General features: G+C 39.0%; 2 protein-coding genes across 2 annotated transcripts; one reads left to right on the top strand and one right to left on the bottom strand.

Annotated features, from left to right (window-relative positions):
• The first annotated feature begins 6,812 nt into the window (after positions 1-6,812).
• LOC149285223 (beta-1,4 N-acetylgalactosaminyltransferase 1-like) lies at positions 6,813-23,739 on the top strand. The gene is made up of 10 exons (XM_089495633.1): positions 6,813-7,012; positions 8,131-8,304; positions 10,898-11,004; positions 11,684-11,721; positions 14,164-14,344; positions 16,628-16,720; positions 18,348-18,538; positions 19,876-20,016; positions 22,858-23,095; positions 23,525-23,739. The coding sequence occupies exons 1-10, from the start codon at positions 6,813-6,815 to the stop codon at positions 23,737-23,739; spliced, it is 1,578 nt and encodes a 525-aa protein (XP_089351759.1).
• A 3,658-nt stretch (positions 23,740-27,397) lies between these two features.
• On the bottom strand, positions 27,398-46,997 carry LOC149285222 (solute carrier family 26 member 10-like). Its single transcript, XM_089495590.1, has 18 exons — positions 46,733-46,997; positions 44,681-44,791; positions 44,059-44,219; positions 40,351-40,515; positions 39,538-39,690; positions 39,066-39,148; positions 38,824-38,971; positions 37,566-37,679; positions 37,164-37,241; positions 36,333-36,428; positions 35,990-36,096; positions 35,825-35,894; positions 33,934-34,113; positions 32,839-32,899; positions 32,202-32,281; positions 31,491-31,545; positions 30,252-30,358; positions 27,398-27,520 (listed from the first exon to the last, which is right to left on the bottom strand). The coding sequence occupies exons 1-18, from the start codon at positions 46,995-46,997 to the stop codon at positions 27,398-27,400; spliced, it is 2,157 nt and encodes a 718-aa protein (XP_089351716.1).
• Between the last annotated feature and the right edge of the window lie 25,092 nt (positions 46,998-72,089).

Raw genomic sequence — 72,089 nt, 5'->3', positions numbered from 1 at the left:
GGGTCGTCGTAGATCTTGCTCATAGCGGCCTGGAACAATGACCAGGACTCAAGGACGGGATCGTTGATTCTTAGGAGGTGATGGGCCCACTGTTGAGGCTCCCCGGTTAGCAAGGTAATAACAGTGTGGACCTTGATACGGTCTGAGGCATAGGTGCGTGGTCGGAGAGTAAACATCACCTGACAAGCCGTAAGAAAGGTCCGGAATTGGGGTCTCTCCCTGTCACGCGCGCCGCGGTACCTACCTCTGACGCCAGGGCTGCCTCGCCTGGTCCCGACTCCTCCGTCGCTGCGGTTCCCGCCGTACGCACACGGCAGTGTCGTGGTCCTGCCTCCTCCACCTCGGCTGGGATCGCGTCTACTTGCCGTGGACGCGCCGGCACGTCCCCCACGCGTACCGAAGAGGTACGCGTGGGGCGTACCGCTGCGTACACAGCCTATGCAGCGTACACGGCGTACGCAACGTACGTAGCGTACGCTGCACAGCTGTTTGCAATCACTCACCTATTTAAACGCCACTTTTCTCTCCTGTCTTCACCCGTTCAAAGTGTAATACTTATTGGGTGTGCTGATTGCTTTATATTATCTCGATTTCCTTGTGTACCGACCTTTGCCTGATTTTGACTACGATTCTCGCTACCTGCCTACGACCTCGGATCTGTTTACCCGTTTTGCTCCTATTCTGCCTGCCTCGACCTCGGATACGTTTGACCTCGCTGCCTGCCTTTGCACTTTTTGATTACGGACTGTATACTGGACTTCTCTACAGTGCTTATTTGCCTATCTGCATAGTAGGATCCTACCTCTCTCCCTGACCCCGTGACACTCCTCCGCAAACTTGTCCGGCATGGCTACCTGGGGTTCAGGGGCAGTGACTCCCTCAGGTACTGTGGCTGGCGTAGCTTTGAGTGGAACAGCAACATGAGGTGTTGTGCGTTCGGACCGTAGTTCCTGGAGTTGCATCCGGAGGTCAGCGAGGCCTGCTTGGAGCTCCCCTACAATGCGATTCAGGGAGGTCAGCTGGTGGGCCATGGTCGTAAGGGCATCTGCCACTCCTGCGGACTCCATTGTAGGCTCAGATATTATGTCAGACACCACTAGGTGTCTGTGTTCAGTTCAGAGAAGGAGCCCAATATGCAGGACGACCAAAGGAATAGGGACGCAAAAACAGGTGTAGTTCAGACTCACTTTACTAGGTAAAGTCCAGGGGTCTGGATCAAGCACAGGTACAGGTGACAGTACAGGTGACGGTACAGGCGCAGGCACAGGTGCAGGTGACGGTACAGGCACAGGTATAGGCACAGGCACAGGTGCAGGTATAGGCGCAGGCACAGGTAAAGGCACAGGTGCAGGTATAGGCGCAGGCACAGGTGCAGGTATAGGCACAGGTAGCAATACAGGTGCAGGTACAGGTAAGGCACAGGTGCAGGTATAGGCACAGGTAGCAATACAGGTGCAGGTACAGGTATGGATAACGATACCGGTTCAGGCCCAGGCACCGGTTCAGGCACAGGTTCAGGCACAGGTTCAGGCACAGGTTCAGGCACAGGTTCAAAATAGGGCAAGGAGCACAGCACTTGGGACGCTATGTAACATACAGAGCGTCTCAGAATATCTGAGCACTGCTGAGAGGGTGCTTGAGGCTTTTATAGGGATCACAGGTGTGCTGTATGACGTCACGCCTGTAGATCCCGCCCTATTACCGCCCTCTATGTGAACTCTAGAGGGAGACGGCGCTGGAAGCGCCGCCCCTCTAGCAACAGCCTCCTCGGCTTCACCTCCCACCCTCTCCTGCACACAGACGGCAGAAGGGGGAGGTACCGGGGCGGCATGAAGAAGCGCCGCCCCTCTCTTGGCACCCGACGCCGCTCCGTCGCCATCTTCCCCAGCTCCCCACGTGGATGTGGGGAGTGAAGAAGCCGCCGGCCGAGACGACGCCGGCACCAGGGATCCGGGAGAAAGCCGGCGCCGACCCTGCGTGCCGGTACGTACGTGACAAGGTGAGAGTAGGTTCTCACCCTATTGAGAGTGTGCCTTGACGTGGCGGGTGAGCTTAATTATGCTTTGGCCAATTCATATAACCAAAACCTCTCATTTATATTATGTTTATATATTTGTTGCCAACTTTATTAGGGTGAGAAGCGCAGACAGTATTTTGTTTTTTGTATACATTGTACAGCCAACACACTGTATTTGCAGCATGCTCACACTGTTTGGTAGGCCTCATATTATGCATTTGTATTATTTGAGCCTGAGACTAGCTTAGCGCACCGACATTTTTTCTTCTCACTATTATTTGTTTTAAAATCAGTGAAGATTAGGCATTCTTTTCGGACCATGTTTGTACAGAGGTACATAATTGAAAGGATTTTTTTTCGTGTTTGGTTTGGAAGGGCCATTCCTGTTTTAGTGTAATAAAGAATTTGAGGTTTTAATAAATATAACGACGGTAACATTGTTTCTCTGTAATAAAGGATACACTACTTAAACCTGTTGTGACTCTTTATTGAGATCGTGTAGTTAGAAGCAAGATGTCTTTTTACTGAAATTTGTGAATTGCCACAACATTTATATATCATTATTATATTATAAGCAAGACCATTATAAGAATTGTGTGTAATTTACAGAATGCTAGACATTTCCAGTGTTTGTGGGAGGGAGTATTTGACTTTATTTTGTAATAAACAGCATAACCGGTTCAATCAGTCATCATGCCTTCCTGATCTTGCTAAATGCAACAGCCACATCACTGGCTGACTCACCGACCACTCATAGTTACCAAATACCATAATACAGGGGCTTCTGGGGGCTGACGTCTACTGATAACACAGATCTATCCACCCCTATCACTTGCCAGGTCACTTAATTGTTAACCAAGAGGTAAGCACACCCTAGCACTCTCCTCCACCAGTGCTGGTGAACAGTGCGAGGAGACTGTTCCTTTACACAAGCCCATCAGATGGTTGTCCTGTTAGTAAGTGGCTAGGGACAGTATGTTCAGATTTACTGATCACAGAAATTATTACTTAAGCTACTTCATTAGTATGCCAACTTCTTAAGCTAAACCATGTCAGTGACTTTTTACCTTTCCGAAACGGTTTATATGGCTACTTTTTGTGAACTGAAACAGTTACAGTGGATGTAGTATTTCTGATTAATCATAGCTAAAATCTGGACTGCTGATGGCTACTTCAGTAACAATGTTCTCTACTGTCCTTTCATTTCCTTGCCATCAAGACATTGAAACATCGAATTTGGTGGCAGATAAGAACCATTCAGCCCCTCTGCTCTGCTTTGTTTGTTTGGTTTGGCTTTGTTAAAGGCCTTGTGCTCCCACCACAGGACTTTAGCAAGGTGATAAAAAGGGGGGGGGTAGATAGTAAAAAAAGGGAGAGATAAAAGAAACACATAGGGAAAAGATGATGAGGAAGTGTGTGTGTACACAGCCTGATGTACCACCATCAGGCTCAGTATATATTGATGGGAGTAACGCTGTACCACCCTGAGTGCATTTTTTATAAAACAAAATACTATACAGTTTTAATATCATGAAATGTCTTGTTATTTATCTACTTTCCTCAAAAATAAGCCAAAATGAGCTAGGTATGGCTTTGCCCCTCTTATTCTGTGGCTTCTTTAAAGTCAGAGTGCCACCTGTCATTGACACATTCAGTGTAATGCTGTTTGGGGCAATTATGTCACTGGCAAACTGGGTCTAAAAGTGGCTCTGACAAGCTGTTTGGGGGCAAATATGGCACTGGGGAAGTTGTTAGGCGCACACAATTGTGACAGTATAATGTTTGTCAGTGTGTGTGTGTGTGTGTATATGCAGTGTTCCGTGTGTGTGTAAAGTTGTTTTGTTGCAGATGTCAAAACTGTAGAGTTTTAAGTGTGTGATCAGGTTTGACATTTATTAGGAGAAAGTACAAAAAGATAAAGTAAAAAGCCGAGTTCTGATGTGGGACGGCCCCTTGCTCAGCTTTTAGAAATTTCTTTTAATTACATTAAATAAAATTTCGGTAGAAAGTGAGGGAAAACACATGATACTTTTTAATTGCTTTCTCCCTCCCAACATCCTAGGAGGCAAGTTTTCAAACCACAATCTAAAAATATACAGGACCGTTATTTATCAATTTCCTAGGACATTGCCAAGACATAAACATCTTGAAACGATAAAGTTGAGTGTTTTACCGGCTCAAAGTATGTTAACTGTCCCGCCCTCATTGACATACAAGTCAAGCACACTGAAACAGTTTTGTGGTAAAACGTATTCTTTATCTTGTTTATTCAATTAAAGCATGCAATACATGGTAAATTAATCAATAAAGAGTAAACATCAATACATCACTGGATATTGTAGCATCACTCCTCAATCTGGGGACTTTCACAAGCGATTGTCTTCAGGAGGAATCCGGGAAATCACTGCAAGGTTAAACGCAGGCTCGAAGCCTCAGTAAGTCCCGGATTCTCCTGCAAATCCCCGTTCGTTTATACACTAGCTTGTTGACAAGAATGTTTCCGATCTGGCGCAGTGAATTAATAAAAACACCTGTATCCTATGAGTATCACGCGCATACATGCGTAGTATAACATTCTAGAAGATTTGACTGCATGATCAACGTATGCTGATCATGCGCATTTAAGTTATTTTCTACATAGGAAATCATGAGATTATGAGTCAGAATTCTGGTTCTGCACAACAAATTCTGAACTATATTAACCTCTATATTTCTGACTATAACAGCGGGGAATCATATTAGTTACTATCCTTTTGGCTAACTGAATATACTAACTTATTCAATCGCACCCCATACTCGTCACATTCGTATCACATTGAGTGTGCTTGCAAAATGGCATCCAGAGGCCCCTAAAGCCAATAATTTAACCAGAGTTGCTTATGTCACGAAAGCCGACCTGATTTATTAAGAAAAATACAGGGACTTTTTTCATGTAAATATATCATCAACAAACATAGTTATCATTATGTCCAGATCTGTTTATATATCACAATGATGCGGTTTGATGTTGTAATTTGTATTTTTATGGTTTACAGTATAATAAAGGGTGGGGTTAAAGTAGTCATGCAGACATTATGGTCAGGGCAGAATAAGAGGTCCCTGTAGTGTAAAGCATGCACGAGCAGGACTTTATTCTCCTTTTGTAACAGTGTGTCAAATGTGTGTTCTTATTGAGCTAAATTGTACATTGTGAAGTAATTATTAATTTTGTATTCTTCTCTATTGTAATAGCGCTATGGAATCTGACAGGACTCTTTAAATACAATGAAATGTAATAATGTAAAACAATTGTTATGATGGTGCAGCCTCTAAGAAGTGAACATAAAACTGGATAGACACACATTCACATAAATTCACCTATTAACTGTTACTCAATGCTGATGAGTATCAAGGCGTTATCCAGCTAGGTCTACCTCCAATATGATCTCCACCTTGCAAGGAGGACCTCACAAGCAGTTAGACTATGCCTGCAATCTAAATTTGCCTGCTAACATAGAATTAAAAATAACTGACCAGCCTATTGCTTTTCTAAAAAAGCCTTTGGTCGTATAGAAAAAGTGCTTTTTACATACATTTTTAGTTTCTGACCTCTCCCTATATAGTTCTTTCCTGGACGGGACATGTATAAACCTGATTAAGTATTGAGTTCCTTCTATGAACTTATACATGGGGTGTTGTTTTTACCTTGGGTGGTGCCCTAGGCCTGACCCAGCCACCCTCATCCGCAGTTGACATCCTGAGTGGATTTAAAGTTATGCAGCACAGACTCCATAGTGTATATAGGACTGTTGGGGAGATCACAGATGTCCCATGTAACCAGCCATTGTGCAGCAGGACATTGGGATGCTTGGTTGCCCAGTTTTCTATCATGGAGACTCATGCCCTTTAGACTCATGGCCTAGGCCTGGATATGTCATTGTATACATCCCACATACAACAAGGTAAACGTCACTGATGAAACTACTAACAGGCCTGTGCCTCTAGGGGGCTGGTGAGACCCTTGCGACCCTTTCTTCCAGTCTTCTTGTACCGGTTCAAAATAGTTTAGATAGGGCCCATCTGACTTGGACCGCACAGATCCAAGTCAGAAGGGCCCTTTCTTAACTATTTTGAACCAGCACAGGGAGACAGGAACATGTCACAGGTGAAACTGTGAGCGAGCAGCCAGAGAGAAAGATGCAGGAGCGGTGAGAGGTAAGCAGGGGCAGGAGGTGGGAAATATGTATATGTGGTTTTATACAGTATCACACAAAAGTAAGTACACCTCTCACATTAAATCTTTTATTATATATTTTCATGTGACAACACTGAAGAAATGTAGTGAGTATACAGCCTGTATAACAGGGTAAATTTGCTGTCCCTGCAAAATAACTCAACAGACAGCCATTAATATCTAAACTTTGGCAACAGAAGGGAGTACACCCCAAAGTGGAAATGTCCAAATTGGGCAGAAGGTGGGGGGCGCAAGGTCTTTAACATCCACCCGCTCTGTGATGTCAGAAAAGTGGAAAAGGACTCCAGTGGCAACCTGTGAAGCTCTGGTGAACTCCATGCCCAAGGTTAAGGCAGTGCTGGAAAATAACGGTGGCCACACTACAATAATTTGTTCTTATGGACGACTGATTAGGGCAAGAGAAACTCCATCTTACTGTTTCTCATGGAGGGAAGATGGCGAAGCCCTAGTGTGTCTGTGTGTGCACAACATATGTTAAAAAAGATGCATTTCTGCATGTAGACCTGTTCTAATATGTATTGCAGTGCATATTAACATGCTATCTGTACCTTTTTTTTTAGAATGCGTACCACCTCGAAATGCGTTGTCTTAGTTGCCCTGGTGTCCCTCTGCCTTCTCTTCATTCATATGCTGAACAAGCCAGACAAAGTGGTGGCAATCTGGAATAGAGGAGCCCCTGAGGACATCCTTCATAACACTCTTTTGCAGCCATCTGAGAAATTGGCTCACATACCATTGAAGTGGAAAGATGACATTTTACAGTATGTATCCCTAGAAAGTCCTTGAAACATTGCCAATCCCTTCCCTTATACAAAGGACTAATGTACACAGTTGCAGTATGTAGTTTTGTTTTTGTTATTAAACACTGGTTTTTGTAGAAGTGATAAATAGGAATACATTATCATACAGAATAGGAAGTTAAGATATATTACTTTATTTCTAAACTACATTATGTATGTATATATGTATATATATATATATATATATATATATATATGTATGTATATATATATATATATATATATATATATATATATATATATATATATATATATATGTTTGTATTTTGTCTAAGTTTGGAAAAGAGACAGATCCACTTTAAATATCCTAAATATTAAATAGCTTATGAAAGCGTTCTTAAATTATCATCTTCTACCAAAGGAGGTGTGGGTGGGGGGGGATAAGGGAGAGCAGTAATAATGAAAACCCAAAGAACAGTTACTAAAATAGGCTGTACCCGGAGATATACAACTTTGTGTTTCTCATAGAATACTCAAGGATTTAAAAATGAACCTTCAGTGGATCTGTTACTTACGGCTGGTTTTTGGGTATTCCCTTCATTCCAGTGAAAAGAAAAAATGCCAGTGAAATTCAAACCCTGCTAATATGCGGCTATAGTAAGGTTATATTGCTTTTGACTATGCTCCTGATGCATATCTTATTTTAGCTTGATTAACAGAAAATACATTGTATGGTATTTGTCCATACAATATGGGTCAGGGGGCAAAAAAACATCAATGCTCCCAATGTCTGGGGGGTACAACTCAGTGGTGCATTTGGACCCACGCCCCCAACATAACATACACATTTGCACGCACACATACTAACGTTAACAAACACTCCAACTCACACTCACAAATATACACTCACATTAACATACACACTGACATTTACACACACTAACACAAACTTACACACTCCATCACACACACACACACACTTACACTAAACATACTCACTCCATCACATCTAACTCTGTCAATCACACCACACATATCACATCCATACCTTGCCTACTGTCTTTAACTACAACCTTGCTATTATGTAACATTGCGTGAGCCGACTGGCCTTTTTGAGGACAATTTTATTTGTTTTACAGGCTTCTGCCAAAGAACAGCTGCAAGTGTGAGGTCGAACCAACTATGGACATTCCTTTTAGGAAAGAACTCTTTGGCAAAACCTATGCAGTCAACTTTACTTCATCTTTGGATCCGTCATTGCTAGATAAAACCTACAAGATAAGAGAGAAAGAATACCAAAAATTTAAGATGAGGTACCGTAACATTGTGGAGACTTGCTACCACTGTGTATTGAATCACACACATTATATTAGTTTTATTTCTACTGAAATACACATACAGTGTCATATACACCAAGAGCACAATCTCCTAAAACAGTTGCATCCCAGTGCTGGAAAAGAAACAGAAACTTGGGTGTTAAAGGTGGATTGACCCTCCTAATTAATGTATTTGGAGGTGTGACATACTGTATATACCTTGAGATTTTTTAAATGATACTTTCCAAATATTAAACCCTTTTAATTGTCTTTCGCAAAGTAGTAACCAAATAGTCATAACAGTCCTTCTGAAAACCATTTCGTCTTAGGCGGAAAACATACCAGTTGGGTTGGTGACATTATTAAATCAGAGTAGAATTTGAAGGAGACATCTCTAGACAGAGTGGCATTGAGGGTCAAATCTTAAGAGAATGGATGAGATGTGCAGAGCCCTAGAATGGTAAGACTTTTATCAGGAATGACTGTACTGGGCTGAGCTGATTATCAGCGTTTGCTTAGCGTTCATATTTATTCATAGTTGAAACCACAGATTAGCGAACAATGAGCAAAGTTAACAGCAGAATTATCTAGGGTAAGGTCACTAGTAAAGAGGTTGAGAAAGCTAGAAAATGAACTGAATTTAACTGAAGCTTGAAATGACACACCACAGCAAAAACATATAACATTAATGAAAAACTGTACGCTTAAGGTGAGTCTTTGAGCTCATCATGAACTACTCGGTATGTATAAAAAGTGATTCTGGTCTTTATTCACACATGATTTTCTAAACTGACAAAGTTTGTACAACTATCTATACGTAACCTCTGAAGAGTGCTGCCCCTAGACGGGGGCAAGTAAGGTTTCTATCCTGGACCCCTGGAGCCTGCATTGTTACTGCTTAATGCTGTCTCCCTCATGTTTGTGAAGGGGCCGCTATATGTTTTTAACCACACTAAATGTATATATAAATGAATGTCAAACTAATCAGATTCTAAGTGATTTAACCGCAATATTAATATTAATTAACATTCCTCGGCCCTAGGTTTTCTAATGCCCTAGCCAAACGATGTCTTCAATGCCCTGCCCTTCCACGGAATTGGTTTTAATTTAGTAAAGAACTAAATGACAGCAACCGCGCACAGCTCAACCACCAGATCCGTATTTTTTCCTACATGTAATATATTAGGGGGGAGTCAAAATCGGTTCAAAATACTAAAAACAGCGTACACAGGCTCTCCAATGGTTAATATTATAATGCTGCAATCTCCTGTGAACGCCTCTCAAGTGCTCTCAATGTGTAACAGTGGTGATTAATAGGAATGGCATGCTGTTTAATTACACTAGCACACCCTTCTGCCGTAATATCAATTTAAAGAAATGCTTATGGTTAATGCTGTAACTCAAAAAACGGAATGATTTCTTCAGGAGAGACTAAGCAGTCCTTCTGCAGAAGAACAAATAGCAGAAGATCATGGGTACGCAGCAATAGATTATAAGGTTACTTTGTATGCAATGTTTTGCTGCATGTATTACATACATATTCCTTACAACCATAAGACAATAACAAAACAATAGAAAGGTTTGGTGAGTATGTCCCTTTAACAATTTGCAAGCATTCCGTATGCAATGTTATCTGAAGGCTGAGATGCAAATATGTATTTCCAAGGTAAAGCCTTATTATCGGTAGTTTCTGTGGTTAGGTTGTATGTTGACTTTAATCAGCCCATATATTCCAGCAGTGATTGTTCTTAGCTTCTATATATTTTGTTCTTATCATAGTAAAGGAATTAGAGAACGTTTTCATTCTAAATTAATAAAGAAAGAACAAGTCTCAAACAGCAGCAATAGGAAAATCTAAACGAAGACGCTGGATTGGGAACTAAAACGGCGATGTGAAATAAAATCAAACAAATGTTATTGATGTCCTTGGACAATAGCAAAATCACAGCATTACAAAGGATCCAGCAGGAGCAAGGTCAATGCTTTGACGCGTTTCGCACCTCTTGGAAACTTGTTTATTTTTTAGGGCAAGGTCATCTTGCGAGAGGCAAAATCTCTCACAATTGGGCCTGTGACCCCTTAGGAGGCAAGCTCTTTTAAATTAGGCATCCACCACCATATTATGTATGGTGGGGTTTGACGCTTCAGGAAGGGGCCATACGGAGCCCCTGCTTCAGATTTAGGTGTTGCTGAATGGCTCGACATTGAGGCATTAAAGCAACGCTTTTAAGCAAAGAAAGCAATCTTAGAAGGTGATCAACTATTTACCTTCAATAAATGAAATGATCATTTAAAAGCTGCATTTTGTCTTTACTCACATTGTTTTGTTTTTTTATTAAAATTATTTGGATGATCTGAAACATTTAAATGTGACAATTAAGAAAAATAGAATTAATCGGGAAGGGACAAATACTTTCCACAGCACTGTACCTTTTAACACAAGAGTTCATTTCTATAAAAAGGCTTTACTGTTACTGGTTATGATTAAAACTCATAATTACAGTTATTATACATTACAGTTCATATACATTTAGAACAGCCAGAACAGTTTAACAAACCCCCTAAAATGACTATTTTCCTTTTTTATTAGGTCTCATCATCCAATGGACAAACTTATTATAGCAAAAGCTAATTCTCCACTGGAGTATCCAATTCAGGGGGTGGAGGTCCAACCACTGAAAACCATACTTATACCAGGTGAGAAAAGTTGTTTTGCTGTTTAGTAAAGGGAGCTTTCTAGATATTTCTTGGATGAAGAAGGAAACCTTGACAACAATGAAGGAAAATTAAGGAAAAATAGTTTGACATTCGCTTGCAATACCTTTGATGGAGGCACACGAGAGCTGTCGAATATACATACATTATAATTAACATACCTAGGAGCAGGTGCGGGCTGACCATCTAGCATTTGCCTGGTGACCTGCTACCCAACATTGCTCGATACTCACCCAATCTGCCACTCCAGCCCTGCTTCCCCAGGTCTCCAGGTCAATTCCTTCTTTCTCTTGGATATCTCCGGGTGAAGCATCGCTTCTCCAGGTCAACACCCGAATTCTCCAGGTCGCTGGGTCTTGATACGCCCTGCTCCCCGCCCATTTCCCCTTTAAATGGGGGTGTTTCCCGTGATATCAGTGGGGACGCCCCCGACGTCAGCAAGAACGCCCACCGATGTCAACAGGAATGCCCACCGACATTATCGGGAATGCCCACAGATGTCAGCTAAGAAGCTCACCCACTTTCCTGTTCCACTCCTAGTTTGCTCCCACTAAAGGCATTTTGGGGCATGATGATAGGTTTTCAGTACTCAATTTAGGTATAATTCTGTAAAGTGACATTCCATTTTTTAAGTAAATTTCACTGTTTTTTTTTAATACAGGTCTAAGTTTACAGGATACCCTTAGAAAAGTTTACAAGGTAAGCAGCAATTGTAAGGAGCATATTTGCTCCTTTGCATTATTGTATAAACAAAAATATTTGTAAGCCTTTGGTGTTATCAGTGTGTAAAATTGTTAAGGGGGCTTCTACATTTTGAGAAGCAATTTTCTCTCGACTGTAGTAGTACATACACATTGACCTACATCAAAAACTTCTATAGGTGAAATGCTCAGCTCATGTAATTCCAATTTCTTGATGCGGCAAAAGGCAGGTCTGAAAGAGCAGACGTATGTGAATGAAGGAACCGTGGTTAAGAATCAAAAAGTTTTAAACATGTCTGTTTTACTGTAAGTGTATTTTATTTTGCTTGCTGTGGTCTTCTTAGGGTGTTTGCCACTCTTCACCCACCATAGTCATGTAGAATTGTAGACAAGTACATAATGTACATAATTTCAAAGTGATGTCTCCATTATATTAACAGAAAGCCCTTACGTTTAGAAAATCTCAGCCTTGTGTGAAATGACCGTGATATCAAACAAACTGTGCTAGCATTAGCCCCAACTTTGTGGTGCTTTCTGTTAATACCCTACACAGAGCACAGAAAACAAAATAAAATACACAGTGAAAGGGCATATCGCTTTTTGATTCCTTACCAAAGGCTTTGAATCTTTAGCAGATATCCTTCTTTGAATCCTTGGCAGATATCCTTTGGGCAGACAATATGCATAGTAACATTTTAGTCCATGCGCTCTAAGTATAAGAAGTGTTAGCTAGTATTTATGTAGAGTACATACAGTTGAGGCTAGCCAGTGTGTCTGCTGGGAGCACTAGAGGTAACATTCTGTGTAAAAAAAAAAAATAATAAAAAAAAATAAATAAAAACATTTTTTGTAAATATTGTTTTGTGAGGGTTTTTTTTTTAGTTTATAAAAGGAATCAAACTTTAGATTGCAGACAATTGCCAACCACGAGTAATCTTATCCACAACCAAAGAACATTTGAAACGTCCATAAAAAAATAAGTTTATACTCATGCCTTTTCATCATGCTAAGTCATTAGCAGGGCATGACGAACCATGAGATGGAGGGAAACGGTGCAAATTGCCAGTGCCAGGATAAAAGTAGACAGGAGCAGTTTCCTACCCCCCCCGGCATGGCAGTGACACTACATATTAGGAGGAGACTGTAAGAGTAGTTCCCTCTTTCTGACCATAATGTGACTCCGCATGAGATGTCCTCACGCTACACACGCAGGTCAAGGGAGGAGCACAATACTACATCACTTGCATAGCAAATTAATGGTGCGAGTCTGATGAGTGACCTGAAACGGAGTGCGAGTGGTGATCAGGGCAGGCTTTTGTCACGGCTAGAGGACCAGCAGTGCAGGAACCTGGTATCATCCACCGGTACGGGAGCAGGGCAGTTTACTGGTTGCAACAGGCAAAAGAGTAGTCGTTACACGGAGCCGAGGTCAGGAGTAGGCGAGGACAGGATAATCAAAAACAAGCCGGGTCAAACACAGGAGATAGACAGGAACGTCAAAAACAAGCCAGGGTCAGAAGCCAAAATCACGAAGTAAAGTATTTAATAAGCACAGCCAACATGCACAAGGCACTATCACAGGCAATGAGCTAGTGCAACAGCCAGGTTTAAATAGACATGCTAATTGCATTTCCCACCCAGCATGAAACGGAGGCTTGGAACGCACAAGGGTAGTGCCTATAAGAGGCCACATGGTGGCGCGCGAGTACACAGGGCCAGCCTAGCACCAAGATTGGACACATAGGTCTTTCCCTTTTGTCCCCAAACAGGCTTCCTGTGCCATCTTTGTCCCCAAAGAGCATCCCTGTGCCATCTTTGCCCAAAACAGCATCCCTGTGCCATCCTTGTCCCAAACAGCATCCCTGTGCCATATTTGCCCCAAACAGCCCCCTTGTGCCATCTTTGCTCCAAAAAACCTCCCTGTGCCATCTTTGTCCCCCCGCTTACACATCCATGCTATTGCACACATACTCATTAATTCGCTCATTCACAGATATTCACACATTCATTCACAAATACTCACAAATACTCATTCATTCACTCGTTCACACATCTTCATTCACAAATACTCATTCACATATACTCATTTATAAACCCTAATACCCTGCAACCACCCAGTAAAGCTGCTCCAAATGCCAACTTGACCTATCTTGGAGAAGGAGCTTACTGGAGTTGGTGCCTCATAATGCTTAGTTTATTATTATCACAATATAGTGAATAAACCGCTCAAATTTGTTTTATTTCATGAGCATATTTTTGTGTGTAGGCTGTGCTGAAAGTGTTCCTTTTTTAACATAACACTCACTCATGAACATTAAAACATACTAGTAACAGAAAACACCAACCTGCATTTTTCACAAAGTCTTCTTAATGTTGACTTGTTGCCAAAAAAAGATGTTTTAATTGTTACTCATTTTTTAACATATTATGTTTATTGTAGGTGAGCCTTTCATCCACCATGGGGACATTTGACACTGTTGCAGAAGTAGAAGGTGTAACAGTTAAAGGAATAGGAGAAAAGCATATCACATTATCTAGCCCTCATATGGACAACCTCAATCGACAGCTCCAGTTAATCACATATACGAACACAGCATTCCACCCCAATACAGCAGACACAGGTATGGAACACCGTGACTCATATTTTACTGTCTTATGTCACACTGCAAGAATATGGTTATGTAAATTGAAAGCTGAAAATTAAATCTGTGTTCAAGAAGGTGTGCTCGGGCAAGGGGTTTGCTTTAGTCAGGTCCAGCAGAGATTTGCTTTGGCCTTTCCCCTTACACATGGCTAATTAATTAACCTTCACCAGTGCCTCTGTGTTTATTAGTAGTTGAGGGGAAAAAAAGGCTTGTTAGTATCCTTGTTACAGCCACAGATGCTACTGACTTTTCTGCTACCCGGTAATCATATTTCATATAATTAATACAGAAAAATACTTTGATTTTTTTTTTCTTTGAGGTCATGTTCTGATTACAGGAAATTCCAACTGACAAGTGGAGAAAGTTACAAGTTGCATATAACCCAATACACAAAATCCCACCACAGCAGGGAACTAGGCACAGTGATGGAGTCTAAAAAAAGGAAACAATGATTAAGTAGGTGAATCAGAAGGGAGAGAAGTTAAGTGAAGGGATAGATGTTTTAGGCTAAGTAGCCCTTGGACTCTTCAAAGTCCACAATTAAAGCAGATAAGTCTTTGTGACCAGGTGACACTGACCAAGAAATATAAGAGGAATTTCAGATTCTGTTTTACCACGCTCTTAAACCGTCACAATTCATGAAAGTTTGACATCAGTGGAGAACGGTATTCTGGTACTTCACTGAAGTGGTATTAACATGCAATCTGCCAACAAGTAAGTTTCATATGGGTGAACTAACCAAAAATGCAGTTTGTTGAATAACACAACTGTTGGTAAACCTAAGCAACCAAATTGATCACATTTCAGGATAATTATATCAAACAAATATCTCCAATCTTTGTTTTAGTTTTTGCATGAGAATTTTTGGGTGTAGCGGTAAATTAATGTGGATTATGTAATGTAACTTTCCAAAAATATATACCTATACCTAAAAGGCCAGCCTTAACAAAAACTGAGGCACACTAGCACTCACTAAACTGGACTGCATACACACTTCAAAGAAAAAATCCAGTCGGGCTACAACTGTTAGTAATACCTGCCTCTATGTGTCAAAGAAAGAGCCAGGCCCCCGGCAGTGACGTATCGACATAGTAATTTAGTTTGAAAAGAGCTCTTAAGTCCAAGTTCAATTCGTTCTCCTTTTGATCCAAAAGAAGGCAAAAAACCCCAAGTAACTTTTAGAATTTTGCCACTTAGGCAAAAATTATTTTCTAAAAAAAAAGAAAATATCCAGGCCATTGTTGAAGGCATCTGTTGTATTTGATCCACCTCTCTTCGCAGTGAATTCCAAACCTTTATTACCCTTACTGTGAAGAATCCCTTCCTTTGTTGTCGATTTACTCTTCACTATTCCAGTCTCAGAGGATGACCCCTGGTTCTTTGTACATTTTGATAAATGAACAGGTCACTGGAGAGCTCTTTATATTGGCCTTGCACATATTTACACAATATTAAAATAGCCTCTCCAAGATGTTGTATATAACCGTATATTGATGCAATTTCTTTAGTCGCTCTTCATCTTCCAATCTCCGTATTCATTTTGTTGCCCTTTTTTTTGTTTGTCCTTTTTAAGGAACGGTGCCCAGAATTGTACCGCATGTTCAAGGGGAGGTCTTACCATTTATTTGTAAAGAGGCAAGATGATATCTTCTTCCCGTATATCAAAACCCCATTTTATATTATATTTATCGGCCTTTGCAGCTGCTGACTGGCATTGCGCACTGTTGCTAAGTCAGAAATTGTTCCTAAATCTTTCTTCTTTCCTATACCTCTTTGCCATTGGTGGCAGTGTGATGGACAGGCCACTTCACAAGTGTGAAAGATCACCCCTAGTGCTAAACGTAGAGGGTAGTATGTTGGTGGGGCAGACACTACCTTAGGCAACAGCTTCGGCCTACTCTGCGATCACGGTTGAGGATTTTTTCTGCTGGTTAAGCAGGCGACAGAAGAGGGGGACCCCCCAGCATGTGAGCTAAGGGCCAGAGAGGCCTGAAAGCCCATTTGCAAAACACTAGCACATACTCTAGTATAGAGTGAAGTATGCGTGGTGCCATATCACGTCAGATTAGCATCTAGTCCTGGTCATCACGTGATAAAATGACCTAGAAAAATGGGGTCAACATACTCCAGAGTGACACAGAAAGAGAGCTGATACTCATCAGCAGAGAAGTTGACAATGCAACAAGTTTTTACCTGTCATAGCAGTGTTGTTTATTGTATAAAACAAAAATAGTTAAAAAATGTGTTCTTGTGTTTCAGTGCAGTTCCAGACAAATGAGCACACAGCAATGTTTAACATCAAAGTCCGCCACCCCACCATGCCGAAACTGTACAACCCAGGCTCCAATGACTGTAAGTAATATACTGTAATAAATGTTACATGAAGCCCATGTTATCAATGTGCACAAATCAAAGATTCACATAAATGTACTCAGTAGCAGTGCTAATGTATTCAGCACATTTTTGTTTTTGGTGCCTGAACAGTACAACCACAAAATGTACGAACCATGGGAAAAATAAGGCTAATTTACACCTCATTTTACTAACCGTGTCAGCAGATTCTATAGCACCCTTCCAAAAACAAACAACATTAAAATTGCCAATACAGAAATTGCCAAAAGCATTAAGGCACATTAAGACATGATGGGACAGACGGAGAAGATGGTCCTGCCCTTGTGAGTTTATACTCTATGGTAGAACCAATAATCAGAATTAGGAATTACGAGGGAAAAAAACCCTCAATGTAGTGGTCTGGTGAATTGCTGTGCAAAATGTAATTTCCTATAGCCAAGAATACGTGTTGTCTTGGTCTTACCTTATTTGTGTAAGTGAATATTTTCTATTTTTTTACTGTATGCTTATTTCATTCTGTCCTCTAATATAGTCTGTTAGCTTCCCTTGTCTGGAACTTGCTTGTGTGTTATATTTCCACTATTCAAAAAATGTGTAGATCATGTCAGACTTTTTGTTTTGTGTATGGTAGGAGCCAGATTAGGATCCATAAATAATTACCCTTTTGTTTACCCTTTTTTTTTTTAAAATATTTTGACTATAATGTGACTTTGAAGAGTTATTTTGCCTGTCTAATGCATAATAGAACCAATATATGCAAGGAGAAATTTCTTATTTTATATGTCACACAGAGCTTGCTTATTGTAGCTAGATATCATAGTGCCTGGTTAAAGTAACATGGATCGGGCCCCTGTCATCAGAGTGTGTCACATTGTGCCAGGCGCTTATGCCAGAGGTGCAGGGGCATTGTCACTGTGTGGCTCAAGTGCACCCATCACCTTGCAGAGCTTGGAGCACCTGCCCCTCTTGCGCCATTGGAAATAAAGCTGCAGGAGTGGTGAGGGGTAAGAAGGGACGGACAGGAAGTGGGATGTATGATGTGTAATTGTGTGTGTTTGTGAGTATGGATGTGTAATTGTGTGCGTGTGAGTATGGATGTGTAATGGTATGTGTTTGAGCATGAATGTGTAATGTTGTGTGTGTGAGCATGGATGTGTAATGGTGTGTGTGTGAGCATGAATGTGTAATTGTGTGGGAGCATGGATGTGTAGGTGTTTGTGTGTGAGATAGAGTGTGTGTTAGAATGAATGTGTACGTGTGTGTTAGTGAGTATGAGTAAGTGTGTGTCATTTGTGTAAGTGTGTTTCTATGTGTGCCAGAGTGTTGGAAGGGGACAACGGGCAAAGAAGGCACAGAAAAGTTGTTCAGGGGCAATTATGGCACAGACCAGTTGTTGTGGGGCCCCAGGGCAATTTCAGCGCTGGGACCCTGTGGTTTCTGGTTATGCCCCTGGCTGAACGTTTCTTACAGGGGCCTGTTTAGACCTTAATGCGCATGTGTAAAGTTTTGCTATTGATTTCATGGGAAATACTTTACTGCCACTGATTGTCATCTTAAACAGACAGAGTTTTGGGCTTTATATGGGACATCAAATTAAGCCCATGATGTTGATTTTTATTCTATTTAGCCAGCTACAACATCAGCACCCTTGTCACCATTGCAACCAAGACATTCCTCCGCTATGATAAGTTACAGAACTTAATAGACAGCATCAGGAAATCTTATCCTACTGTGAAAATTATAATTGCGGATGACAGTGAAACACCTCAGAAGGTTGAAGGACCCTTTATTGAACAGTACATAATGCCGTTTGGGAAGGTACAGTATACTATTAATCAACAAATAATGCTTTGTGTTGCAATCAAACGCTGATGTGGAGATTCATAAAGGCAAAAACTAAGCATCAAAGTAGATATAGCATGCACTAAGGTGTCTGGTAGTCACTTCTTCACAATGTTATGATTTTAGATTATTTTGATTCTTGTTTCTGAATGTTATTAGGACGTTCTGGCTGAAGTTTGATAGTAAACTTGAAAAGTTCTCTTGCATGCAAAACCTGTCATAAAATATGCATACAAGTCAGTTGCCTTACTTTAAAAGAATGATATGCTTTTAGATGACTATTTCATCCTGTATCCTCTCTTTAATTGAATGTGTGCCTCACATGGATCTTGTGATGAACTAAGCTCCCAGTTTAATTAATGGAGTTGAAAATAGAATACTTCAGTAATTTAATTTTGTGAATTTATGATAATATTCTAAATCCAGTTGTATCAAGTGTTGTTAGCTTTTCATGTGACATATTATACTGTAGACAGGGCCGGACTGGGAGCAATAAGGTGGCCCTGGCTCTTTAAAGCAGGACGCCCCCTAATGCCATAGGCACAGCCTACGACTGAATATATATATATAGTGTGCAGCCGGGCATATCCAGCTATGCACCACAGCACCCAGTCTGCCACTGGAGCAGCAGATCGGTGGGTATGGAGGCATGTGAGGCAGCAGCGCACTGGGCAGTTGCCTGGTTCGCCATCTAGGCAGTCCAGGCATGACTGAACGTCCTTAGCGAGGTTTCTGCAGCCATGCAGTGCAGATGGCGCTTAGGTCTTCGGGGGCACAAGCTACTATAATGCTGGTTGTCTATAGAGATAAAGGAAAAGAGGCTCAAAGACGTTTAATCATAAGCCATAAAAAAGATCTACAAAAAATGAAGAACAAAAAAACTTGTTTGAGAAAACTCTCATCTCACATATAGTGTTACCGACTTCCCAGTCCACTTAACCTATTATATATTAAGACTGTACGGTAGCAAGAGTATATCACTGCAATGGGTTGTGACAGTTTCTTAGTATTTCTCTTTGCAATAGGGAGACCACCTCTGTAGGGTCGGCACCCAAACAGAAACCTTATGAACACCAGGATAAATAAATCACTAATTGCATTTGGGACATTATTTCTTTTTCTTATAATTGATTCATTTAACATTAATATAATATTATTCATAATAATGGTTTTGATATATCTTTGCTTTCTTGATATTGTAGTGCAGATTTTTTCTTTTCTGAACTGGTCCAGTTTTGCAAATGAGAAGATAAAAACATGAGTCTATTTTGTACTTCCTCTCAATTTATTTGATTTATTGTTATCGTTCATAGGGCTGGTTTGCGGGGAGAAACCTAGCCGTATCCCAGGTTTCTACAAAGTACTTCTTGTGGGTTGATGATGACTTCATATTTGGTCCTCACACAAACATCGAGAAGTTGGTGGACGTTCTAGAGAAGACGACATTGGATTTAGTGAGTGTCTTTATCAGAAAACTTTGACAAACCAGTATGGGAAACGTGTTCTAAACAGGAAATAGTTTTGTTTATAATTTGAGTCTGTTACTTTACTAATCATATAGAAAATATGTAGAGATCTCCTAGGGGAGTGTTGGAGTAAGTAACATGTTGACCAAAGATCAAATTCATTTTCAACAGAATTGATTACTATGTAAAATTTGTGTTCATAATCTGATAATTTATGTTTTCTTTCTGCCAATTTCACAATTTAAATTGAGAGATATTACATTGACTAGAATTGAATGTGGAATTTGATGCATTTATCTAAACATTTATCTAAAAATATTTTCAATTTTTTTACTGTATGCTTATTTCATTCTGTCCTCTAATATAGTCTGTTAGCTTCCCTTGTCTGGAATTTGCTTGTGTGTTATATTCAAAAAATGTGTAGATCATGTCAGACTTTTTGTTTTGTGTATGGTAGGAGCCAGATTAGGATCCATAAATAATTACCCTTTTGTTTACCCTTTTGTTTTTTAAAATATTTTGACTATAATGTGACCTTGAAGAGTTCTTTTGCCTGTCTAATGCATAATAGCAGGACCGGACTGGGACTGAAAAGCAGCCCTGGAAAAATTGGGAGACCAGCCCCATATAGTTTATCTCACGGTCAAGCTCTTATACCCACACGCACCCCTTATACATACCCGCGTCACACTATTCGCCATTCTTTTTATCTCATTATTTGTATTAAAATGGCAGAAAGCAAAAGTGTTAAAAGGCCCTAATAAATTAAATACATTACACATAATGGGATCAAAACATTTGCTACTGCGAACATTTTTTGATGAAAAAGTTCCATTTTATTCAGTGGAACAAAACACTGATCACATTATTCTTCACGATATTCTGGTAAGAAACTTTTATTTCTTTATTAATTCATGTAGACTATTTTTTTTCCATATTTAATAAAAGCTATGATTGAGACATGTTTGGTTTTTATTTCCTTTCATTTGACAACCTACCCCCGAGTTATGCACCTCTGCCCCCAGGCTTGCCACTCTGCCCCCCTGATATGCCTTTTAACCCCCTATATGCCACTCTGCCTCCAGAAATGCCTTATACCCCCTATATGCCACTCTGTCCCATGATATGCCTTCTAACCCCCTATGTGCCACTCTGCCATATAGAGGGTTAAAAGGCATATCATGGGACAGAGTGGCATATAGGGGGTATAAGGCATTTCTGGAGGCAGAGTGGCATAAAGGGGGTTAAAAGGCATATCATGGGGCACTCTGCCTCCAGAAAAGCCTTATACCCCCCTATATGCCACTCTACCTCCCTGATATGCCTCAACCCTCCTATATGCTCCCCTGCCCCATGATATGCCTTTTAACCCCCTTTATGCCACTCTGCCTCCAGATATGCCTTTTGACCCCCTATATGTCACTCTGCATCCAGAAATGCCTTATACCCCTATATGCAACTCTGGCATATAGGGGGGTATAAGGCATTTGTGGAGGCAGAGTGGCATATAGGGGGACACACTTACATACACACACATGCCGATTTTTTTTGTTTTTAACAAATAAAAAAAAATATTATACAGTACAAAAAATACATTGGTTTACTGACCTTCTACTTCTCTTGACTTCCGTCCTCTGGTAGCTGCACACTGTTCTCCTCTATGCTGACAGGAAGTCACTGACCTGACATCCGGTGCTGCAGCAGTCTGAGTGCGAGGGGGCGGAGCTTTCACCCCTCATGCTGCTCCCATCACTATGCAGCCATCAGACTGCCGGGAATGTAATCTAAACGGCCGGTGCGTGCTGATGCCGCCGGCCGGAGCTACTTTAACACTTTTTTTAAATTTATATGGTAAGCTGGATCGGCTTGCTATATAAAGTAAAAAAAAAAGTATTAAAGCAGAGCCGGCCGGCGGCATCAGCACGCATCGGCCGTTTAGATTACATTCCCAGCAGTCTGATGGCCGCATAGTGATGGGAGCAGAGTGAGGGGTGAAAGGTCAGTGCGAGGGGGCGGAGCCTTCACCCCTCACGCTGCTCCCATCACTAGACGGCCATCGCACACGGCTGCTGGGTGCTGATGCCGGCCGGCCGCATCAGCACCCAGCGGCCGCTTTGATTAGATTTTGGTCAGCCTGGGGGGCAATTGCCCCCCTGCCCAGCCCGCCCCTGGCGCCGAGGGAGGCCTTCAATGCCATTTGCAGCCGCTCAGCGGCTGTCTTCAGGGTTAGTCTGCCGGCCGCCCAGCCCACGGACCTGCCGGCCCACCGGGAAATTTCCCGGTATCCCGGTGGGCCAGTCCGGCCCTGCATAATAGAACCAATATATGCAAGGAGAAATGCCTTATTTTATATGTCATACAGAGCTTGCTTATTATTGTAGCTAGATATCATAGTGCCTGGTTAAAGTAACATGGATCGGGCCCCTGTCATCAGAGTGTGTCACATTGTGCCAGGCGCTTATGCCAGAGGTGCAGGGGCATTGTCACTGTGTGGCTCAAGTGCACCCATCACCTTGCAGAGCTTGGAGCACCTGCCCCTCTTGCGCCATTGGAAATAAAGCTGCAGGAGTGGTGAGGGGTAAGACAGGACGGACAGGAAGTGGGATGTATGATGTGTAATGGATATCGTATACAAACCTAAGTGCAAATTACATCTCAAAATCCAAAATGTCAATGCCTACAGATTTCAGACCCGTGGCTGGTTACTATGTTTTTAATATACCTTTGAAAACGGCTATGATTAAATCTGCATGTTTATGTGACTTTATTGAATGATTAAACAAATTGATTGTATTGTGAAGCTGACTGATAGCACATTCTATTTAATAGGTTGGTGGTGCAGTACGAGAGGTCACAGGATATTATACTACTTACCGACAAAAGATTAATGTCATGCCTGGTGGAAAGAGTGGGGACTGTCTCATGACTCAACAAGGATATCATCACATTATTGAGGGCTTTCCGAACTGTGTGGTAGCAGATGGTGTTGTGAACTTCTTCCTAGCACGAACAGAAAAGGTTTTAGAAGTTGGCTTCGACCCAAGGTTGTCTAGGGTTGGTCATTTAGGTAAGTAAAAACATTCTGAAGCTTTGCAAGTTAATTTAAATTCCTTAAACAAACACCTGATGATGAGTTCTTCCGAGGAGTTATATACAATGACACTTTTCTGTAGGAAGGTGGTCATAAATGGGCAACTGCAATAAGTGACGTGATGTCTCCCAAACATGTATTAATGATCGTCTAGTGGGAGTGACATGCGACATATCTGCTTTTCTATAATGTCCTCTAAATAACTTTTAGGAGCCAAGCAAGGGAGACACAGCAGAATAATTAATAATCATCCTATGCACTAAACCTCAGCTTGGTTTCTGGACCTCTTCCGTTCCACGTATGGATTTGTGTGGGCAAGCATGTATTTACCATATATACCATATGTTAAAAGTCACTGGTGCTTAATCCACTTGTACACATGTAACATATTTATTTATTTTGCAGAATTCTTCATAGATGGGCTGGGAAAACTGCATGTTGGTTCCTGTGATAATGTTATTGTGGAGCATGCTTCTAAAATCCATTTGCCATGGTCCAAGACCGAAGTGGATAAACAGTATGCCAAATTTCGCTACCCCAACTCTTCTGATCACATTAAGAACATTCATCACCATCTGTATTATTTTAAAAACCGTTTACAATGCATGACTGGCAACTGAAAGAAGAACAGAAATCAGACGGGAAGCGTATACAAGTCATAATGTATGTTACCGTATGAAGCCCCAAACAAAACATGTTTAGGTCATCAAATGATTACAAGCAGCGGGGCATCACTGAACTATATTCTGTGCAATATTTGCGCAGACTTTATATTAATTTATATTGACACAAATGAAGTAATTGTGCGTGGATACGCTCTGTATCCAAAAAAGATGAAAAATCAAATGCCTGCATAGAGCTGGTTCTCATTTTACCACTGGAACTGGATTGTGTAACATATTGAAGAAAGTACTACTCAAAAATAAGGATTTATGGTGGCTTATTTTAGCACTTAACTGATAGAAGTGCTGATAATACATTGTAAGGTTGTATGATAATGTAGAATACCCAAGTTTAAGGACTGAACCACTTGGTTACGACTTAGAATGAAACAAGGAAGAAGACAATTACCATTCAAACGCAACATCCATGTGGTTTGGTTGGATTCACAGTAAAGGAACAATGGCATTTTTCTAAATGAAGAAAAACGGAGCTGCTCACATTTAACTCTATTAACCATCTCATTAGCTCCTAAACGGTAGAGTTTTGTCAGAAACAAGCTCATTGAGGGTTATCTATAGAAAATGGAATGGGATGGACCAATCGTCAGGAACATTTTTTGGAGAGTCCTATTTAAATTTTTTTTACCATATTGTTTATCATGGAGCCAAATCAGTGGGATTGCTCAGCCATTTAACCCACTGCGGCTCTCCTGCAATGTAAATCCTTCTCTGGTCACCATTAATGGGGGACCAGTGTGGCAGGTGGGGCGGTGCTCAACCCTAAAGTTTGGTCAGAACTTGCAAATTCAGATTCTAGGGTGTCACTGAAATGACAAACATTTACATAAAACAAAGCAAGGAAACTGCACACCAAGCAAATACAATTTAACCCCTTCTTTACGGAGTGTGTTTTTTGCTAAAAAACCCCAAAAAGTTGACACTTCTTCAGCATTTCTACACTATGTTTATTTAACCATGATTCTCCTTTTCAGTTTTTCGCACACCCTCACAAATTATATATAGTTTTTCCAAGGACATATAGAGCTCTTTTTTTTACGATTTTCAGATATACAGTCCAATATTTAATGTGAATAATACATTTACATAATGAAAATATTTGCGAGAAAACATTTTATTATCAAATCAGTTCAGTTGGCCAAAAAGGTTTGAAAAAACCACATGCAAAGGATTTTTTTTTTTTATTGAAGTTATAGGGCACAAAAGGGAAAATAACCCTTCTCTTTTCCAAACTTGAAAATTTTAAGTATACATTTTTATTGGTTTTTTTTTTTTACTTTTCTCGAGCTCCTGATCATTATCTTTTGTGGCAAGTCCTAATGACTAGGGTCAATTTGCAATTTGTGTTAGTTACAAGACTTTTCTTAACCATGTCACATTTTCCTGTTTGATATGTGTGTTTGTATGTAATTACGTAACATAATATCTCCACGACTATGAAGTCTTTCAATAGTATCATAAAACACAGGATAGCAAACTCCTTAGGCATTTCTTAATGGCTGTAATTATGTGTGTTAAGATTTCCTTAATTAACATTTAAATATATATGTAACACAGAGATTTTGGGGGGTTGTAGTTTATGAGGGGTTATCCACAATGTCCCTTTCCTTCAATAAGTGATAAGCTGGTCCTTTATATGGTATAGTTAGTTAACACGGCCAGATGACACCGTTTGGAAGGAGGAAACTGAGGTTTTGGGCCCTTTATAATGTATTGTGAAGTTAGCCATTTGAAACTGAAACTCATCTGCAACCCCCTGCTTTAGTAAATAAACTTGTGCAAATTACTGAGCTTCAAAACCTTGTCCTCCTAGTAAACTTGAAGGTAGTTTGCTGTTGTTGAGACCAAAATGTTCTAAAAGTATGTTACCTGAAATAACATGACACGATATGCATGTAAAAGGAACACGTATCCTTACTATTAATATAATTCATAGGTCATATTGTAATTTGAAGGGACGGACCACCAAAATGCCATATTTGTAGACACGCACAAATATATGCACACAGTATATATATATATATATATATATATATATATATATATATATATTAGTGCTAGGGATACAATTGCACACCAACCTTAATTTCTCTGCCCAGTGCCGAGTAGCTGTAGCAATAATTCATATAGATTCCAAAGGTAGTTACCGGCACTCTTGGGACTTGTTTTAAATAATTCCACAAAACTCAGATTTTCTAGTCAACGTTTCAGTCTTTTTATTTATAGACATCCTGATGAAAGTCTATAAATGAAAAGACTGAAACGTTGACTAGAAAATCGGATGTATCAGTGTGCTCCAAAGCCCTAAACATCATACTAATATGTAATGAAATGAAAATTTGTTTATAAATCGTGTAGATGAAATACATTCTTCTTCTTCTAAATACTATACTATACACAAATTGCTATCACAAAGACACATAAAATGTCTTGATGAAGCCCTGCCACTAGTCATACTGCCAACCATACCATCAAAAACATCCATATTTGGCTAGTTGAAATGTTGGAAGCCATGTTGTAGAGCCACTGCTCTGTGTAAATCAGGAGGATACAGCCCCGCACTGGCCATCTGGAACACCGAGCATAAAGACGTAGCGTGCAGCTGCCACACCTCATTAGTTATTAGTCGTCCAGTGCCACCTCCTCATCGACAGGACTTTATGATGTTGTTCATGATGTTTTTCATAAAAGGTTCAAATAACTTGTGTGTGTATGTGTGATTATTATTAACCAAAAATTCTTTTTGGGCTTCTCTGGCTTAGTGACTATATATTATAATAAATTAATGTATCGTTTGAAGGGAATTGTTATCATCACAGCTTTTTACTAAGTTCATTTAGTCACTGTAAATGAAAAGGGATTTAGTCTACAAGTTCACCTCATGGAATCTGATTTAGTGGGCAGCTTGTGCTCGGCATTATCTGCTAATGTTTCTTATGGCTGACTTGTGCTCATTTATGATCTAAGGGGAATGCCTTATATACAGCGACCACTAACCATTTCCCTCTCAAATCTGTCCCGATAATTCTCCTGGCACTGTGCTCACCATGCTCCCATTTCATTGTTGGGCTCCTCCATCATAAAAAGAACATTTCTCTCACTCCAGCATAAGCACACTGTGTTTATATTGCTCCTTCATTGCCTACTTCACCCTTGATCTAATTGCCTTGATCTAATTGACCTTCCTGAAACCTCATCATTGTATCATTGTACCTTGCCACTCCTGACCTCCTTTTAACTTTGCCATCTGGAATGCCCATTCTGTGCATAATAATCTAACAGCCCTACACGGCCATTTCACCTCTAGCTCCCTGCATAGAAACTTGGCTAACCTACACTGACACTGCTTCCCCTGCTGTTGTCTTCTACACCCGGTCTATCAATCTTCAGCAACTCTCCACCAATTACCTTTCCTCTCTCCCTTCTCAAAACATCTCCTTCATAAACCTCAAATAGTTTTTACAACATTGTTGCATCTGCTCTTGAGAAAATGAGCCCAACCACCCTTTACAATCCTCACACAAAATCTCCGAACAGTCTCCTGTTAGGTGACTCTATTTAAAAGAATATTTCCTGATGGACAGTCTGAACAGGTTCTTCAGTTTGCACAAGACTGTGTTCTTTGCTGTTGTTTGATTTCATAATTTCCATGCCGAATAGGTGTGTACTCCATTCTGACAATTGAGTAAAAAAATGGAATGTGCCTCATTTCAACTACTTTCTAAACATAAGAATGCACACAAATTAAAGGTTATTACCTTCCCAAAGCATACAAATTCAAAAGCATAAACACTGAGAAAAAAAAAACATACCGTATTGGCTCGGATATAGCCATTGGCCATAGCCGTATTGGCCGCCCCCGTATATAGGCCGCACCCTAAAAGTTTGGTGCTTTTTTAAAGAAAGTTTTTTTAATAGACATGCTGCCACTCTGCCCCCCCCCCGAGATATGCTGCCACTGTCCCCCGCCAGCCCCGCAAGACACCCGGGAGTCTGCTCTGGTAAGTCTTGGGGGCAGAGGTAAAACGCATCGTGCGGACGTTCACCGGCTGCGGCGATGCGTGTAAACAACCCCCGTTGCCGGCACGTCTGCACGATGTGCTTTAACAATCTCCCTTGCCGCGACTTCCCCCCGTGGGAATTCCCGGCAAGGGAGATTGTTAAAGCACATCGTGCAGACGTGCCGGCAGCGGAGGCTGTTTACGCGCATCGCCGCTTCCGGTGAACGTCTGCACGATGCGCTTAGACAACCTCCAGTGCCGGCACCCCCCCCATTGAAAGTGCTGGCAGGGGAGGCTGTCTGAGCGTATCAGAGAGTAGGATGCAGGTCCCCTGCACCGCTGCGGGGGATCTGTATCCTAACCCTGCTGCCTGTCCGGCGCCCGGAACTGCATTTCCCCGGGCGTCGGGCGCTAGACCCCGAATATAGGCTGCACCCCCGCTTTAAAGACTTAAAGTGGGGAAAAAAGTGCGGCCTATATTCAGGCCAATACGGTACATTGGGACCTTTAAAGAAAGGCATTCCAGACAAAAAGGTATCACCTCCACTTTATTAATTGTTTCCAGTGCACGGACATGAAATAAGCCTTTCCTCCTGTTTTTGTTTGTGGACTTAATAAAAGATATATAAAGCCTCCTTATGTTCACGTTACAGAAGCAATTTAGATTGAATCCCAAATCATGTCTATCCAATTTTTTTTTAATTTAAAGGAGCCTTAGATATTTGGCCATGTTATAAATCAGGAATTGTGATGGAATAAGCTGAACCTTATTTTACAACCACTAAGTGGAAAATGGAACCAATGAGAAGCATCTACCAGCAATAACGGTGTGTGTACTTTTTAAGATAAGGAAGACAAATTTATATGGCCCGGAAGAAAGACGTGACAGGGGGATATGATAGAAACATTTAACTACTTAAAGGGAATCAACAAGATAAAAGAAAAGGAGTTTATTTAAAAGGAGAAATACTACCACAACAAGAGGACATAGCCATAAGCTAGAGGGCAAAGGTTTAATGGTAACATCAGAAAATATTACTTTAGTGAAAGGGTAGTGGATGCATGGAATAGCCTTCCAGCAAAAGTGGTAAAGACATTTACAGTAAAGACATTTAAGCAAGCATGGGATAGGCATAAGGTCAAGCTAGATATGGGATAAGGGCAGGTACTAAAGGAAAGTACTCAGAGGTTGGGCAGACTGGATGGGCCTAATGGTTCTTATCTGCCGTCACTTTCTATGTTTCTGTGTTTCTATTTTAAAATGATATCATTGTTGGTTACCGGAGTTGGAAAAATAGACTTTTGTCTCATTTGTATTCACCTCCTGTCTCAAGTATGCTTCCTACTCATTCTGTATAGCACTCTCTTTTTGGGAACTGGACTGTCATTTTACGTGCATGCTTTCACTCAGACTACGGGTAACACAAAGTCCTTGAGAATTGTGAATGACTATAGAATGTTCATCATCACTAAAGTAATTATTACATAAATAAAACATTTTTAATAAGAACACATAAATAGCATAACATATTCCTGCATGCCATGGAGGCCACATTGCCATGGATGTCTCATTAGCCATTAACTGTGAGACCACATACCATTCAGGGTGCGATTAATATCTGATTAATGTGCTGTAACACAACCTGTTTATTTCTCAGCAGTTTCTTCGTATCTGACTGCAACCAAACCATACCCATTTTCATTGTTGTTTTCCCCCTTTTTACTTTGGGTTAGTAAATGGTTACATGCTCTTTTTTATCCAAGTTCATTCATTCACAGTGTGAACTAACTCCTGCTTCATGGCCAGCAATGGCGTAGATTGTGCTTTATTTCATCATATGGAAAACACAAATGAGTTTTTCACACCCACACCATGGAGCTATTTGAGGCAAAGCTGTCCTATGCAAGAAAAAGAAAGATGTGGCAAGAAATTAAATATTTATAATCTTGGAAAAAAACAAGTTAAAAAATAAATGTTATGTACTGTCTATTTTACATAATACTTAATTGATGCCTTAGCTTGGAGGAGTAGTCTTTAGCAGAAGTAACCTTATCCCATGTTCTGTAGACTTTTTTTGAGAGATCTGCAGAAGAAGCCTTAACAAAACTGGGGCTGTTTTTCCGATTTCCCTACTTTTATAACCAGTGTCCTATGGCTTTTAAAGAAAAAGTACCTGTAGGTGCGAAACATTACTAGACCAGAGTTTTTGTACATAAATACTATTGGTATAGCTAGGTAAGACAGAGTAAGCCCGAGTCCATGCCTAGCCTAGCATGAGTGGAAGAATGAAACCGCTGCTCTCATTTGGTATTTTAGTGCTTATGTAGGGGGTATATCTAGCTGAGCTTACATGTGGCCTAGTCCAGCCCTTGCTTGGTTCATGCTATGCTACCTCTGAGCGGAAGCAGTTTTACATGTCCTTTCAATACTATTCCTGAGGATCAACTTACCATGTTCTGTTCAGCATAGCAGGCAGCATCATGCACAGTAACAAACACCTGGTTGTCGCTTAGATGTTCCATGATTCCACTGCATACCAAAGTTCTCAGCACCTTTTCTATAAAGGATACACAAGAAACTCATATAAATTATACCCAATATGATAAGTTCCAGAAAGTATTATTATCAACTTCTGAATGAATACGATATATCTCAGCTTATATTAGGCCGCAATCAGATGTACTCAAATATAAAAATAAAATAATATCAGGGAGAATTGTATTGGTGGAAAAGGCTCAATAACAATAAAGTGTTTCTTTAAAGTGTTGTCTTATTGTGTAAAGATGAATGCAGTAGTATCCTCAAATGCAGCTTTTTTCCACCCGCAAAGGCTACTTGAGGATTTGGGGTTATAATGAGATTTCTTTTACAGGCAGAGAATGTATATTAAAGTATTTACTAAGTATTTAAATGCATTCTTTGTTGATGGGAATGTACAGGGCATTGAAGTGTCCTTCAGTAAGAGCAGCTTATGGAACACATATGTAGTTCGCTCAACTGCCTATTATCCGTCTATTAGACTTTTAAGGGTCTTCTTCTCTATCTATACTAGTATGTCTTAACATGTGTTAATAATGTGGCCAATTTTGTATATTATAAAGTTTAATGTTATTGTTCTTTGTAAGCTTTGTCTTAGTCTGTCAATTCTCGCCTTATCACACCCCTAGAATATATGTATTGTATTAAGCGCTGCGTAAATTGTTGGCGCAATATAAATAAAAGATAATAATTGTAATGGTGCTCCAAAATAAAATGAAGAGCAAAGAGGTCTACACAGAGTTCTACTTCCTGATGGACATAAGATTTACTTGTGACAAGACAATCCTCATCAGCAAATTCCAATGACACTTTTCACTAGCAAAGTCTGGGATCTGAATGGACAGTAAGCTAGGATGTCCCAGATATACCATTATAACCAAAAAAGAATATAATGTATATAGTGCCAAGTGAGTAGAGCTGTTTGAGGAAGAATGAGGAAGTCCTCTAACTTAAGTAAAAGTGTTGCAAATGTTACAGCAAAAAAACAATTACATATACATATGTTTACTACGTAAGCTTCATAAATATGATCCTAAGAGAGGCAAGAGATCAACAAATCCAGTGAATAAATTAAGAGGACTCCACGTCCTTTTAGGACAAATGCATCCATATAAAGATTTTACTGGCAATTAAGAACCTTTATAGCTCACCATTGCAACCAGAAAGTAGTAAGTGCATCCCTGCCTTCTGACACGCAATGCACATCTAGATTAAAGAAAAAAAAGTTATAATAATGAAAGAGAAGAACCACCTTCACAAAAGGAAGAAAATGTACTTAATAAAAGTCTGATGTCATAAATTTGAGCGTTCAGTAAAGTGAACCTGGATGCAAGTTCATTCGTCAGGTAAGATAAGGAGTAAGGAGGAAGGGCTATTTTATTAAAATAGTATATACTAGGAGGTATTTGTAATGCATATGTATTTGACTATCAAGCTCATACAAATCCATGTGTGTAATATTTCACATTACCATATTTATTTTCAGTAGAATGAATATTATAGGATGCATAGCACATGTTATGCATTTAGTGCATCAGCCACAAAAGCCAACCATAAACCAGTATTAATAATAATATTCTAACACATTTCTGGGTAAACGTGTATACTGCATCAAGGACCAAAGCCATTCCATGGATGGAAAAAAGGAGTGCATGCCAGTGTTTTGTGTATAATATTGTTTTTTTACCCTAAAAATTGTAAGACATAATTCAAGCGTGTAAGAAAATAAATATATGTTGTAGACATTGTTTGGTTTCACAAGAAGTATTTTGTGCAACAAAATTATTTTTGTTCCAGAAATGGTTAGATAAAATATTTTTATCATGTCACGCACAGTATATTTAGGGTAGAATCGTGTGTACCTGTATAAACAGACGAGCTCCAGCAATGTCAATAAAAATAACCCCAGTGCAGTCAATGATAAGTGACTTGATCTCTGTATCTAAAGAGGAAAATGTGAATATATTTATAGTAAATATGTTTGGGCTTAAGTCATAGACTTTACTTTGCATTATGAAATGCCAACCCCAATGGCCCCGCGTAATGTATAGGAGATTTCTTGCCCCCTTGATAATGCATAGTAAAGCCTATTAGTTGAAAAATGCAAGCAAACTCCCTTTTTTGAGAATATCGCTAGCAGAGACAGGGGGAGCACATTAAAGGTACATCCATAACCCACACGTATATACCGTGATACCTGGCAATTTATACTATAGCGCTTTCATTTTTCAACTGATAAACACCAACAAAAAAACTAAACTGGTCTCAATTTTTACTAATAACCATAATCATCACAAAAGCATGTTAATGAAAATGTCAGCGTTTCAGTAAAATATAAGTAACAGGGGACCACAACATAATAGACATAATACTTTAGTCCAATATATATATATATCATATAGTCCTGTGGATGCTTGTGTAGATACTGACACAGGATAAATCATACATGTAATGGATTTCTCACATTCTCTATTAAACAGAGCCTAGGTGTTACCGTACCTGTTTCTGGCTTTATGCTGGAACCGTCGGCATTATAAACAGGATTTGCTATTCCGCAGTCCTGAAAAGCAATAATATTATATTCACTGCCCCTAAAAGAATACAATGAAATGGAAAGTTTGATACAAGTATTTTTAAATATCCCTTAACCTATATACGTTTTCAAAATATTCAAAAGGATCATGAACTTTATTTTGGGGTTAGTTTGTATCCCTTGTCCTTCTTGAACAATTCAGATTCATACAGATTTTTCTCAAATATATTGTAAACACTTGCAATATTTGGCAGGTGGGACATAAAAACTGGTCTTAATTATAGTTACAAGAAAAAATACAATTTAATAGATTTGACTGTGTTATATGATGTGTTACAGAAGACTTGGACTGTCCAACAGGTGGCGCTACTTCTATGAAAATGAATTATTAAATAATTTGTGTAGCAAATTTATCACTACTTTCTAAAAGAAATTATTTATATCACTGATATTTATGTACCGTGTAGGGGATCACTCACTCCAACATACACTTCAAACCCACACTAAAACATACTTATTCTATAACGCACCACCGATCTCACACTGTGTGAGTAGCTACGCTATTACAGTGCGGTCATCTAACGCCACATTACGTGACCCCACTCCACTGTACTAAAGCTTTGCCTCCCTGAATCCTTTTATGAAACTCAATGCCCTCACCGTTTGTTTGTTTAACTTGTTTTTTTTCTTATGAACGTTGCCGTGTTCATATATATTACCAGACAATAAGAAACTAATATATAGTATATTTTAGATATTTTTTAATATAGAAACTTATATATAGTATATTTAACTTTTGTTTTAATGTAGAAACTTATATATTGTATATTTTACAATTGTTTTTGCGCAACACAATTTATTAACATTTCTGGTTATATTTTGAGTGGTCTAAAGAATTTCAGACTAATATGGGGGGCAATTGCCCTCTGCACCCCTTCGGCCATCCCACCCCAATAGCATGTTTGTAGCAATACTGATGCATTCAGTGTCCTTACATGCACAAATTGTATGTATATGAAGACACCGGCAAAAAATATATATGTACATAGAGGTTCATTTACCACAACTGAAATGCTCATCTTCCTGCCATTCTCTAAGGCCCTTAACGCTTTCTCTCTTTTTCGTATCTTCTCTTGCGTCAGTCCAACAATCCTGCTCATTTCTTCTTTGAAGATGTCTCTGTTACCATAGTAGATGGGGGAATTATACGATAGGATCTTTAGGCCTGGGATTTCAAAGCACTGCAAACAAGCAGAATACTTAAAAATGTATATGTAAAAGGGGAACTGCCAACTTAATGGCTTTTAGCATTCACAAATAACCATGTTACCCAACTTGTCTTTGTTTTGGGAATATCTTACTTAGACTGCAAGCTGTGTGGGGCCAACATATAAATACCTACTGTACCTTGGTCATAATGTCGTTATGATGACTATTAATGTTATTGCATTTCTCCCCCTTATTGTATTGTAAACTGTAAAGTACATCTCACAAAGTATAGATACATACATACCTTAACGCTTAATTCCACCCCTTTTATGCCATAGTCACTGATGCATAATACTGATTCAGCCAAAATAAATACTATACACCGCATATTTGTGCCTTTGGATGTAATCTGTTCATCTTTGGTTTAAAAGTTGACTTAATGTAAGCTAAGTAATGTTGATCAATTCCCTGTCATATCAATCTTTCCATTCTCCTTAAATAACCATTACAAGTGCTGTGTAAACCAATCAATAACACTCAGCAACTTAACAGAAAGGTTGGCGATAACTTCATGGGCAGGGATGATAATTATAATAGGTTTCTTTAGTGCATGGTACTGGAAAACATCACATACATCGTAATGCTTCACGGCCAAGACGTGTAACAGAATCAATGAGATGGATTAGCACAAGGAAGTAAAAATAGAAGAAACAGAGTAAAGTTCAAGCTATGGTGTGATCTTGATGTCCACAAGTCTCCAGAGTGTCTTTTAACATCGGACTTGTCCTCTCTAAGAGATGGGCACTCAGCAGGGTCTCAAAACGCTTTGTCACATGACCCTGCGCTAGTAGCATTTTTATTATTATTATTATATATTGTTTTATATATATAGCGCCATCAAATTCTGTAGCGCTGTACAATGGGTAGACAGGACAAAACAAGTAGTATGTAACATAACAAACTGACTTACAGAGACAGAGGAGGGCCCGGCTCAAACGATTTTACAGTCTAGAGGGATTTAGGGTGTATTACACAATAGGTAAAAGGTAAAATAGTGGCATAGTGGTTGCCACTGTGTGCGATCAGAAAGAATGTGTCTGAAAGAGAGAGTGTGTATTGGGGTGAGGTTAGCTGAATTTTTTTTTAACAAAATCCACCACTATCCCAGATTTATCATCTTAATGGCTTGTATGAGAGGGTGGTAGGTAAATGGAACTACCTCCCATGAGCAGCAGTAAACGCTAATACAGTGAGGGAATTTTAACGTGCATGGGATAGGCATAAAGCTGAATCTAAGACAAGACCAAGGACTGATTAAGGCTTGAGTCTCTACATCAGGAAAAATGGGCAATTGCAATTTTGCGAATGCAGACTTTTTACTTTCCATCATTACAAACCAAATGAATCCTATTCCGGGTCCAGCTCTGTCTTCAGATGGTCTGGCACTTTATTTCGGTGGGTTAATGGTAGCTTGGTCCCTCAAATGAATGCAAATTATTTGTGTTTTAAACCGATTATAAAAATGGTTAAACAAAAGCATATGCATCCTAAGGTTGCTGTATAATTATTATAATAACATATAATGCCAATGTGCATCAGTTTGGTTTAAAAGCAGTCGGGATTGACAGGTTTAACTTTATAAGCATTGTCATTGAGATTTTAGCTTGAGTAGAAAAGAAACCTGAGGTTAGAATGTGATAAAGGGAAATGTAAGGGATGTACCGACTAGCATAGAATACTTACCTTGTCATTTTTCTCCAGAGGGCGGTATATCTCAGTGTTTACAGCTCTTCCCAGCACTGTACATTGTGCCCTATGAAATAATCAATACAAACAGTGTGATCACTGCACGGGTAAAGTAGCATATATACCATATTAATCAATGGTTCTTGATATAGGAACCTTTACCTCTGGGTTCGGCAGACCACGGTCATCATCGAAAACACAACTCCCACTGCTAGTCCCACTTCCACATTCAGGATTACAACAGCTAGCCACGTGACCACCCAAACTGACTACAAAAAAGAGAGCAAGCCACTGTAGCATTGTGTCAGGTGATTGACCATACACGTTTACAAAGGTGTACAATACTAAATCTGTGAGTGAATTATACAGCCCAGACGTCAATGTATGTGTGTGTGAATTACAATCTTTAAATAAGTTATTTATTGTTGTGTTGAATGCAGGGGTATACATAGTGTTTTCAGACAGAATGTATGTTTCTCTGTGCTCTATGACCTGGTGGACTCACAAAGTCGGTCTTGCTGATTTTCCATAGTTCTGGAAGATCTTGAAATTGCAGGAACATTTGTCTGAGGCTCACAACATTGATACAAGCGAGTACAGCCTGGAAAAAAAAGACATTTCTTTTTATTTGTTGCTGGTGATTTTCTACCACATGTAGCTGAGCTCTGTAGCTGTCCAGATAGCTAGGGTCTCATTCAATGAGCCGTATAAAATCAAGGCAAAATTTAAAAACCCTTTACACATATTTGTGTATGAGTAGTAATTTAAATATATTTATATGTGATTTACATATAATTTGATGTCATAATAAATAATAACAGAAAAAGTAGTGATGCCTAGTGCTGGAAATGCAGATTAGAATGCTAATAGTCTGAAATTGCTAGAAAAATATCATTGGATATAACCACATGAAGGTTTTTATTGCACTATATGCTAAAAATGTATCAATGTAAAGTATAAGAGGACTTTCACCAATTATGAAGATTTACATAGTGAAGGCACATTGTCACTAAAGTTGCTAAATACATTGTGACAAGTTGAGCAATAAAAAGCTTTTCATGTGGTTCATTCTAATAATGCTTTTGAAGCACTGCTGGGAAATATTTTTTTTTAATAAAAACAACACATTTTGAGCAACTTGGAAACGATAAAAATGTTTTAACTGCAAAAAGGTTTTAAAAACAACTCTTGCAATAATCACAGGGCAAAAAAGGTGTTTTATTTTTAACCCTTGCAATGTTGGTTCCTTTTAACCGTTGCTATTAATTAAACCCAGGCTTCCCTTGTACTATATACAACACTCTATTCTGTTTTGTATTGAGATAATTTTCCTCACCTTTGGAAGATAATTAAAGAGAGGTCCAACCCAAAGCAGAACCACCAAAACCACACAACTTGTGAATAATCCTGAAAGCTAAGGAAGAATTTGTTATACATAAAATATATATATATATATATGTATATATATATATATATGACTTTCTGTAAATTAGAATCTATCGCAAGTCCTGACACATATACCTAATATATAATAAATACAGTCTCTATACATATTAAAGTTACCTGCAGAAGAAAATAACAGGAAAATGATTAGATTTGCAGGAGGATCATTTGATTTGAATATTCTAGACCAGCGATATTCATGCTTATTATTTAAAACAGGTATTAAGAGCATTGTGAGTGTAGCTCTCTGCCGTGGTTTTGACATGCGGTACATATTCTGTTGTTGGAACCTCACCTGCGTGTGTCCTCCTGCACTCTCAAGAATATTAGTTGTGGCCAGAGTAGCCGAGCTGGGGAAGCAGTTAAACAAAGACGATACAATGTTGGAGATCCCATGAGCAAAAAGTTCCTGGATTGTAAACAAAACAAAATTACGAGAAAAAAGAAAGCTGAACTGTCTAAAGGCTAATTGGTGTTAAAAGCGATGGAAATTGCTTCTATATTCTAGACCAGCAGTTCTCAACCTGTGGGTCGCGACCCCTTTATGAGTCGAACAACCCGTTCACAGGGGTCGCCTAAGACCATCGTAAAAAAACACATGTTTCACAATATATAATTACATAATTTTATGGTTGGGGGTCACCACAACATGAGGAACTGTATTAAAGGGTCGCGGCATTAGGAAGGTTGAGAACCACTGTCCTAGACCCTTCTGAACTAAGGATACATGCAAATCAATGGGAAACAACTTCTAAGTTATTCATTTGGGCGTGTATTAGAGTAACTACTATGGATACGTTTTACACATATATTCAAGAGTATTAAAAACTTTATCTAGAATTTACATGCACTAGAGAAAATATAGCATGAAGGTATCAATTTAACCCTTTTAGTGGCAACAAAGGGAGTGTAGCCTAAAAATAAGACTAAAAGAACACTGACATTATGGCACTGAATTTGGAGCTACATAGACTTATCGCATCCACAGTCACTTGGCTTCTTATTCAATAATATATTTTTCCTTTCATTGTAATATTTGTCACAAATGTAATGTTATAACAAAGTGAAACTACAGAGAAGGTAAAAGCCACCAGCATGCCCAGTCCCAAGAGACCACGGGGTCACCTGTTCAGCTGTAAATATGTTTTATTGCATAATAACATCACACAATAATGACATGCGCCAACGTCTGTTAAAACTTTTTCTTTAATGGTAGAAGGAATTAGCACACACTGAGATAATGAGATGAACTTGAACAATTATCGATTGTTTTTTTGCCTTGGTATTGGAATTGCTTTTCACTGGTCAAATGGACATATTCTGAAGTCATGTGGGTAGAATCCGAGTTCCCCATCATATGAATAGTACCAAGAAGTTGAAATCCAATTCTTAGAAAGGGGATCTTTCACAGCTACTAGTTGTTACTAGACATTAAAATAAACTAAGAACTAAATTAATTTGTACATTTTAAACTATCTATATCTTCCATTTTTGTGTTTGATTTTCAATCAGTATATTTACGGTAATTTGGAGACAATGTCCTGAAGACTGACCTGATTTGGATCAATGGCATATTGATGCTTTTCTGCATAGATCATAGCAAGGGACACAGACACTGCATAACCAACAAAGGTTATGGCGATTGTATCACCAATCACATCAGGAATGACTTTCAGGGTTGGCACTTTTGGGGTTGGAAAACTGTGACAAGAGAAGTGAATGTTAGCTATAGGCAATAAATACAGCACTGAAAACCTTTTATTTAAAAAAAATGATTTGAAAATATCCAAATTACCCTGCCGGGATGCTTCCAACAATCTGAACATTGTATCGGACATCCAAAGAAGAGGCAAATGTAATTCCTGTGGCTACTAAGACCTGAAAAGCACGAAATACACACAGACATCATATATTGTGTAAAGGCCCCAATAAGCAAAAGTTATCTATTGTCTAACACAAAAAATTTCCTCAACAAAAGAGTTTTTACTATTGATACAAGTTCATGAAACCTGTATGGGGTTTGTGTTCGGAAACAAATGTAATATCAGTGAAATATGACATACCCTGTAAATGTATCATTTAATTGATTAATAACTTAGTGAAATGTTAGCCTTTTGGTTAACCATAAACCTCTTATCCCATAAACATATTCTCATGAGATACTTATTGATTACCTTGATTTCATCATCACATTATGCCCTTGTATTTTTATTCCAAACAACTTATGATTCACTCTCCATTTTACAACTGGCAAATAAGAGACATACCATAATGATCTCCCCAGGAATGGGAGTCCTTAGCTTGGTGCGGAATCGAGCATTAAGTTCCTTAATGGGAATGAGCACCACCAAACACAGGATCGATATCACCAGCTCAGCAATATTTGTCAAGTGCAGAGCGCTGAAAACGGATGACAGTGTCTAAACAAGTAGAAAGACAGGATGAAAGGGACATTCATTTGCTTTCCCAACATCTTATGGATGTAATCTTGTGCTCCTAGGTTATACATATGCACCAAACAGCCATGTTTTCAAGTCCACAGTTCCCTTTAGACCTAAGTTTATCAACTTGCAAACTGTAACAATCATTGCAATTGGGATACTTTGGATAAATCCCCTAGTACTTAGGGACAGGTCATAGGCCAATAAACCGTCAAATGGTTTATAGAGGAGAAAGGGGTATACTGCCCTCCACTCTGTATTGTGGAGAACCAAGGACCAGTCACTTTGTTATGTGGGAATAAAGATAAGAAAACACAGTGCAGGAGAGAAGCTATGATACATTTTCCCCTCACTCTTCAATTTCCCATTGCAAAGTCTTTTATTCCAGGGCAAATACTTCAGGATTAGGTTTCTACTTAACAAAAATGCAAGCATAAGAGTAACCACAGCACATGAACATACAGACATGAAAATGTAGACAAGGAACCAGCAAACAACTTGTTGGTGAGACTTTTCTGGATCTTGTCTAACCCTAGGCATCTACTGCCTCTAAATGATTTCTACTCCAATTTCAATTCCAACTGAATTGAAATTAATCCGAATTAACCTCTTCCTTGTATAAGCACCAGTGACCAGTACCTTGAAGATGGTGAAAGACCCAGTAGGACGTGGAAGTGGAAGCCCCATCATATTCTGAATTTGAGAAATGGTGACATGGAAAGCAGCAGCATTGGTGAACGCTTTCACTATTGGCTCTGATAGGTATGTGGAGAGGAAGCCAAGCTGAAGCACAAACATAACAACCTAGAGAAAAAGGCGAGGGTAACAAAACAAAAAATATCAGGACAGTTTACAACAGGGCAACATGGACGTGCCATTATACATTTCAGAGGCAGACAATCTCTTGCTTTTGTATGTGTCTTCGTTGACAACTACTTATAAATCCAAAAGTAAGTATTTAAACAAAATGTAAACCTCATTTCTAAACATTTTGAATTGATATACTCAAACTTATGCTTAGAAAACATTCTAAGCTCTTAAAAAAAGAAGAACATTATGAGGGGAAAATGGGGAAGAGAAATTTGAGTTCAAAGAGGGGCTGTCCCTCCTGAAGAGGGAAAGTCAGAAAAGTATCCTACGGCTTTAAAGCATTATTATTATTATTATTATTCATTTATATAGCCGCATCATATTCAGCAGTGCGGTACAATGGGTAAACAGGACATAACAAGTAGTAACAATTTGACTTACAGAAACAACAGGTAAGGAGGGCCCTGCCCAAATGATTTTACAGATTATGAGAGTTCTATAAAGAAAAATGATTGTAACCAATGGAATTGTCCAAACTGAAAGGAACATTCCATTGGTTGTTGATAAGATCACGTGATTATTTTTTTCAATTACATGGAGTATGCTGATGTTCTTTAAATGTTCTTTTAATGTTCATGATATCCTTATTAAAGAAGAATGCATAGTAAAGTATTTAATATGCATTCTTCAAAAATAAAAATAAAAAGCACCGAGGTACTAGCGGCAGCTGCCCTCCTCCCTTCATGGTCTGACAGTTCTTGAAATCAATGGTGCACTTTACACACATTCATACAGGGGTCTAAACGGGCCCACAGCGTTAGCAGAGCCAGCCCTGGAGCTGACTGGTGGTAAGTATATAATATGTATGTTGAAGAGCACACATCCCCTGTGCGGAAAATAGCTGAGAGGTAGAGGAAGGAACAAATGCATAGCGAGGGGGGATTACGTAGAATAACCCCATGCATTTGCAAAGGGGGTGCACCATGAAAATTTAAAGGGACAATGCATCTATCATATGCATTAAATTGCATATGATGGCTAGAGTGTCCCCTTAAAGGTCCGAGGCATTATTTTTACCATACTTCAATCCTGTTACTATTTAGGGATTTAACACAGGCACCAGTATCATTGTGAGCCTCAAAATTTCTTGGAGAACAAAGTGGGTGTTTTGAAAATCACACTAATGATATTTTCTGTATTTATTTATTATCAGACATGCCTGTATCACTGGCTTTTTTGTGGGCAAACAAAAATTGTTATTGCCCCATAATATAATGACTTCTTCAGAGATTTGGCCACCTGTGTCACATACATGGAGTAGGGGTCCTCTTAACAGTGCTTATTGGGATGTGGACAGCATTTGTGTTATACCGCTTTTATTATAAAGGTATTAAAATTAATGGTAACGCCCTTAATGTAATGTATTTATTATAAGCTTTGAAAACAAAAAAAGATTTCCTTCATACATGTGATTATTTTTTTGCTGCACTCTTGTTTAATGTTGAATTATTATGTTTTTTGGGGGTTACAGTTCTACTTAAAAAGAATCATGCTCATGAGTGTAAATTTAAATGACACCAGAATGCTTTCACCAGGGGAAAGAAGGCAAAGTATTAAGCCTGCCCAAAGTGTGCACCACAGGCATAATGAGGAAGCCAACATCTGGAGAGGACTGGCATGTTCGTACCAATGTATGGGCATCAGCAGAATAACGTAGAGTTTTGGGAGAGCAAAACTTTTCCCAAACTCATAGCAATGCCTAGTTTGTTTCTGGTTTTCAGTGAATCAACCCCCACTGACAGCACAAACCCCTGATGAGAATGATCTAATGGCAGCCCATGTTTACTATGATAGATAGATAGATAGATAGATAGATAGATAGATAGATAGATAGATAAAATATGATAAGATGGCCACACCACTCTGAACAGAAAGCCACCAGATTCTTTGCTACAGTAGCCACGTGTAAAAATGCAAGACATTTAAGGTTAATTTGCCTAAGACATTAGACTATATATTATCTACTTTTTTCTAACTCGCCGCTTTTAATTCACATGGGCAGTTAAAGTTTTCCTTTATTATCATGAGTATTTGTGTAATTTTTTTGTACTGGTAAATACCAGTATGTATTTTCTCTATAAGGTCAGAGATTAAAATAGTGATTTTCTAAAATGTACCCAAATGCTACGTATCCACTTCACTGTTGCACTTCGGAGAAGATGGACGTCTCACTGCACCCCTAAGTACTCTACAATACTGGCTGCCGAAATAAACTTCCATGGTTCATGACAACCCACTTCTGCGCTAAAACACAGCCTTTCATTTTTAGCTGTATAAACAATCAAGTACCACAAGCTACACTTATGAACATAACACCCGACTGCTAACATTTTTCAGTATACGCACTTAATTAAAAGTTATCAAGTTCTACAAAAAAATAGATAACAATAGATGTCTACAATAAACCACCAAGATGCATTGAAAAACTCTGCAGTATGTCACAAATGTTATATTTTTTGTTTAGGCAGAAATCTAAGCCCTCTGCCAAGGGTCCCCTAGAATACTGCTAGAGTTTTGTAATTTATAAATACGACTTGTGGGACGCAAGATATTGTTTTCCTTTTTTTACTTTCTCAGACCATTTAATAGATATTTTGTATCACTTTCAATCCATGCAGACAATATATATATATATATATATATATATATATATATATATATATATATATATATATATATATATATATTATAACCACATTCACTCCCAATGTTGCTGTAAACGTTTCTTCCAACCAAATACATTAACAGATTCTTACAGTCAAATTTTCCTAATACTAACAGTATGTTGAGCAAGTACTCCTGAAGGCAGCGGTCTAAATTCTGATATGAAACATTGAATACAAGCTCAATATGTAAAAAGTATTGAGAGTATGTCCACATGTTGAGAAACTCTGATTTAAGCTAGTCCTTTTATAACCAGTCAATCAGACCATTAAAATCCAGGTTTTATTGATTTCCATGCTTTATCACAATAAACTAATCCTGATTAACAAATGAAGCTGCCAAGTTTTGAAGAAAATCTTCTACAGGATCCTAACCTCACACTTTTACGTTTGATCAGGATGGTCTGAATTATTCTTAATTTTGGGGGAATGCATGAGACTTTTCAGGTGAGTTTAACACATTGATTTAGGACATGGCTAGACAAAACACAGGTTGCAATGGCTACTAGGAATAGCATGCTAGACAGACACATGATTCAACTCTATACAAAGCAAATTATTGCATATACTGCCATGATGTAGTAGCATGGCAGCTCTCGGCTCCTACATTTTGTGGCTGTCTCCTGCATGTGGAGCAGATCTGTTAAGCCCTGAGTTATTAACTCGTTATTAGAATCTTGAAATAAAGGCTAACAGTATTGTTTAGTTAAACATCAAGATAAACCATATATTATGTTTTAGATGTCCCAATCTATTGGTCTCCTACTACATATACTTCTTTGGAGTCTTATTCCAGTATAAGGTATGTATTTACCATTATAAGGCCCATAAGAAAGGCAATAGCAGCTGCCATTCCAATTCGCTGGGCATATATTTCAGACTGCTCATCAGCGGTGAGGTTTCTGTCCAATGGATTCTGGAGAAGATGTTCATCTATCACAGAACCAGTCATTAGGCTCAGCACAGCAAAGGTACCTATGAATCAGACAATTGTTTTAAGCCCAGTACCGACGGGATGGTAAGCAGAATGGATAGAATCCACCTAAATATACCTAAGACACTACCTGCAAATATACAAGTGTACTAGTTTATTAACTTCATGAAATAGTGTTTCCATCACAAGTAGCTGAGTGACCACCCTCACCCTCAACCATGTAAAGGTATTCTACCTTTACATGGTTGTGTTTCTCCAGGTCTGGTTTTGCTCCAGTTCTGCTCTGTTTGAGCCACAGGCAGGCTCACTCACAATGCATTCAGGTAAAGTAAAGCATTATAGCAAAAAAAATGTATTTAAGACAAAGGGGGCTACTTTAATTCACTCCCTGTTCTGGCTTTAACCTTGGAATTGTCACATTGTGCATTGGGAACAGCTACCCCCAGGCCTTTAATGTCTCCGACAAAGACAGCTATATTTGACTTATTTTCATGCAGTTTACCAGTAGAAACATGATGTCCGGTTCCAAGGAGCATGTAGAGTACAACAGGGAAAAAAGACGTATAAAGACCATAAACAGGTGGCACTGACGTCAAGAGGGCAAAAGCCATACCTACAAGAAAAACATACAGTAGGTAAGTAAAAGTACCTGAACATATTTTTACTTTAATACTTTACAATAGTATTCCATAAAATAAATTGACCTATTTTGCTATTCCGCTTTCTGTGTGGGCCCATTATAAACTTCAACATGGACTAAAGACTCAATAGAGAGAACAAAACCTTTTTTTTCCATTTTCTAAGGCAACAAATTAGCGACTAATTGAGTTTTTCACGGCAAACATTACCTAAGAAAAGTGTAAATGAGGTAAAATATTACATTATTAAGCAATTATTTCTATGAATGGTTTGGGCAACAGTAACAAGAATGCTAAAATTATGGAATTCAATGGAGCAGCACCTTTGGCCAACAATATGCCATAAAGTATATAGTACATTAAAAAAGTATCTAAGAACAGTACTATAGAAATTACTGACAATGCTTTTGTTCCTTATATGCTCTCCTACTCACCAAAGCATCGAAAGTCTAATTATATAATATAAATGTCACTATTCTGATGAAGAATGTGTATATTTTATGCAAAGACACTGTAGACAACACTGTCCAGGGTTTGTCCCTCTACCAGCACTGGACAAGGTGGCTAAGCATTATATGTGTATTTCAGGAGGGTATTGACTAGCCCTGTCTTTGTTTAAATACATTTCAAATATAACATTAACATTATTGGTTTGGAATCTTTTGGTAGCCACCGTTAGCAAGTCATCGCCACAAAACCTTTAGAATGGACCATTCAATGTTTAAGTCAATTAGAGTTCCCAGTCATAACCGTAATGAATGCTTTACTTTGTGGCATTAAGTGCTACTTGCATTTTAGACATGACTGTCTACAGACAAGGGCAAGTGGTAACAACTGACCCTCATGTAAGGTCATTTGGAGCTGTGGAGATGCATTCAGTAGGTTTGAACTACGGTGAAAATAAAGATTGGAAAGAATGTCATGAAATAAATGAAACATAAGGTTTTAGATTGGGTAGGGTTATTAATACAATTTTGGTTTAGGGTTTCCTTAACGGTTTTGGTGCATGTCTCTACCGTCTAATACCTTATGATGCAAGAATTTATAAGAATTTATAAGATTTTACACCCAAGCATGTAAAAATATGCTCATAGTATTATGGGGCACAGATTCACGTTATCTATGGTCTTATCAGTCATCAAAGAACAGTCAAGTTTCCTTAGAGCCTTAGGCAAGGTACCAAATTAGCACCTAAATGCAAAAATATCTTTAGTTAGACATAACCAACAGTCAGCAATGCGTATGCAAGCCCCCATAATGCTTCCTGGGTCTCTAGGAAGGAGCCAAAGTTGGCTTGAGGTTGATGCCCCCAATCCCGACCTTCTGTGCCTTATGGAAACAATAACAGGGTAAATTATTTTTATTCACGTACTTGCTCACAAAAGGAAACAATGAGTTATGTGCTAATAAATAGATTGTTACCTGTATTAAGCATTTTATTAATTTTAACAATATTATATTTTTAATGACGTTTTAGAATCATTTTCTTTGTAATTTAATACTGTAAATTAGACATGATCGATAGAAAGACCTATTTTAACAATGTCAATTAATTTGAGTTATAGAATTATTTTAATCTCTTTGATAAACGCTATAGCTACAATTTTCAAATGATGAACATTTTCCGGCTGTCATATGATTGCCTACGTAAAAAGATACTTCAATTATAAATCTAAAATATATACGGTTTTCTGCTACAAATATGTCCCTTTAGAACTACAATTTCTGATGATTCATAGCCAGAATTTTGGCTAACAACAGAGATTTTACCAAATGTACTAATTTCCAAATGCATGAAAATCCCCAGGTGTGAAATCTGTTTCATAGTAGTTTTATCAGTACATACCTGCTAAGATGCAAACTTGGAACAAAACTGAAAAATAATTACAGTTAAAACCAAAAAAATATATGCTTACCTTGTGGAATATGAACTATACCCACTGTTAGGCCAGCTATTAGATCCCCCAAAATCCATTTTCTGAACTTGTACCTGGGTAGCCAGCCCACAATTGGGATCCTTCTTTTTAGATATTTGTGGAAAGCATGAGAAGAACATTCACAGCTACTTGTGAATCTATCCCTAAGTTTCAGTGGAGGCCTCTCCAGATCTTTAGACGTGCCATAGATCTTCTTGAACTGTTCTTCCGTGTAGATGCTCCTGTACACTGCCAGCGTACTCATAGTGATTGCTGTGACAATGAAACATGAGATCACTAGAGATGGAGAGGAGGGAAGTCCTTATATATTTCTCTCTAATCTCTTTTGGCTTTCCTGCTTGGGTCAGTAGACCAATGAAAGCCAGGTCTGGATTGGGAATATCCTCCCTGGAAACGTCCTTTATTAACCAATTCGTCTTAAAGAATAACATTTCAGGAAAATGAATGATATCCTCTATTAAAACCTCAAGGTTGAGGCATCAAAGAGCAGTAAAAGCAAAAACAGGGAATACAAAAGGCTTCATTAAAATGATGACATTTTTGTTTAACAAACTTTTATTTGTCCAAAAATACTATTAGGATCATAGAAGTGTGACAAGGGTAAGTCCCATGGGCTATGTAGTAACTTGATAGAAGTGATATTTTATTTTCAGGATAGATTTTAGACACTAATATTAAGCTCTTTTGTTGTCATTTAATGCACCTCTTCATGTAGTTTAAAATTTAATGATCACTATAATAAATTGATGCTGAAAAAACAAAATTTTGGTACAAGAATGGATGAATATCTAGCAATAAGATAACTTCATCTAGTAACTTACAAGAAGCGTTACAAAGGTAGGATTTCTACAGTCGCTATTGTCATCAGTAAGGTGGTAAGCAAATCTTATAAATAGATTAATTAAATAACCAACCAGTGAACCTAATATATGGGACCAACTTCCAGACACACCTTCCCAACACCGGCCGGGGGGGGGGGATTGCTGTGTTTCCCAAAGAGAAAGCTACATACAGTTACAATATAAGGGTCAGCCTCAAGAGCGGCCAGAAATCAAAGAAAGAGGGCTAGTTGCTAAAAAAGAAAGAAACCGCGTTTGATGCGTGTTTTGCGGATCCAACCATTAGCATTTAGTTTTATCTTTAATGGATTTGTTATAGGGAGTTCAGTCATTCTCTGTTAATTGTTAAAAATAATATTTGTTAATATGCTACATTTCTGAGTTGCTATGTCTTGTTGTGATGCACTATGCATCTCTATATATGTATGTTGGACAACGCTAATTCAGGGCCCCTTTCTAAATCAATAATATCCCGATTCCTTCCTTGTAGAGTGATTACTTTGTTGCCCTAACCAGGCTCTGTATACGAACATGGTTGCAGAAGTTGTAGAGGTGAATACAATTAGATAATTTAGGCATGCATGGCATAGACAAAAAGTCTGAACATAAATAGATGAAGGACCATGTAAGGTTTGAGGTTTGACTGAAGGCAAACAATAAGGTAAACTAGTTGTCCCTTTCTGCCACACATCTTGATGTTACTGGAGCCACATGGTTGGAGGCCTGATTTATGCTGAGGTTTATGAAGTAGCAGGGACTGTTTGATTTTGGTACAACTTATGAATGGGATGCAGTAGGGAGGTCAGGTGCATGTGTAAGAACTAGGAACAAGCGCTAGAATTGGAAATAAAAGTTTCTTAAGGTACTGAACCATTAAAGAAATAAAATATTGTATTAATTTAGTGCTGAGTCCCACCGGGATAAAAGCACTATATAAATACTTGTTGTTGTTGAATGTAACATTTTTTTACACTGAAAATATACATTCAAAAAATACCTTTAGTATATCCAGCGAAGACATTTTTTAACCACTTTTGGAATAATTTTGTCATTTTAGAAAATATTAGCCGTTAGTAAGAGTCATGGTTGGTTACTATATAGTATACTACCGGTATTTAAAAACATGTTGAATTTGTGCAATAAGGACTGATTCTCAAAAAGTGTTTTAGTAACAGCATCCTGACTGCATGCTAGAGACCCTACGAATCACAAAAAGGAGAAGTTCTAAAATATCTTGCATTCTAGTAATACAGGGGTTAATAGCTCTGTCGGATGTCTTTTAAACAAAACTTCTGTGGATATAGGGTGAGGCATTCTCTAGAGACTTATTGTCTGCTCTGGCTACGTGCTACCAAGAACAATATTAGGGTCATGTAACATTTGTTAACCCCATCAATGAAGTGGAGATGACTTCAAAGAACACATAAAGATGTCATTGGTGTACAACTTCAAGAAGTCCACAGCTCATTAAGAATGTAGGACATTCACATATAATGTAAGCACAGGTGGCCGAGCCAAAAATGGAGGCACACAAGAAGAGAATGACCTCCTAACTCATGGAAACTGTTTTGAATTGTGTTCCATTAGTGAACACATGAAGAAATGTAGAGATCAACAATAGAGTCTACAGACCTAGAGACCTATGGTAGCAATGCTTGCTTCATGATTAAGTTTTCCAAATTTAATTTTAGTAACCTAGAGGTCAACCCAAGCAACTCATTGATTTAGAGATAAATTCTGGCATCTAGCGATTTCAAAGTCCTAGAGAATCTAGAACTTGAAAAAAAGATGACATAGCACAAAAAACATAAGTGTTAAAGGCTTAAAACTACCTGCAAGACAGAAGTATATTTTTACAAAATGATATGGTTTGAGTTAGACAGATTGATTAGATTGTTTTGATTTTTAGGTCAGAGGTTTGGGAACAAATGCATTTATCACTAAGAAGGTGGTAGAAAAGTGGAACGTGTGGGGAAAAAAAAAAAAAACCTTAGCTCTTGTCTTGCCACAAGCCCTTTAAGTGGTAAAGAGAATCCTCCTTATCAACAATTGGTAGCTTTTATTGCTTCCAACGCATAAAAATGAATGTAGATAATAAGGAAAACAGCAGTGCACAAATAATTAACAAAGCAAACAACTGTGTCTGAGTAAACACAATTAATAACTCAACTGTAAATGCCTTTTGTGAGTGTACATTGGTATGTTTCTATCTGATATGGATAAGCTGGTATGTGGAAAAATTGTATAGCAGACAACCTCAAATTCACCCTTCAATAACAATACTAAGTGCAGAGGCATTGTGCACCTTCTTCCTCCACACCACCATGCAATTGTGTTCTCCCCTCGCCTCAGTTTTGTTAGGACTCTAGTGGTCACATTCCTATTGTCCTAGGCTTTCTCTGTCAATAAACAAAGAATATGTTGAGCATCCTGCCAATGGTGGTTGGTTATATGACAAAGAATCCAAAATAAAGAACAAGGCTGACCAAACACCAACTTGTATTACAGATGATTACAAACTTTCTTCATGCCCCACAAACCTATGGATGTATTACAGTGAGGAATGACATTAAAAAATTGAACATCCAGGGCCTATGAGTGACTGATGCAGGTCCGTCTTTAAGGCAGGCCAAAAGGGGCAGTGGCCGGGGCTGGCCGGGGGGGCGATACACAAGAGGAAAAAACAAAAAATTACATAAGCAGTGTGAAAAATAAAAAAGTACTGTTAGCTTAGCTGGTCCGGATGCAGGTGTCAATGTGGCAGAGCCTGTCCTGGTGTGTGTGTGTGTGTGTTAGGACATCTGTGTGGCAGAGCCTGTCTTGGTGTGTGTGTGTGTTAGGACATCTGTGTGGCAGAGCCTGTCCTGGTGTGTGTGTGTTTGGGTGTCGGTGTGGCAAAGCCTGTCTGGGTGTCAGTGTGGCAAAGCCTGTCCTGGCGCATGTGTTTGGGGGTCGGTGTGGAAAAATGTGTCCTGGTGTGTGTGTTTGGATGTTGATGTGGCAGAGCCTGTCCTGGTGCATGCATGTGGTTATCTGTTGACTGGCACTTTACTTACTGAAGGAATAAATTGAACTATTTATTTTTTACTTATCCAGAGATAAAACCTCCTTTTTGTAGTCACTTCAGAGGACAAAACTTTCTAGGCCGAGAAATCAGTGAGAGGAAAAATAAAGGTTTTGTGATACTTACTCTATTTCAATATGGATATATAATTAAAAAGGGTTAGTGGCACCAAATTGTGGCTTCAGGCATCCCATGTATGATGACTTTTTTTTTAGTTTACTGATGTACTCCCAATCCCATCACATAAGATTCTATCTTATACTTTCAGCCGAGCACTGATGTTTTCTTCGGTGCACATGGATGCCGAGGAGTCCAGATTCTGTCTATTCTGTGTATTTTCTTTATTTCCATAAAAAGGCCCACCAAAATCCTCAGCACCAGGCCTATGATGCTCTTAATCTGGCCCTGGTCTCAGGGCCCATTTCTTTATAGACACTTACATGTTAAATGCAAAATAGGTGTCTTCTGATAACCACACGCTATAGAGAGCAACCTAATATAAGTGCATGTGCTATTTTTCCTGTATATTTCACTTTTGTACACTAAAAAAACAGTGATGATCAGTGGTGCCCCCAGGACGGTAAAAAAATGCTCGCAAAGGGCCAGTTCGACCTGCCAGGTCAGACCAGCTCTTTGTCAATAATTGTAGACCACACCAGGGAGGCACTAATGCAGGGGCGGACTGGGCCGGGGGGCAGGGGGGCAATTGCCCCCCAGGCTGCCCTAAATCCGGGCCGGTGGGCCCGACGGACGAGCATTCAATGCGGCTGTGGCCGCAAAGTTAAAAACTAAGCGGCCGCGAGCAGGATTGAATGCGGCTGTCATGCGTACCTGGCGTGGGGGGGAGGGGGGCGGTCCGCCCCGGCTGCCGCTCATCTGAGGGGTGCCACCATGCCGGCACGCCTTCAGAAACGATGCGCGCTGCACAACATTGAAGCCACGCCCACCGTCTTCCGCGCTCAATGCACCGGAAGGACAGGAAGAAGAAGAAGAGGAGGAGGAGGAAAAGTGAGAGTGAAAGAAGAAAAGGTAGGAAAGAGTGGATTAGTAAGTGTGTGAGAGTGATGGGTGTTATGCTGAATGTAAGTGTGTGAGAGTGATGGGTGTTATGCTGAATGTAAGTGTGTGAGAGTTATGGGTGTTATGCTGAATGTAAGTGTGTGAGAGTGATGGGTGTTATGCTGAATGTAAGTGTGTGAGAGTGATGGGTGTTATGCTGAATGTAAGTGTGTGAGAGTTATGGGTGTTATGCTGAATGTAAGTGTGTGAGAGTGATGGGTGTTATGCTGAATGTAAGTGTGTGAGAGTGATGGGTGTTATGCTGAATGTAAGTGTGTGAGAGTGATGGGTGTTATGCTGAATGTTTGTGAATGAGGGTTTCAGATAGCATGGATGTGTAAGTGTTGGGGGATAGCTTGGCATAGGGAGTCCGTAATCACATTCCTTTCATGCCCAGATTCCAGCATGTAGTGGCTGCCTAGGCATGATAGGAGTGTGATTGCTGTTATAAATTATTTTTTCGTCCAACTTCGGTGTGTTAACACTTTTATTGGACAGAATAATTCAATGACAGTATTAATATATATATATATATATATATATAATTGCAAACAGCAATCACACTCCTATCATGCTAAGTCAGCCAGCACATGCTAGAACCTGGGCATGATAGGATTGTGATTGTTGTTATATATATGTGTGTTTGTGTGTATATATATGTTAATATTGTTGTTGATTTTTTTGTCTAATTTTGGTGTTACTTTTAATAAAGTATTTTAAAGGGTTTTTTTGGTTTTTTTTTCAGTTTTGGCCAAGTGAATGCTGAATTTTTAGTTTCAGTCCAGAATTTTCATTTCGTTGCATCCCTACTATATACTATGCCAGTCACTAAAGTGGTAAGCCTACACCACATCAATGTTTGGCTTAGTATATAGTGATAGGGGTTGTCAGTGTCTGGCTCAATGTATAGGCACACATTGACGGTGGTACCGCATAATCCCTAAGCATATAATGATAACAAATATGCTGTACCCCTGTCAATGTTTGCCTAACCATAGAAACTATGCAGTTTTAAAGTGTGTGTGTGGGGGGGGTGCCACATACAGGGTCTGCCACAGGTGCCAAATACTCTAGGTACCCCCCTGCATCATGCGGCTGTCAGACCCAATGGCCATGCCTCAGCTCCTCTTCCCACGTCTTAAAAGTGGTGGGATGAAGAGCTGAGGCATGCGGCGCGTGCACGCCGGCCACTTTAATTTCATTAGGCGCTGGTGGAATGACTGCCGCACGACGGCCGCTTTCAATGTCGCTCGCAGCCGCTTTGATGGTGCAACGGGCCAGTTGACTAGACTTGCCCCCCAGGCCTTAGGCTGCCAGCCCTCCCCTGCACTAATGTAACATGCAAGGTTGCTCACAGCCCGAAAGCTGCAGTTGAGGGAAGGGGGTGAGTGAGTGAAGGAGGAGAGGGTAAGGGAAGGAGTATGAATGTATGACTGTATAAGAGTGTATAAGTGTTTGTGTGTGAACGTGTATGTATGTGTGTGTATCAGTATGAATGTGCATGTATAAGTGTGTGAGAGCATTAATGTGTGTGTGATCATTAATGGGTATGTGTAAATAAGCATGTGTGTGTGTTTGTGTGTGATCATTGATATGTGTGTGTGAGCATAGATGTGTATGTGAGAGGAAGTATGTGTTAACATGAGTGTGCAGGGTTTAAGTGCGTGTTAGTGTGCATGAGTGTTGGGGTGGGTGTGTAAGATCTTTCCCGAGTGCCAAATACTCTAGGTAAACCCCTGGTGATACTGTATTTGCTCGATTATAAGACAAGGTTTTTTTCAGAGCAAATGCTCTGAAAAATACCCCTCGTCTTCTAATCGGGGTCGTCTTCTAATCAGACCTCAAATAGAGGTCTGATTATGAGACTAAGATCCAGATCCCCCGCACCGCTGCAGGGGACCTGGATCCTCCTGTCTCCCCCCCCACACTTACCGGTGCTTCCTGCTGTATTGCCGGGGCAGCGGGTTGACGTCTACGCGATCCGCGTGGACAATGTCCGCTGCAGCTGGAAGGAGGTGTGGCTAGCAGCGGGGGTTGTCTGCGTCCGTCGCTGATACCTTCCCCGACTGTCAGAGATCAGAGTTCCCCGCACCGGTGCCGCGGTGAACTCTGATCTCTGACAGCCGGGGAAGGTATGCGCGACGGACGCAGACAAACCCCCGCTGCCAACTCCACCTCCTTCCGGCTGCAGCGTAAGGAGACGTCAACCTGCTGCCCCGGCAATACAGCAGGAAATTGGAAGCACCAGTAAGTGTGTGTGTGTGTGTTAAATGGGGGCATAGGGCATTTCTGGAATGCCTTATACCCCTATATGCCACTCTGCCCCATAATATGCCTTTTAACCCCCTAAATGCCAGAGTGGCATATAGGGGTATAAGGCATTTCTGGAGGCAGAGTGCTCTATACAATGCCTTTTAACTCCCTTAATGCCACTCTGCCTCCTGGAATGCCTTATACCTCCCTATATGCCACTCTGCCCCATAATATGCATTTTAACCCCCTAAATACCAGAATGGGATATAGGGGTTTAAGGCATTTCTGGAGGCAGAGTGGCACATAGGGGGTCAAAAGGCATACCATGGGGCACAGTGGCATATAGAGGGTTAAAAGGCATATCATGGGCCACAGTGCCATATTGGTGTGGCAAGCCTGGGGGCAGATGTGCGTAACTGGGGGACAGGTTGGAAAATACAAGGAAATAAAAACAAAAAAAATATTTTTCTCAATCATAGCTTTTATTTAAAAAAATTGTTTACATGAATTAACATTTACTGGTAAAACTTTTTTCCTTTAGGGTCGTCTTATATTCAGGTTTTTATCTTTTTTTCCTAAGTTAATATTCAGATTTTGGGGGGTCATTTTATAATCCGGGTCGTTTTATAATCGAGCAAATACGGTATTTACAGATTACAATTTGCAATATATATATATATTTATATATATACATACACGCTATATATACTATGCATAGGATTGAAAATGACATTGCACTTTACTCTGACATTTCATAAGATACAAAAACATAACTAACATGCACGTACATACTAACATCATACTCTAACACCATACACATATACATATAGACCCCACCTCCTTCCTCTTCTTCATACTACTAACCCATAACCCACCATTGACATGTTAGCACACCATACAGTAACACGCACATGCTCATGCTAATGCTAATAGCATATACTCACACCATACGCTTACACACTCTAACGCCATAAATTAATACACACACTAGCACCATACAGTAAGACACACTCACTCTACCATCATACAGTAACACATATACACACTCCCTAAAACTATACACACACATACATACTCACTCACTCTAACACCACACTTACACATACATACACTCTGATCATCAATGCAGTTTCCCAGCTCCCTCTCTCTCTTACCCAACACAGAACTGGAAACCACAGGGCCCTGGTGTGAAAATTGCCCCTGAACTCCACGACTTAAAAATGCAACATGTTCCACAGTGCCACCTTTGACTCCAAAAAGTTGTGAGAGCCACCTGGGCCCCCCAAACAACATGCCTGCGCCATCTTTGTCATCAAACAGCTTGCCAAGGTCACCAAATAGCCTGCCTGTTCCATCTTTGTCACCAAGCAGCTTGTCAGTGCCCACAAACAGCCTGAATTTGCCCCTCAAACACTTATACAACCATGCTAACATAAACATTCTATCATACATTCATTCATACTCTCTTTTACCTCACCTGCAGCTTACCTCTCTGGTGCTTGCACACTCTGCAAGTAGTCTGGCTTTTACCGTGGGGTCCCGTAACACGAAGTGAGCCCCCTGCATTCTAACCACTCCAAGCCAGTCAAAGATTGTTCAAGAAGTAGTTACTTCTCCACTGCAGCTCACATTCTCTGTCCACTCGCACTTTCCCGAGCTGCTTTCCTCTTACCGTAACACATGTTACGTGACCCTACTGGGCAATTCAGTTACCAGGTGCCCGAGTGCTGTGCATCTGATACACTGGAACTCTCCAGATGAAACCTTGCTTCCCCAAGTAACAGGGCAACAGCCTTTCTGTGTCTGCCTTTGTGGTACATGACAAATAAATGTTCCCTGCAATAATTATGGGGCAAAGCTTTGCACAATTTAATAATTATTTCTAGGAATGATGTTTCTAATGTTGCATTTAGTTACAATGTTGTTAAATTCAGCAGAATCGGTGGAACAGAATATTGCTGCACCAAGAGCACCAGCAGTTTGGTGGTTAACAGCACGAGGCAGTGCCAACTCAACTGTCTTTCCTCCATTTGGTAGGATTCCCTGTCAATATGCTTCTGTAATCTGTCTACAGGATCTCTTAATTATAAACAGGACCCTCCCAGGGAAGTGCAAACCTACTGCCAAGTCCTCATAAAAATACATGCACAGGAAGAAGCTCATCAGCTGCTGGTGGGTGATCCCCTTCGAAGTACTCAGTTTTTTGGCTCTTTAAAGTAAACACAGGAACCATTGTTCAATGTGCCTTCATTACTTTTGTACACTAGTCTGACAAATCTACAGGGATGGCCTTGGTTAACAAAATTAAGTCAGGCAATGGGGGGGCTTTTAAGACATTTAATTATTTGTGGAAGCTTAACACGGATTATACTTGTGGGCATTCACAAGTCATGCATGTACAGGATCTTTGGCTTCAATCTTGACTAGTTAGTTACTGCATCATAATGCATACACTAACTGTTCAATTTCATGTCTCAAATCAATACGGGAGAAAAAGAAATCGAATAACCATTTATTTGGGGCACGAAATTTACTAACCCTTTATACTGAGCTCTAAAATTGATTTGTACTTGGTAAATAATTGGCTACTATGACTACTAATAAGCAGACCCACAAGTATCTATAATGGAACAGAGGTTCCATCCCGGGGGATAGTTGACTTAATTCAAAAATTACTTATACTGTATATCATATGAATATGGAATGTTTGTGTACATAAAACCTAAACTATTGGAATGTTAAGGAGTCCATAAGCACAGGGTGGCCCATCTCCTATCCCTGCTAGAACAGGCACAGAAGTCTCAAAGATTTATGAGTGCTTCTTACTTTGCTGCTCAATGACCTGCACATCTGGGAATACTTTTTTGGGGGTCATAACATTATAACTTTGAGTTTCTACACACATAGTTAGAACTAACCTATAAGTCTTTATAAAAAAATAAAAGCACCTATTCTGGCCTGGACCAGCCATCAATGCTTCCAATATCTCCATCTCAACCACCATCAACGCCAATCAGGTAGCCGATTTAATAATGTAGCGTTGGGTCACCTATTGGATAAACCTATGTATCCAGCCCATTGATCTCAAAGTGTCAGTCCTATGTTTACTTATTCAAGTGTCACAAAAATGCTGAATGATATTATATTTAATGTTACACCCTACTTCCAACAAGGTTACCAGCCTTAACCCCTTCGCGACCTTTGCCGGTTCAGGACCGTCATAACAAGAAGGTCACTAAATGACCTTTGACGGTCCTGAACCGTCAAAAAATTAAATAAGCTTAGAAAGTGATAAAGGATCACTTTCTTCGCTTAAACGGCCTTGCTGCAATGCCTCGATGTTGAGGCATTCAGCAAGGCCGAGATCGGCATCGGGGGCCATGTCTGGCCCCTTCCCGGGGCGTCAACAGCCGCCATACATTGTATGGCGGCGGACGCCCGTTTTAAAAGCGTTTAGGAGGCGATCAACGATCGCCTCCTAAACTTAAATGGTGTCGCTGGAATGCCTCGATCAGGAGGCATCCAGCGACACCAAACACTTACCTCTGGGTGGGCTGTGACCGCTCCGGAGAGCGGTCACAGCCGCCGCTGCCGGTGATCTTCGCCATCAAGCAAGATGGCGGCGGCCCGGGAAATAAAACAATAAAGACGAAAAAGTTCGCTAGAGGGTCTCCAGACCCTCTAGAGAACTGGCTCCACTTGCTGGTTGAATACAGGTACTGCATTCAACCATGCAAGTCAATGGAGCCCAGCTTTCTAATCACTATGTGATTAGTAAAATATTCAAAAAAAATAAAAATAAATAAAAAATGGAAAAAAAAATTTAAAAAAAATGTGCTAACATTTAAAAATAATTATGCAGTGATGTCACTAGATGAACCATCCAGTACCAGCAAAATGTGTAAAAAAAATATAAAAAAGTATTAAAAAAATAAAATAAAATTAAAAAATAAAGTTTATTATTTTGAGCAAGTGCTAAAATTTCTCAAAAATCTCAACAAAGAGTTAAAATAAAAGCACTTCAAATACCCAAGGGGTGTCTAATATATAAAAAAAATGGCTGATGGGGTAAATTGGAGTGGCCTAGCTCAAAGATAGGGCATAGGTACAGACTGACCAAAATGGCGAAAAAAAGCGCACTTCCCAAATGTGGCATTTTAAATCTGAAACAACCCGACAAACCCATGCATGTCGGGTATCACTGCACTCAGGAGATGTTCCTGAACACACATTGGCGTGTTGTTTGACAGTGGCATATACCAGGACCTGTATATCTATAACTAAATTACAATTTGTGTGAAAAAAAAATAAAAAAAATTACTATTACAAAGTTTGACAAAGTGTAGTTCTATAATTGGTGCATGGAAAGGGTTAAAATAACAGCATTTGGAATACCCTGGGGTGTCTAGTTTTCAAAAATATATGGTTTGAATGGGTTAAATTGAGTTAACCGGCTTCAAAGATATTCCAAAGAGGAGAGGGAGGCACAATGACCAAATGACCACCTGAATTACGCATGCCCCAAAAGTAGCCTTTTATCAGCCAAACAATCTGACAAACCCATGCATGTGGGGTATCGCTGTACTCAGGAGATGTTGCTGAACACATATTGGGGTGTTGTTTGACAGTGACATATACCAGCACCTGTATATCTATAACTAAAGTACAATTTGTGTGGAAAAAAAAATTACTATTACAAAGTTTGACAAAGTGTAGTTGTATAATTGGTGCATGGAAAGGGTTAAAATAACAGCATTTGGAATACCCTGGGGTGTCTTGTTTTCAAAAATATATGGTTTGAATGGGTTAAATTGAGTTAACCGGCTTCAAAGATGTTCCAAAGAGGAGATGGAGGCAGACTGACCAGATTTGTTAAAAAAGATTTGGAAATCATAAAACGCTGCTTGTACTTATTGCCCTATAACTTACAAAAAACAGCAAAAAAACAAAAAAACATTGGGTATTTCTAAACTCAGGACAAGTAGTAGAATCTATTTAGCTAGTTTTTTTACTTGCTTTTTTAGGTGAGTAAAAGATTTTTCAAATAAAAGTCATAAAATGTGTTTTTTTTTCAATTTTTCACCATGTTTTTTTATTTTTTTTTATAGTAAATAAGATGATACGATCAAAATAATGGTATCTGAAGAAAGCCCATCTTGTCCTGAAAAAAACAATATATAACTTATGTGGGTACACTAAATGGGTGAGGAGAAAATTACAGCTGAACACAAGCACCACAAAAGTGTCAAAACAGCCTCGGTCCCACAGGGTACAAAACGAAAAATGAGCCCGGTCCTTAAGGGGTTAAGAATGAAGATAAATGGGGAGGGAAGAAACAATGAGTGGTGAGGGAGCCTAAAACTATGGAGCACACTGGACCTTTTCACAGACCATTGCACAGTTTATTGTCAATTTAGGGAGCTGCCCTGGATCAGGACTAGGGCAGCACACAAAGTAAATACACGACATGATGAAAGTATTTAGTTTTGAGAGGGCTTAGATTTATAACCAAAATAAAATGCTCATTTTTGGCTTTATTGATGTAACCTGTTTTACATGTTTCACTGGTATAATTTAAGCATTTTCAGGACACCACATTTTGTGTACCCACAAAAATTATATTATTTATATTATATCATTTATATTATAATTATGTTTTTATCTATCAGGACTTAAATATAAATATACATATGAATTGATTTATTCGTCGTTCTACAAATTCTGAATTTAACTTTACTATTGCTAATGAAAAATCTCAAAATCTTAATTTACAGCATTTACATTAGAAAGTGTCCTCCAAATTAATAAAAGGTTTTACTTTAATTTACATCTTAAGGTACATCTGCCAACTCCTACCACCACCACCACCACCAAATCATGTTTACCTGCATCCCCCACTACACTTCTCCTAAGGAGCCTTCTTATGTTTCGGGGAATAATAAAGTGCCAATATACCCCCTAACACACTAGACCTTTATTTATATACTTTTAAGTAGGTAGTGAAGGGGTTTTTATTTTATATACCCATTTGAAAACATACACAGTCTTTCGAGGAAAAGATTTTTTTTCTTTTACTTTTTTTCCGTCTGTTTGTTGCTTTCGATTAGCGATGTTGGTCTTTATTCGACATCAGTGGAAATAAGGAAGTGCAACTAAATTCCTGTTTAGGCAGTTATCTGGACTGCCGAAGTGAGTTTACTGATTTATTTAGCATTTTACTCAATGCATTAGCTGACAAGGCTATTTGGAGTTCACTGCGGCACGGTCTGCGAGGACATCTCTCTTCAGTTTCCATTTCTAGCTGTGACCCGAGCCTGTTTCGGCTGGTTCAGTCTGAGTTCTCTCACTCGGCTCCATTCTTTTAAGTCTGGGTGGTGTGGGATAAAGCAAGGTCCAATCCAATTCCTTTCATTGTTCGCATGGCGTCTTATCTCAGGGGTTGGCTGCCTTGCCCCAGTGTCCTGTGAGGCTCGTAGAACCTTTGGGAGCTGTTCCTCTTAAGTATCAGATTGTTCTTGAGGAAGAAGGGATCATAGGAGGATGGACTCTTGCTAAATTAGACTCTCAGGAGTATCCCTGGCTTCTGGCCATTTGGCTTGGTTAACTATCTTGGGGTGATAAGGGGGATTGTTAAAGATTGTGCTTAAGTCTTAAGAGGGATCAGGCCTCCTTTCACTCTGGGCAAAGTTTGCATTGTTTTGAAACAGGAAGCTCAGTCAGCAGAAGCACACAAGAAGGGTGATACATACATTGATGCAAGACACCCCTTCATTGCCGGCAGAGCTGGGTTGTGTCCTTTACTATTAGCCTCATTTACATTTATCCTTTAATAAAAATATTAATATTTAGTATTGGCTCTTATTATTCTCAGTGCAGTCAGCAATAATTATGTTTAATTTTGTTGGTGTTGGCTAGAAGGACAATTTACTTGAAAGGGTTGCCAGGACAGAGAGGCCAATAGCCCAGGCTGTAAGGGTGTCTGTATGTCTATTAATAAATTAAAATAAATAAATAAAAACATACAAAAGCCACACAGGCAGTTTTGTTCCTGTGCAAGTTGCTTGTTTACCACTAGCTAGATCATTTTAATACAATTTTAATTTGAAATGGTATAGACAAAATGTGTTGAGGTGAAATATACATCTGAAAAGGAGACGAGAAAGAAGAGGTTTGGAACAAGAAAAAGGAAGGAGATAAGAGAAAGGATTAAGGAGGAGATAAGTGAAAGACAAGAAAGAAAAAAAGAAAGGAGAAAGGTGAGACGGGAATAGAAGAGAAAATAAGAGAGAAAAGAAGAGACAAAAGTGAGAACAACAAGATATAGAAAAATGCGAAGAGAGATGAGTGAGACACAGACTTACAGACACCCAGACACTAACACATTCTAACACACACAAACACCCTGTCACACACACGCTGACAGACTCAAACTAACACACAACACCAACGGCATTATCAGAATCAAAGATTACTGGGAAAATCCACAGCACATTTTCATCGGAATCCCCACAATCATGCATTTATGTTTTACTCAAACACATCTTTTAGAGATAAATAGTACATTTGTAGGAGTTTTGTAAGGGATATTTTTCATGTAAAGTATTTAGCAATATATATCTATCTATCTTTGGTGCTTAAAATGGACCACTTCCAACCAATTTTATAGTGATTTTTTTTTCCTGTAAGAAACCAAACTACAATCTGTACAAATTGTTTCCTCTCTTCCTCTTGCAGAGTTTCTTCGTCATCTCACAACACGAAGGCACAGATGTAAACTGGATGCCAATGGAACTGTTAATAGTTCCTGAAACCATGGTCATAATTACCGAAAAATGAAAAGAAATGTGCAGACAAAGCCTGTGAGGTGGTTTCCTGACAGTCCTTTCATGTAGCATAATTCTCCATGACCTATGAGATTTTAGTGTAACCTAAAGTCACACACAGCTGAAGAGCCTTCTTTTGCCCCTTGTGGGTCTGGCATCCTGTTCACATCAAAGTACAGACTTTCCATAGCACTGAAAATAACTGCCATGATACGTTTGCAAAGATTGATTTAGAAGGATAATAAAACAAATATACCAATCATCAAATGGGACCTTTTCAAGCTAAATACAAAGGTACGAGATAAGGTTCCAGCTGGTAACTATGGGCAATGGATGATGGGGATTGTACTGTGAGAGGCTGTGATCCCTGCAATAGCAGATCAAGAACAGAAAACAAACAGTTATTGTTATTTATTGTTTTTTTAGCACCATCATATTCCGTACTTCTGTACAATTTTATTATTTTATATAGCACCATCATACTCCGTAGCACTGCACAATTATATAAGATGTCATGCAATCTGTGATAAGGAAGATTGAGTCTAACCAAGACTATACAATAAAAATTCCAAACTGAACAATATTTTGGGGACTTTCCTGTTCAAAAACATACCATGTCTGATTTTTTGCATGGCTTGCATTCCATTTAGGCCCAAGAATTTATCCAGAAACAATAGGTCTCTATTTATAGTGTGTCTGCCAGTGTATCCTGCAGAGAAAGTATTGTTCACATTTCAGCAAGGTTTATGACTTCCTCAAAGACAATATGGACTTGTATTAAGCAGGCAAGCTTTAAGAAAACTACATACACACTCGCGTCTGACATAACATGAAGCGTGCGACCATAATATGATGAAATATAAGATGCTGTGGACGATGCACAAATAATGCACCCTAGAGCTAGACTGTAATCCTCCGACAAACATCGGCACTCTTGTAGAAATAAGGCACAATCAAAATCCCCAATAAAAACAAATATTATAGGTTTATTGTGGTCCATATAAAATAAGAATCAATAAGAAATGTTGTGCCGAAAATCTCAGAGGCATATCGCTATAACTATGCAGGCAAACGCTTAACGCGTTTCGCATATCCGTTGCTTTCTCAAAACCCATCCGCAGATAAATGTTTCACATTCCATTAAATAAATACAAAATACATTTAAAGTTAAAAACATCTGTGAGCGTGTTGGTGTAAAAGTGAAACTCTTAGCACTAGATGCAATGAGCTACAACTTAAAAGTGCTTGGTTACAGTTTGTACAAGAAATCTCCGACATCTTGTGTTTTTGATATTTCAGGGCATTGAGTGATGAGAGAGGATTTCAAAAAGATCTGATCACTAGGATAGCTCACCGAATGTAAAATTGGGAGTAATCTGTTAAAACAGTATGGAGAATGATACAATGCCTACTTCCTGCTACTGGAGTTTGCAGCCAAACTTCACTTGGCTGGGGACTGGTCCAATGACAAACATCTGTATGGATGAAAATATTGTTAAAATCAGGGGTGGAATAGGTTGCACCACATAAATAAAAGATAATAGTAAGAATAATGGATCACATTAATAGCCCAATAGAGATCAGTATGGAATCCACCTGAGGAACTGTCGAGAAACCTTTATAGAAAGAAGTAGTCTGAAAGTCAAGGGAATGCTTACAGCCACAGCCAAATAATTCAGTATTGTATCTTAAAACATGCATAGTGCTTGTCATGTTTAACACTTATCAAAAGTGACTGCATAGATGATCCATAAAAGATGCTGAAAAAGGATCCTAGCACAAAAAAAGTGTAATAAGAGCTGTGCAAATGTGGGAAAGGGCAGTGTGTTAGGAGATTGGAATATGCATATTTTTTTCTTCACTCCAGTAGATCCTCATAGATAAAGCAGTTAGAGTCATCTCTACAGAACAGTCACCATGCAAACATCCATTGAGCCAGTTAAATGATGAGCATTCTCAAGTGTATGTGCAGACCTCAAGGATTATGATCTAAGGTGGTCAATACCTCATAGCATGCATTTGATTTAAGATCCTCCAACAAATAGGAAACACAAAGTATAGATCAAAACTCCTAGTCAGCAAGCTGGAATAATGAAGCTGAGATCAAGTACATTGGTTAAACATGTGAACCACAAGACATAGAACTGAAGTGGAGTATCTAAGCATGGAGCTGATTCAACAAATCAGTAATATTTATCTACAGTGATACTGTAAATACACACATAAATAAATGAAATAAGTTAACTATGTTTATAAGTAACTAGTGTCTAAATGTTAGATGTATAAATAATCTTTTTTATTCAACAGTGGGATGTAGCGTTCCAGGCTCTTGAATGTGGGACCATGCTTCACTTCCTGAGCCACAAGCTAATGACACTTTAAAACCAGCTGTAAAAGTGCTACATGAGCCTGTGAACACCATGTTCATCCAAGGTCACCAGTAAAAAAAACAGAGAGGAAGGTAAATGTAAAAGTTTAAAGGGCACATTTTTGTTATTGAACATACAGTAGCCGGGATGGGGCATTTTCTATTAAAAAGCAAAAAACGTGGCCTAAACTGCATCTCTGCTTGTGAAGATAATTAATTTTCTGTATAGAAGAACAACATGCAGAATGTGTGATCCTTTACAATACTGGTGAGGAAAGGAAACTAATGTTCTTTGAAGTAAAATATCATATAACCAGTAGCATCTTCTGATACTGGAGAGCTACTTCAAAACCTTCTTGTATGGGTTAGTCCGGGGCACTGTAGGTAAAACATGTAGGACTGGGTGCCTTGGTCATATGCATTTCTCATGGTTTGGTCCCACACCCAGCAACTTTTGGTTGTCTAATAGAACAGGAGACAAAGAAGTTACTGTGTTTCCTTCTAACATCCTTAGATGCAGACAATATCAGTGATTTGGGTTGGTTTTGCTAAGTAGCAGCCTCGACGGTTGTCAAGGAGGACTTATGGAGTCACCTTGAGTCTTCTTGGTACACACACAGACTTTTCTGACATGTGCTGCTAAGTTTTGTATTTACTTATAGAAATTAAAACCCCAACATATACCCATATAAGAAGTAAAACCATTGAAAAAAACGGAGATAAAAAGATACAAGGGGACAGAATATGAAGCAATGTTAGAAGAGCAATGAATAGGGTAGATAAGCCAAAAAACAACATTCGATTTTGTATTTGCTCAAATCCACTTTTAAAGACCCTTTTTTAACACCAGGAGCAAGGTGTAAATCTTAGTCTCAAGACAACATTAGATTCGGGGTTACACTTACTGAATATCCTGAAACTAACATTTTACCAGTTGTCTGATTTGTGTTTTAAGTACCTACAAAATGTTCCCTATCTGCATGATAGAGTGACTTAACTCCCTCTAACGACTGCTAACCACAGCGCCATGGCTAGACTTAAATTGGTAAACAAAGAGCCAAGCGTGGAATCATAAGCCAGCATTGTCTAATTTTCCCTGTCGACAGTACGAAAACACAAAAATACAGCACGGGGTGATCTTAATCTTTCTCAGAGACAATGAACAAAACATGTATGAACTTTTTGTACCACTTCCCAAATTCCTCTGTTATTAAAGTACTAAAAAGCACACTCAAGACAGACACCAGAATAAATGCTCCAAAAAAAAAAATAAACGCTTGACAAAACATGGATAAAAAATATGATTTATTATAAAAAGGTGATATAGTGCGATGTCGCTAGTAAGAAGTAATGTGTTTATCAATTAAATTGTGAGAATAAAGTATTCTTCTAAATACCTTACTTAGTCATAAACAAAGCCTTGCTTTAGCCTTTATGTCCGTATGTATAGCAAGCATCAGTGTCAAGCATGCATAAGTGTATGTAAAACTTTCTATCTTGATTTGTTAGTAACTTATGGACAAGCTTCTCTGACAACATATTAGAAGGCACCGACAACCATCATTCACCCTGCTTCTGCAAGGCAATGTTTAATAGGCATCAGAAGTGTCTCTTTTCGAAATGACTGTTCCTTTAAAGGAAATAAAGCATGGAGACATTAGTCGTCTTTGAGCCGGGAAGCACCTCAAGCATAAACCTTTTCTTGGGCACCACATATAAAGGTAGAAGAGATGGCCCTAGAGTGGCATGGGTGAAGCTGGGGCCAAACCATACTGAAGGCAGCCAGACTAGCCTGCCAAAAACATTGCTCTGACCTACACCTCTCCAGAGCCAGATTGAGTCTAATACTAGGCTCAAGGTCTGAGCCCACTCAGTTTATTACCATGCAGCATCTAGAAGCCTGTATCAGTCTGTACCTCATCTCTCACGTGTGTTAGGTTTTACTCCTCGGTATGCTGCAGGGATAGGATTAATATGCATCAGCCAGTTATCTGTTGGGTTGGTTATTCTATTCCTTTTATTGCTTAATGGATTGGTCAATATGTACAGAGGGGATCAGAGTGTACCAGGTATTCTTTACCAGGGCAGTTGATTGTCCTGCCTACTTGGGTAAATTCTGGTAAATATCTGTTGCAGACATAGTTAATCAAACCATTGGGGAAAAGCAAGCGCTTGTCCAGGGCAGCTTAAGGCATATCTTTGCAAGACATTAGCAGATACATGGTAAGGTTTGACTTATCTATTGCATGCGACAACTGAGATGAGCAGCATAGGTCATTTGAAGTTTAACCCAGTCTAGATCATTCCAGAACAGGCAGTCTTCGTCTGTTTGTGTCGTTCGTACCCTAAACATTGTCTTCAGGAAAGGAGGATTCCTTCCAGCTTAATAACAACTTCCACACAGAAGGGATGAATAGCAACCCAAGCAAAATATTTCACTGTTTAATATATCCATGATAAGATTCAGTGAACAAGGTCACTAACTTGTTTTGCTGAACAAAAAGAAGTAGACTGGATTGTTTAATAAAAGGATACGAAGACTTGAATTTTCAGGTTTTTCACTTGAGGCTATGTGCTGTATTCACCATGTTACAAAATCACACAACCCATTGCCTTCACATGAGTACCCTTATCATCTATTGTCCTTATTTTACTGAACAGGTGGTAGATAAATGGAAAAGCCTCCCATCAGAAATGGTAGAGATTAATACAGTGGGGGAGTTTAAACATGCATTGGATAGGCATATGGCGATGCTGAATCTAAGACAAGACCAAGGACTGATTAAGCTCTAAGTCCTTACATTGGGACAAAAGGGGAGACTAGATGGGCTGAATGGATTTTATTTTATGCAATGTATTATACAATGCATTCAATGCCACAATTATTTTGGTTTATGTTTTTCTGCTTGTCGAAAACAACTTTTTTCTCTAGATCTCGATGTTAAGCTTTCCTGCCACCCTTTTCTGCTCCCAGTAGCTAGAGGACTCCTCCATCCAGTTGATGATACAATTTCTCCCAGTTGTCTGCTTGTCAGCCTCTATCTTTTGTTGAAAACTTGTGATTCTTTTTTTTTTAAGTTCTGCAGGCCATAACTCAATCTTTGAAAATGGCTGCAATTTATTTATGCTTTTACCAACCTAAACTGACAAGCCCAGCCATGAAACTAACCAACATTTCAACTGATTCCTCATCATGCTTTGCCATGTTCCCTATCACCATTCGGAATTATTGATACAATCTGGAACAGAAATCATTTCCTCGCCTTGGTATAAAATTACCATTTTTTTACCAATTTGCCACTTTATTAAAAGCTATTACAAGTTTTATGTGCATGCAATTTAAATATTTTCCACTAGATGGCATTACAGTTCTGCAGCTTTCAGAAATAGGATCCGTTCATGTATTGTTTTCTCTCTTCATTTTTTGTCATTTCTGTTAAATGGACAGATTTACACAGGTATACACTGCACATACACTTTTTTAACACACACTTGTAATAGAAATGTTATTAAGATTTATTCTTGTTATTGATATTATTGCGATATCTAGAGGTAGGTATAGTTCAAGATGTGCATCAAATTTTCAGAAGCAAAATGTTTGAGAAGTTGAAGTTTCTAGAGTTTATATAGGCCAAGGTTTAAAAAAATAGTTTCCTTTTCCCTACATTGGACAAAGAGGGAGCAATTTCATGGTGATGCTTTATGTAACATGGGCAAGGCATGATGTGATATCCCTACATAGGTTTCATGATGTGATGTTCCCAGTAACATGTCTTATATGTCGGTAATTTTAAAGATCTCCTTTGTGAATTTACTCTTTCTTTTACTGGGTTCCCTGCAGTTCCCCACATCTTCCATGGCCAGGATTAGTTGTTTTCGAACCAAAGACCCCACTGAAATTAGTTGTACGTGGTAAGAATCTATGTACTGTATATAATGTTCAACAATTAAAAAACATATCGCCATTGTAGTCACTGGAAGACAGTTTCACACCAGGTGGGCCTAAGTTTAATACTTGGGAACTCTCATGGTATTCACTCCAGCCTCAGAGTCTTTTAGTAAGCAGATTAATTAATACTGAACCTCAATCTAAAGGGGAAGTCTTGTGAAAAAAAATATATAGTTTTGAAAATATTTTTTCTTTTCAAAGCAGTGTTTCCTTTTTTCCATTGTTCCCAGAAATGTATCCACTAATTTGGAGGTCAAAATAACATAACCCAGCACACTCCTTAAGCCACCAGCACTACCCCCCCCCATAAAAAACCTACAAAGCCAGGAAGATCTCTTCATTTCCTGGCCATCTTGTGCAGATCATTGGGATGCGGTGTCATAAGACGATATGGAAAGAACTTTGTGAGTTTGTCTAGCTTGGGCCAAGAAAACAGACTTAAGCAAAAACACAAAACTGTTATACAACTGTTCCAAACATTGTATTTACAACCAAAGACACATAAATTAGATTAAATTTTTTTTTTTAAGTGATAGTTTTTTGTTTTTTTTAAAAAACAGTATGAAAATTATCTTTAACCCTACAGTGGGTATGTGATACATGGTTGGCAAAGTGGACACTGAGAGCCAACCACATACTGTATCTCATGCATGGTGGGACTGCAGGAAATACAAAGAAACCAGTTCTGTAGAGCAGTCCCAGTCCTCGTCTCCCACAAGACAAAATGTGCACATTACTAAGTGTTAATGATCTGAATGATCCAGTTGGTGCATTTCACACTGGTATGTCACAGATAATTCCTTACTTGAATGCAAATGACTTAATTTAGGATGCCTTTGACTTTTGGCATTTTCAACCACCTTTAGAAACATTTGGTTGCCACCATTAAAGAGCCACAATAATAGACTATTTGTGATAGGTTGTTAAAGGGTGAGCACTTAAGAAGTCTCCGGCTATGCTAAAAAAAAGCACCTTACACACTTATAATAGTCTGTCATGGCCACTGCATTGGCTTTTGTCATGTCAAGCATCCGTGTTGTTGTTAGTGAGTGTATGTTGCCTAATCACTAGATGGAAGCACTGAGTAACAGGAAAATCCTTGTAGGGTCTCCGCCTGCTTTTTAATTTAAAGCTGTAACCCTAAGTATATGCAGATTGCTCATTTCCAAAAGGGCTCACATTATAGTACACAGTAATGCATGGTGTAAATTAGGGACACTACAAAAGGGTTTATTGCACCTCTCAGAGCTCTCTAACTTTACACAAAAGTAAAGTTAGAGGGCAGACACAAAAAAAACAAACCTTGGGGTACAAGCCAGTATTCTATTAAGAATGTAATGCAATTTCATCTATAGACTTTTAAGACTGGATCGGAGCTGCACCAAAAAGATTTATACATGCTTTTTATTTATTGTAGAAAATGAGGAATAAAGGAAGTAGAGTGGGAATTAAATCAAGAGATTCGGTTTGCTTATCCTAAAGCAGTGCCATGTCATAATACAATGGCTATGTAGCAACAGGTTGCATTGAACAAATCTTTAACTGTCCCATTGGCACCAACTCCTACAAGTCTTGCCATGAACCCACTACCCATCCCTGTTTATTTCACGTTCAATCTTCTGTTTTGCGTGATGTGCCCATACTACCAGACTGTCACAGAATGAATGGACTGCTCTTTTATGTTGCTATTTAATTTATTTTTCTGTAGCCATGATTGCTGGATCTTTTACTTGTAAAGCACCAGCTATGGTACCAATATAATCAGCTTTCACTGCCTGTGGGAATCTTCACACTTGGCTTAGTTTTGTCCCTATGTAAAACATTGTGTACTCCTTGTATTCATATACAGATACGATTGTCTTTGAATTCATTAGATGCAGAATGTTGATTGCTGGCTACACTTCCAGCTTTCCCAGTCAGTTTACTAAACTCTCTGCGATCCAATGAATTACAAAGTGTAGTCCAAGGTGTGTAATATTTATTGTTTGTAAATATCTACATAACAATAAAATGAATATATGAATACCTAGCAAGTTCATCCAAGAAAAACGAAACTTTCACAGCAATTGAAACATGTCTATGTTTTGATCCTTATTTATATTGATATGCTCACAAAACCAAAGGTACCAGCAAGGTTGAGTCGTGATAACTTGGCAAATCCACCCAAGGCAAAAAAAAAAAATCACTAGACGACTGATGATTTTGATGCGGTATATATATGTTAAGCAGATCTTGCTTGAATAAAAATGTCCAGATCTGCACTAGGACACATTGCCAAGAAAAACAAAACCATTTATAGCAAAATAAATAGTTATTATTATTATTGTTATTCAAATTACTTTGCGCAGATAGCCTATTGTCATATTGAAGTTCTTGTTAAACTTGCTATTTTTCAACATGTTCCAATCCCCTTGTGGTTAAGTTACTCATTTTCTTTTGAAATCATATTTATCCTCATAATGCAATATTTATTAGTACTAAAAAAAAATGTGAGAAAATGTAGAATATCCACATTATTTACAATTATGGTATAGGTGCCAAAAAAATATATATATGTTCAGCCACATCCTCAAAGTATGTTAATACTCCACAACCATAGATTGTTTATGTTTTCGAGGCCAAAAACCCTCCTTTACACACTTTACTATTTTTATTTTATTTTTTTAATTATTTTCGGTTGGTGGACAGCAAAGGTTTTTTTTTTCTTTATTTTATAATGTAGTTTTTTTTAAAGTCACTGCATTTTTTTGCACACATTTAACCACATTACAGTTAAACCATAGACCTGAAACTGCCATATCTTATTATTATTTACCTCTACATCAGAGAAAAAGGGAATGGGGAAATCAAAAATGTAAATGAATTCTCAGTAGTGCTTCACAGAGATCAAAGGAACAGAATTTACCTTTTGCTCCAATTCAACTTCAGAACCTATAATTCAGAAAGGTCCTTTTCGTGTGTAATACCTAATATCTCCCTTTTTTACTTTACCTTTTTTTAAATAGTTACACTTTTATTAGACACATTTCAGTATCACCTGTTCATTGGAAATTTGCAAAGCACCTTAAATTGTATTATGTGGCATTATGCAATAAAATAACATTTATTTTAACAGTGTCACATGACTATGCGGGAACCTATTGAAAGATACACCTGTGACACAGGCAAAAAATATATACAGAAACATTCAGATGACTGGGTTGCTGTATATGGTTTTGTTGGATTTTTTTTGCAGGTTCTGACCAAACTTTAGGGTTAAGCACCCCTACAGGTGCCCCATTTATGGTGTCCAGAGATGGATTTAAATTGCACGAGAGTCTCTTTTGGGTTAAAATGCTGGGCAGTCTCACTGATTCAGCTCCTTGGTTAGTAGCATAGCCATGTGTAATACCCAATTTGTGGTACTTTGATGTAGCGGTGGGCTATAGTGTGAAGGAATCCCCAATATTTTTGTGTTAGGTGTTTTTTTTACTTGAACTCTTTTTATAAAGTGGGACCCCCGTTATACCAGTGATACTTTACATGTCCTTGTGTTACATTATAGCAGACTCTTAACATGTATCAGGGTGTAAATAAAGAGGTAGTCTTATAACAATCTATGCTGGGTATCTGATGTTATTCCTAAAAGGAATAACTAAAGGAGCTCTTGGACAGTTTATGTTTCCCATTAAAGGAAAATATCATTCACATCATTCCTTTCTACATTTCAGGTTTTTTTTATATTATACTTCTAAAAGGTATGTTCCTACCTAGGCCAACTAGGCCTTGGACAGCAGTTCCAGGGGTGGCTGCCCCTCTGCCACATAAGTCAGGACAGATTGCCCTATTGGGTGATCAGGATCCCAAATGCATCACTTCTCCATGGGTAGCTTGGGGAGATCAGAGACCCCATGGAGCAATGTGCCTACCCAGCGCAGGCTCCATTGTGACCTTCTCCAAGTCGCACATCCAGCACACCAGGATATGACTCATCATGGTAGA

The sequence above is a fragment of the Sceloporus occidentalis genome, unplaced genomic scaffold (genome assembly GCF_023333645.1).
Source record: "Sceloporus occidentalis isolate IW3139 unplaced genomic scaffold, rSceOcc1.0.p SCAF_82, whole genome shotgun sequence".
NCBI classification, from domain to species: Eukaryota; Metazoa; Chordata; class Lepidosauria; order Squamata; family Phrynosomatidae; genus Sceloporus; species Sceloporus occidentalis.
The sequence above is the reverse complement of the archived record's forward strand: the minus strand, read 5'-3'. Positions and strand labels throughout refer to the sequence as shown.

What these genes read in the sequence shown, in the direction of transcription:
- LOC149285222 (XM_089495590.1), bottom strand. Translation starts at nt 46,997, where the DNA reads ATGAGTACGCTGGCAGTGTACAGGAGCATCTACACGGAAGAACAGTTC. An exon ending in GGTCTTTCACCATCTTCAAG is followed by an intron (nt 39,691 to 40,350) that starts GTACTGGTCACT and finishes CTACTTGTTTAG; the next exon opens with ACACTGTCATCCGTTTTCAG. An exon ending in CTCTGGAGAAAAATGACAAG is followed by an intron (nt 34,114 to 35,824) that starts GTAAGTATTCTA and finishes GCTTGTTTGCAG; the next exon opens with TGCTTTGAAATCCCAGGCCT.
- LOC149285223 (XM_089495633.1), top strand. Translation starts at nt 6,813, where the DNA reads ATGCGTACCACCTCGAAATGCGTTGTCTTAGTTGCCCTGGTGTCCCTC. An exon ending in GAAAACCATACTTATACCAG is followed by an intron (nt 11,005 to 11,683) that starts GTGAGAAAAGTT and finishes TTTTTAATACAG; the next exon opens with GTCTAAGTTTACAGGATACC. An exon ending in ACATAATGCCGTTTGGGAAG is followed by an intron (nt 18,539 to 19,875) that starts GTACAGTATACT and finishes TATCGTTCATAG; the next exon opens with GGCTGGTTTGCGGGGAGAAA.